The 72,089-nt window shown below is 40.6% G+C and overlaps 2 protein-coding genes across 2 annotated transcripts; both read right to left on the minus strand.

Annotated features, from left to right (window-relative positions):
* Window positions 1–1,193: 1,193 nt before the first annotated feature.
* Window positions 1,194–34,114, minus strand: LOC140116742 (myeloperoxidase-like). The gene is made up of 11 exons (XM_072133179.1): window positions 33,945–34,114; window positions 27,906–28,026; window positions 22,445–22,574; window positions 20,836–21,039; window positions 18,913–19,228; window positions 12,722–12,882; window positions 12,373–12,625; window positions 12,065–12,235; window positions 4,939–5,176; window positions 3,334–3,543; window positions 1,194–1,449 (listed from the first exon to the last, which is right to left on the minus strand). The coding sequence occupies exons 1-10, from the start codon at window positions 34,072–34,074 to the stop codon at window positions 3,345–3,347; spliced, it is 1,923 nt and encodes a 640-aa protein (XP_071989280.1). The 5' UTR covers window positions 34,075–34,114; the 3' UTR covers window positions 1,194–1,449; window positions 3,334–3,344.
* Window positions 34,115–52,233: 18,119 nt separating this feature from the next.
* Window positions 52,234–69,710, minus strand: LOC140119330 (myeloperoxidase-like). The gene is made up of 14 exons (XM_072138235.1): window positions 69,541–69,710; window positions 69,379–69,455; window positions 66,295–66,388; window positions 65,178–65,353; window positions 64,425–64,545; window positions 63,152–63,281; window positions 62,833–63,039; window positions 60,523–60,838; window positions 60,134–60,294; window positions 58,092–58,344; window positions 56,749–56,919; window positions 56,076–56,313; window positions 54,722–54,933; window positions 52,234–52,816 (listed from the first exon to the last, which is right to left on the minus strand). Exons 1-13 carry the CDS (start codon window positions 69,582–69,584, stop codon window positions 54,732–54,734), a joined length of 2,190 nt encoding a protein of 729 aa, XP_071994336.1. The 5' UTR covers window positions 69,585–69,710; the 3' UTR covers window positions 52,234–52,816; window positions 54,722–54,731.
* Between the last annotated feature and the right edge of the window lie 2,379 nt (window positions 69,711–72,089).

Below are 72,089 nucleotides of genomic sequence, written 5' to 3' on the forward strand. Positions count from 1 at the left end.
TCTTACCATATTACTACACACTACTGTATTGCAGTATTTGGCAGTTTTTCTATGCATCTGTAACAATGATCCACCAGTACATTGTTACAGATCTGTATAAATGACATGCCCTGGGGTCTTATATGGATCTCTGCCAGGACCTGTTTAGACCAGGTCTGAACTAGCAGACATTTCTGCTATAGTCTCTGCTGGTTTTCCGGCAGAAACTATAGTAAATGCGACAGGCTGGAGCGTTTATGCCCCTGGCTGCCCACTGCCGGCCTCGCTCCTTGATATGTAAAATGAATCCTGTTTTGTTATTTTCCTCATCAGTCAGACATTCCTGCCCATAAAATGGATGGATGGTTATGTGATCTCTAACTATTTATGAGCAATGTCCCTGCCAGGACTTTATGATCGGCTTCCTGAAATTCAAGCTTGATGCTAAGGGAGCTGTCATACAAGGTAGCTAAAGAGGGAATGTGTTCCTTCCCACATCCTGGGAAACATATTTACATAATTCCCATAATCCTTAGTTCTGCTATTATAATTCTATATGGCACAATTGCAGAAACATAGAGTTATGATAATTACCCTGGGGCGCTCAGGCTACGTCACCCGAGCACATCAGGGAGCCTAGTATTTTAATTTATGCACTCCCCCTTTGCGCTAGCAGTCCCTCCCTTTACCTATCTATGCGCGGTGAGAAGGGGATGGCAGATGTCCATGAATTGGCAAAGCCTCTGTAAAGAGAGCTCCAACTCCTAGACATTAGTGAAAAGCCTCTCACTCAGCTAAACCAGGTTCCTACACTGGACCGAAGAGATTCAACCAGTTTCAAACCACAGCTGGGAATCTTTCCCTTCCGGGATAGATAAACTGGTTTGGATTTAATCCCACGACATGTCATTAGGATTCCTAAAAATTATGTTAAATTACCTAATATCCTGCCGTCCACACTTACACACACATTACAAAAAGCATGAGGTAAAGTGGCCAACCCTTTTTCAATTGCCTTAAAAAGCTTAATATAACAAAAACTTTTGTATATCAAATTTATTGAGAAAATCTTACAGTTTTCTTTGATAACATAAAGAGTAAAGGAACAACAAAATGTTTTCAGTTTATTGTAACAATTACAATACAAAGTATGAATATGGTCTAACACAATTAGTTAGACATATGGATCTGTATCCCACTCCATTATTGTCTAAATGGCAAATTTCCCCTTGGACAAATTTACCCCTAAGGAAAACTCCCTAAATGTACTGCAGACACAGGTAGAAATGACTACAACCTGAAATAGGCTGGTGGTTTACAGAAGGACACACAATGCTGAGATTGTGTGTAGGGGTCTAATGGATTTAGAGCATGGAAAGACTACAAAATCTTTAATTATACATAGGATCAGCAAGGGAATTCTAGGCCAGTGATTTCATTTTTGCATCTTGGGGATTTCCATAGGATAATCTGTAAAAAACAAAAAAAAATCATGTATCAGCTCTCAAGAATTCTCCCCTCTTGATTGTCTCACAAATGCACCAGCCAGGGTTATTGTTGTCCATCAGCTATACACATGTAGCCAACATTAAAAGCAAGTTCATTATTTCAAACAAACAAATCTCTAAACAATGCTGCTGCACCTTCTGTCACCACTGTCCAATGTTCTACTCACTACAAGTATCTATACCTACAGTCTCTCAAAGGGGTTGTCTGACTTTTCTACAGGTGGGCTGGGGGGGGGGGTGGCTGTTAAAAAAAAGTGTCTGGGGCAGGAGATGGGTGGGTGTGCCAGGCTGACGGAAGTAGTCGTAGTAGTAGTAGTAGAGTGGAGGTGCTGAGCCCCTGTTAACAAACGTAAGTGTAATAAACCAACTTAGTCCCTGCCGGTGCTGTGCTGCAGCGTGGTGGATGCCTTATGATGCCGCACATAATATCGTAGGGATCCACTACGAGGTCACCGTGAAGTGGTTAGTTGGCTTATACAATTTGATCAAAATGTAATTAAGAACCACAAGTTATATAATGTAGCCTAGCGGCAGTAGATCATTGTGTTATGTGTGGATGTGCAGTCCAGTTCTTTTTCTTCCCCATGTTTGTAAGTGTAATAAGCCTCCGTCCGGCTCTTCCATTCGGCAAATACGGTCAACTTCCTCCATCCACATCAATCGGGTATGAGACCTCATAGCCGCCAGGAAGTGTCTTAGGATACCCTTTTTAATGTCCTGGTTACCCAGGAGCATTGAAAGTAGTGTAACAGCTGGTGTGAGATCTCCATAGACTCTGCATATGGCTCTATATAAGTCCCAGACAGCAGACCAGATGGAGGCTATCACCTCGCAGTCCCAACAAACGTGGAACATGGAGCCCGAGGCTGAGTGGCATAGCCAACACATCGGTGACACAGATGGGAACATTCGGTGTAAGTGTACCGGAGACCTATACCAGCATGTGAGAATCTTATAATTAGTTTCCTGGATTTTACTAGATATTGATAATTTATTGGTCAAGATAAGGGATTTCTCCCTTAGAGAACTTCTCAACCTCTAGATTTTTAAATAAAGTCGGACAACCCTTTTAAATAACAGAACAACACAACAACGATTAGCAGTACTAACAGTAACAGAGGTCCCTTAAGACCTACTCATAAAGGTATCTCCACTATGCCAGAGTGGTCAGAGGTGGCCCTCACAATTATTGAATAAATACTAAAAACTAGACAAAAAATAGGGAAATCCATGCCAAAAATGAACTTGTAAAATAGAGAAACTTTATTGATAACAAATTAATTCTTTAAAATGTACTAAAAATGAACAACCCAGGTAAGGGTTGTAGCTGAATATAGAGTAGTGCAAAGGGAGCGCTGCTCCTAATGGCAGTAATGTTTACTGCACCACATAACAAAAACTCATGCCCAAACACAGAAGTTAAGTAGTAGTATTTATCTGCTTAACTTCTGTGTGTGGGCATGAGTTTTTGTTATGTGGTGCAGTACACATTACTGCCATTAGGAGCAGCGCTCCCTTTGCACTACTCTATATACAGCTGTGTACCCTTACCTGGGTTGTTCATGCATTGTCTCTCCTGGAATTTTTTAGTACATTTTAAAGAATGAATTTGTTATCAATAAAGTTTCTCTATTTTACAAGTTCATTTTTGGCATGGATTTCCCTCTTTTCGTCTAGTTTTTAACCCTTTTAAATAAATCAGTACTTATTACGGTAATACAATGAAGTTAGGATCATTCCAAAACATTGTGGTCTTCCATAGAACCAATGTAAGTAATGTGGTGTAGAGTGAAAAAACATTTAACAATATACTGTATTTCATTTCTTTACTTAAAGACATACTTACAATTTGGGATGCTAAGCTTTCCAAGGAGTCAGATCCATGACTGGGAAGTTAGAACACTCCTTGAAATCTGCTGGGTAATCATTGGCCATGAAGACATTTGGAGGAACTTTTTTAATGTTGGTGTTAGCGCATATGATCTGTGCCAAAGTAACCGACTCTATTGATCTTCTTTGCGCTGAGCTGAAAACTGTGGAATTTTCATAATAAAACCTAGAAGAAAATTTTGTATGCAGTAAGTAAAGAATACAAGGCAACACTGTGTATTCTAGAATAGATGGCATTTAGTAAACAGAGGAAGGGCATCTGTCGTAAATCCCTTAATGCCGCAGATCATTTTGGTATTTCTACTTTAAACCTTAAACTGTAAGCTATGATTAAATAATTTTCCCATTTATAGAGATTTATAGAGAGTTTAGGCTTTTTATGTAAAGCTTTAGATTGTACTTCTTAATGACTCCATTTATTATTTTATGCAATGTAATGGGAAACTGGTAGCAATGACAAAAAAAACTTCAATTGTGCCTTTTTTATGGACTTTTTATTGGTATCGCCCTGCTTTTGACATTCAGCAACTAATCCAGTTTATTCTTTGGGTCCGCACTGAACTATTGATGGCCTATCCATTTTTTCATTATTATTAGAGATGAGCGAGCATACTCGTCCGAGCTTGGTGCTCATTCGAGTATTAGCGTACTCGAAACGGCTCATTGCTCCGACGAGTATTTCGCCTGCTCGAGAACGAGCTTTCACTTAAGGAAACACAGTGAAGAACAGTGAAGAACACAGTGAAAACAGTGGACACAGGATCATTTAAGGATCATCAAGGATCAGAAGACATGAGTACAGAAAGGTGTTCTTCACAATAGTATGTGAAGAACAATATGTGTGAAGAATCTTGTGTTCAGTGAAGAACACATTGCAGATGTTTCCATAGATCTGCTAACTTATCAGAAGACATGAGTACAGAACGGTGTTCTTCACATTAGTATATGAAGAACAATATGTGTGAAGAACACATTGCAGATGTTTAACACGGGTCATTCTCCTTTTTGAAGTTCCACGAATATTCCATTGAATAAAAAAAAAAAATGAAGAAACAGGACTGACTTCCTTATTTTTCAATAAAATGATACATTTTGTTGGTCCCCTTGGTCCCCTTGAAAAATGCTCGAGTCTCCCATTGACTTCAATGGGGTTCGTTATTCGAGACGAGCACTCGAGCATCGGAAAAAGTTTGACTCGAGTAACGATCACTCGAGCATTTTAGTGCTCGCTCATCTCTAATTATTATTTTTAGCCAGGAAAGTCTGTTAAAAGCTCAACTTCTGCTCCACCAAGATCCTACTGTCTGTGGTCCTATGGCCATGGTAAAAGGGGGCTGAAGAACCCATTTTGGTGATAAATGGAGGATCCAATGGTTGGAACCACAACAGTCTAGAAGTTGTCACCTACCTACTGAATGGATGATGAAAATCTCTTTAACTATTTATTGTGATGCAACAGGTTAGACTGAGTACCTGAAAAGCACTTTTAAAATGATGATTATCTGATCTATATACAGTATATAAATATATATATAATTTTATTTTGTAAATTGGCACTTACCTATCTCCAGTTCTAAGTCTGTGGAATTGATTTCCAATTAAGCAAGTTAGTGTTTTCCCAATTATTCCATTTCGAACTGGGGGCTCTGAGACTCCACCAACCCAGATATCAATGTTTTCTGGCGTTCCATACAATTTAATGAGCTTCTTGGCAAGTTCCCTGTTTTTTAGCACATCGGCCAATTCCTCAAGATTATTTGGTGCAGAAAGACCACAGAACTTTCTCCATGCATTGTACCCTATGAAAATTCAGCACATAAAATTACCTTACTAAAATTTATAGGAAATTAACCAGGGGAGAGGCAGGAAAGGTGGATGAAAGAAAAGAGGAGAGGCAGATGAATATCTTATAACTAAGTAAATACCTATTAGACATATATGTAGGTATGTAGAAGAGAAGCTGTACCTTTGTCTATAAAGGAAAAATAATATATATCCACATACTGACTGATTATAAATTTAATTTACTATACTGAATCAATAATACAGTCTGATTCAGATGTACTATTCATGTGTGATAAAGGGACAAATGTGAACTTAAACCAAGTGGTCTGTTATTTGCCAGATTTATAAATTGCTTTTATCTAACTTTTCTATCACTATTTTTATCCTATAAATATGCTGAAAATCTTGCATGGAATTTTTATCATAAATTAGGCTAAGCTTATGAACCATTTAGCTTAGTAAAACTTCCCCTCAATGCAGTTACTTTTTGGTTGTGTCATATGCATAACTGCAGCCCATTTCTCAGATTGGGTTGAAGTTTCCAGTGGAATACCACAGGGTCAACTTCAACGAAGTTGCCCCCCCCCCCATGTTTAAATTAATTTCCCTTCGTTTTTTTTTTTTTAATTTCTTTATTACATTTTCTTATTACAAAAATCACACACATCTAACAAAAGATATATCTACTGCAATCCTCTTACTGTTACCGTATAATACCAGAAGAAATTGGGTAGCTCTACACCCCCTTTACCTCTAGGTCTGTTTAGGTATTGGATTTTGATTCGCACCCGCTTTCTGCCCCAAATCAGTTCATTTAGCAAGGTTTCTATTGTCTTAAAATATATACTATTTATACATATTGGAGTGGCAGATATGATATAATTCAGTTGAGGTAATATAATCATCGTGATTAGGGCTATCCTGTCTGCTTGAGAGATAGGGAGCGTGACCCATACTTTAATTTTCTTCCTAATTTTTTGGATCAGAGGAACCAGATTAGATTCCAGAAAGGAGTTAGCCCATCTCCCAATCTTAAATCCCAAATATTGGAGATATTCTTCTTCTCCCAACACCTTAAGTTCTCCCACTCCTCCGATCTCCATCTCCTCCAGCTGTAATTTTGTGGATTTATCCCAATTCACGGCCAGTCCTGAAAATTCCCCGTATTCCTTAATTGTCTCTATAACTATAGGCAGCGATTTCTCTGTTTGGCTTAAGCAGAACATCAGATCGTCTGCATTTTAATAATTACTTAATTTTATTAATGACTTCATAGAGGGTTTACACAGCAGAGTTTCAATAATTGTAGATGATACTCAGCTCAGTAATTCATACTGATGCAGGTAGTATTGTATTACAGAGGGATTTTTTTTGTCTCTGTGACAATAGTATTTTGCAGACACCTTTGATAACTGTTACAGCTGATCATTATAGCCTAGGGCTAAAGTAAAGTCTGGGGTCGTCTGTTCTTAAGCCAGGGACTGCCTGTATGTATCAGTAGTAAATACCCAACATAATACACCAGAAATAAATGTACTGCACAGTAGGCAGATACAGACATCACTTACAGCTTAAATATGGAATTGTCCATCCTTGTCTTCTTCCTATAGGACTCCTGACAAGTGACAATCCTTCTCCATCAGGTACTGAACTTAATCACAACCTTACCCGGCCATGACTTATTACTACAAAATTTGCCACCACAGCCTCCCCCCCTCCTTAATCTGATAGCACTGACCCCGCTTAGTTAGACCACTAGCCACTGGGATGACACTGCTGCCATTCTATGACATAGACAGCGCCAACAATGTCATTACTTGGTCAAATCACGCAGCCAGGAGTAGTATTGTCTGTGTCCAGTAATCAGTGGTATGTGCATTTTAACCCCTTAACGCTGAAGCCACTTTTCACCTTCCTGACACGGACCATTTTTTAAAATCTGACATGTGTCTATTTAAGTGGTTATAACTTTGGAACGCTTTAACATATCCAGTTGATTTTGAGATTGTTTTTTCGTGACACATTGTACTTCATGCTGGTTGAGAAATTTAATAAATATATTTAGTATTTATTTATGAAATAAATGGAAATTTGGCAAAAATTTTGAAAAAAACAATGTTTTCCAAATTCAAAATTTTCTACTTTTTGGAAAGTTGGTCATAGCACTAAAATAACTTGATAACTAACATTTTCCATATGTCTGCTTTAACTTGGCATCATTTTTCAAACATCTTTTCCTTTATTTTGGATGTTAGGAGGCTTATAACTTTAGGTGCAATTTTTCAGATTTTTACGAAAATCATCAAAACCTACTTTTGGAGGGTCAATTTAGTTAGAAGTGACTTTATAAGGCCCACATGACAGAAACCCCCCACAAATGACACCATTTTAGAAACTACACCCCTCAAAATAATCAAAACAACCTTTGGGAATTTTGTTAACCCTATGAGCGTTTCATGAGCGTGAAAGATAAATGAAAGTGAAATTAGAGAAATGTAATTTTATCTTAATATAGATTCATTTAACACTAAAATTTGCACCTTCACAATGGGTTAAAAAGGAAAATGCATTTTACAATGTTGAGGGCAATTCCTCTTGAGTATGCCAATACCCATTTTGTTACTGTACCCTGCTGTACGGGCACAGGGGGGCACTTGGAATGGAAAGAGCGTTGTTTCGTTTTTGCAGGGCAAATATGGCTGAAAAAGTTTACATGTGTCAGGATGCATTTGGAGAGCCATAGTGGTACCAAAACAGAGGAAAGCCCCAACATGAGACACCATTTTGGAAAGTACACCCCTTGGAGAGTTTAGCAACGTGTAATTTGTGTATTTTCCCCAATAGGTGTTTGATTCAATTAGGCCCCAAAAGGGAAAAAAGGTGAAAATTTTCTCAAAAAAGTCACTTTTACCCCAAATTTTTGTAAGCCACAAGGGATAAAAGATGAAACAACCCCATAAATGTGTAAAACTATTTCTCCTAAGCACAGAACTGCACCACTTTTGCATATAAAGTGTTGTATGGGTGCACAGTAGGGCTCAGAAGGGAAAGTGGGGCTTTGGCCTTTTAGAAGCCAGATTTGACAATCATCCTTTACATGTGTCAGGATGCATTTGGAGAGCCCTAGTGGTACCAAAACAGAGGGGAACCCCAACAAGTGTCACCATTTTGGAAAGTGCACCCTTTGGAGAATTTAGCAAGGTGTAATATGTGTATTTTCCCCTACAGGTGTTTGCTTCAATTAGGTCCCTAAAAGGAAAAAGGTGAACATTTTCCCAAAAAAGTCACTTTTACAGCTAATTTTTGTATCCCATAAGGCATTAAAGATGAAACAACCCCAAAAAATGTGTACTAGCATTTCTCCCGAGTATAAAATTGCCCCACACATGCAAATAAAATGTTGTATGGGTACGCAGTGAAGCTCAGAAGGGAAAGAGGGGCGTTGGCCTTTTAGAAGCCAAATTTGACAGACATCCTTTACATGTGTCAGGATGCATTTGGAGAGCCCTAGTGGTACCAAAACAGAGCGGAACCCCAACAAGTATCACCATTTTGGAAAGCACACCCCTTAGAGAATTTAGCAAGGTGTAATATGTGTATTTGTCCGTAAAGGTGTTTGATTTAATTAGGACTTAAATAGATAAAAGGTGAACATTTTCTTATAAAGGTCATTTTACTCCTAATTTTATATAGCCACAAGGGATAAAAAAATGGAATAACCCCTCAAAATGTGTAAACCTATTTCTCTCGAGTGTAGAAGTACCCCACATGTGTATATAAAATGTTGTATGGGCGCACAGTAAAAGGAAAGGGGAATGTTTGCCTTTTAGAAGCCAAATTTGACAGAAATGTTTGACATGCATTTGGAGAACCCTAGTGGTATAAAACAGATAAGAATCCGAAAAGTGACCCTAATCTTTGCACACCCCTTAGAGAATTTTGCAATGTGTAATATATGTATTTGCCCCTACAGGTGAATGATCCAATTAGGCCCTAAACATTAAAAAGGTGAAAATTTTCCTATAAATGTCACTTTACTCCTAATTTTTGTAAGCCACAAGGGATAATATATTAAATAACCCCAAAAAAGGTGTAAAACTATTTCTCCCGAGTGTAGAAGTACCCCACATGTGCATATAAAATGCTTTATGGGCGCACAGTAGAGGAAAAGAGGGATGTTTGTCTTTTAGAGGCCAAATTTGTAAGAAATCCTTCACATGTGTCAGGATACATTTGGAGAGCCGTAGTGGTACCAAAACAGAGGAAAACCCGAAAAGTGACCCTAATTGTTGAATGTACACCCCTTGGGGAATATAGCAAGGTGTAATATGTGGTGTAGTGTAATACATGTGGTGAAATGAGCATTTTGAACATATAGGTGGTTTCCAAATATGATGTGCAACGGAGTCCAAGATGGAAATTGCAATTATTTCTGGAAAGTTCAGTGCCCGTTATGTGGCGCCCCTTATGAAATAATGGAGGGGTATAGGGAGCAACGGGACATAACAGTTGTTACAATTATTCATTTTACCGAAATTAATTCACAATAGGTTGGGCGTGAATTGTGAATGTCTAGTGTATAAGGAGGTAGAATATACCAAGGGACCAACTAAACTTTTGTCACTCTGGAGTTGTCGCATGTCTCTTAGTAGTATATAGTGTCCATCCTTAGTATATAGTGTCCATCCTAACTTCTCTTTTGGAACAGACTCTTTATTGAGTCCTACCATTAGAAGCAGCAGAATTCACCGGGAAAATGCTGTCCTGGCAAAACACAGGAACATCTAAACCAGAGGTACTGGGGCCCGTCCTTCTTGTCCCAATATTAGTTTCCTAATATCTTCCTCTTGAAAACGGAGAAATGATACGGCAGGACATGCACATTGGAACAGCTCGTAAGAGTTGTACACCATAATCTGTACAATGTACACGGCCCGCACTTTTGTACCAAATCTTCGTTTTAGTAGGGAAATTATCACCAAGTGTTGCTTTTATTCACCCTAGCGATGCCCATTGTGACGAATATTGCTGCTTTTGGCTGGACCAAATCGACCAGCAAATAGCGGCAAACATGGACAGAGGGGGGCAACAAAACCCCTCTGGACCGCAAGGCAAAATTGGTGGCTGTCAGGAACAGCCGCCACCCTGCCCCGATCACCGTGTCTACAGACATGGTGACCGGTATTACTGACGTCATAAGTAAATTCGCTGCTATCGGCTCGTCTGAATTGATGAGCCAATAGCAGCGATAATAAACTGGGGGTGTGTGGGGGGGACGTAACCCTTCTGGTCCATGGGGCAGGATGGATGGCTGTCAGGAACAACCACCGTCTTACCCCGATCAGTGAACAGCCGCCGTCTTACCCTGACCGTTGTTGGAAAGTCACTACCCGCCGCACCGTTCTATAACAACGCTCGTTGGGAATAGGCTATACAATCTTTATTTATTTTTTAAGCAATTTAGACAAATAAGGGCTTATTTTTTGCGAGACGAGATGCACTGTAAAAAAAACCTTAATTTTAGTGGGTTTTTAGCTTATTGAAGAAATTTTATTAACTTTTTACGTGTGGAGGAAAATAAAATCATCAATTCTTGTTTTGGATTTTTAGCATTTTTTTGGGGGGTTGTTCACTGTAGCATAACAATAATATATTATCTTTATTCTACGGATCACTACGATTACGGTGATACCTCATTTATATATTTTTATTTTTATTTGTCCAATTTTATTGAAGGAAAACTAGAATAGAAAAAATTGCATTTGTTTTAGTATTGCCATTTTTATAGCAGCATAATTATAGTATTTTTTGGTTTACGGAGCTGGTTGTAAGCTTATTTTTTGCGTGACAAGTTGCTCTTTTTATTGGTATCATTTTGGTGCTTGTAACTTTTTCGGATCACTTTTTAGAACATTTTTTGTAAAGCAATTTGATAAAAAGTTTTAATTTTTGGCAAGTTTTTGGTTTTTTTTTTTTTACCACGTTCACCGAGCGGGTCCAATTATGATTAGGATTTATTGTACAGATTGTTACGGACGCGGCGATACCAAATAAGTGGGGTTTTTTCGTGATTTAGTGTTTTTTATACTTTATTACTTGTGTAAAGGGAAATGTGGTGTTTGGGGGGACTTTCACTTTCTTTTATTATTTATTTTTACTGTAAAAAACCTTTATTTATTTATTTTTACTTTTTTTACATTTACTGACATCTTAGCTTGAACAAGTGATCTTCTGATCACTTGTTCAAGCTCTTTTACAGGTTACACAGTGCAATACAGATGTATTGCACTGTGTAATGTAAGACACTGAGCATGCTGCGCATGCCCAGTGTCTTACAGCCGGGTCCTGCCAGGAGGCAGGGACCCGGCACCGAGAGGAGGATCGCGCAGCCCCGGGCACCGGCAGTCCCGGGGCTGCGATCGGAGGAGCGGACCCCCCCGGTAAGCGCCGCGGGGGGTCCGATTCACATTTAAATATCTTTAAATGCCTCTAACACACCGCGGTCAGCGGGTGTTAGAGGCGGGTGTCAGCTATAACATATAGCCGACACCCGCAGCTTCTGGCCCCGGCTCCGTTCAGGAGCCGGGGCCAGAAGCTTGACGTAATAGTACTGCATTTTGCGGGAACGCACCTCCCGCGATGCAGTACTATTACGTCAAATGTCGGGAAGGGGTTAAAGACGCACATAACAATGGTTACTATAGAGGGCCAGGGCGGCTCTCCGCAGTTTGGGAGGCAAGGGTCGCGTCCTAGGAGACTGCCTACCCCTCGTCACAGCCCTTGGGATAAAGATAGGACTGGAACTAGGCTTTTGTGTTGAACTTGGTTCTGCTAATTATTCATGATTGTGTATAATATATATATATAATGAAATATGCATTTTTATATTGTCCGCACCCTACCTGGTAACCCATGATCTCGACCTCTCTGTATATTGAATGACGCTAGATCACGACCAATATTATTAACCACTGGGAAAAGACGTTCCCTCAAAGCGTCCACCATTATCTGATCCTGGCGGTTTAGTTTGGCTTTATTCAGCATCATACCTCTGAGCATAGGATCAATTCCACCTGCGGATGTAAAATATGGTCATTAGAGATGGGCTTGATTGGGGCTTAATCATTATTAATAATTCTATTTATGCTATAACTATACCAGTATAACATTTTCATTTCTAGCATGTAGAGTGATGAAATTTAGAGGTTACCTTCTCTCACTATTCTCCATGGGGCAAAGAATGTTTGGAAAAGTGGAACTGCTGGTTCTGGACTGGCAGGTGAGTAATCCTCTGCTAATCTATAAACGAATGGTCGCACCAGTGTATGACCCATCCTGAAGCCAATGGTGAAGACATTGGCTACTGCTGGGTCCACGTCCTCACTGTAGGATTTATATGGGGGAAGCTCCTTTGAAGTTTCATCACCCAACAATACAGGCAGCCAGTCCTTGTATGTTACTTTCTGTCAAAAACAATAAAACATTTTTTTGTAACTGGAAAACTCTGAGGCAGACTATTGTCTATTTAATGGGGAGGAACTGAAATAATAATACTGTACCTGTAAGACGGCACCAATTATCTTGCGGGCTTCTTGGTATAGTTTCTCTCCTGACCAATGTGGGTTTAATTTATGCAACACTTTCGCAAGTCGATTGTGCTCTCTCAAGAAGAGTGTATGGAGGGTAGTCAGCATAGGCTGCTCATTGGAACGGCTGTCCCCTGAAATAAAAATTGAAGTCGTTACAAAGATATAAAAAATTTCATCAGGGATTTTGCATCAAAATCAACATGGTTTTCCAATTTTTTTGTCTAAGCCCTGCTTTTCTATTCATCTTTATTTAACTTTATTGGCAGGTGTGGAAAAATAAAATAAGGTTGCAGGTTGCTTGCCTCGTTTCAGCATCATGTGTTTACTGGCATCTGGGGTGGTAGGCTACTTGCACACAACGGGGCTCATTTGCTAAGGGTCCGAATCGCCGGGTTTCCCGAATATTTCCGTTTTGCGCCGAATTGCCCTGGGATTTTGGCGCATTGGCGCCGGCTTTCACACGACAGAAATGGGGGGGGGGGGGCGTGGCCGTTGGAAAACCCGACGGATTCAGAAAAAACGTGGAATTAAAAAAATAATTGTGTTGCAAGAATAGCATTCACATACACCGGGACGAAGAAGTTGAACTCCGGCGGACTTCAGTGCAGCAGCGACACCTGGTGAATCCCGGCAAGCTCCGAATCAACGTCGGACAACGTGCCGCGGGATCGCGAATGGACCGGGTAAGTAAATGAGCCCCAACGTGTTTTTTTTTATACAGAACATAAAGTATGGCCGGGAACACTTTCCGTGTGTCATCCATATGCCTTCCGTTTTTGCACATCTGCAAAACTGAAAGAAGGCTGGCCAATGATGTAATTAGCAAAAATGTAGGCCTCAGGTCACATGATATTTCCTAGCAACAAAACACATAAACGGACTGCATACTGATTACACACATTTCACAAACGAGTGAAGTCAGTTTTTTGACTAGAAGGCATCCAGGAATAGGACATATCTTACATTGCGCCCAAACGCAAAATAAACGGGTAGAAGGAAAAACACACAGTGGGGCACGTTTACTAACCCGGTCCAGCGAGTCCCCGAAAGTGCATTGTCCGACGATCATGCATGGGTCTCTTCCCCGCTTAGGTCCCCCAGAGTTGACCATCTTCTTCTTCCTGGTGCATGTAAGTGCTTGGTCTTGCGACACAATTTGAAAGTTAAATTCCGCGCTCAGTCCGAATCCGTCGGATTGTCCGATGGCCCGACCCCCGATTTCTGTCTCATTAAAGTCATCACCACTGCGCCTGAATCCGATCACGTGCGACACAATCCCCAGTTAAATACTTGTCACAGTGGTGCAAATCCCGAAAACATCGGTTAATCCGGTGAATCAAAAATCGCTTGACATACATTTCACAGTGAGTATTCTCCAACAGAGCGGCTGGGCTTTTGATAGAGGTCTGATCACATGGATACTGGAGAGGTGGTGAAGCTCCTTGGTGGGGGACACTGTAACACTGAGAGGTTTGGCCTGGACTCTGATTGAAGTATGCCATTGCAGATTATTTGTCTTGATCCGGAGTGGCTGGGCCACAAGTAACAGGAGGAGGTAAATACAAGGGGGTTCCTCCCTGAGTTTCATTTGGTCTAGCGGAGCTGTAAGCAGAGCCTGTTGATGCACGGAGTTTGCATAGGATGTTCTTCAAAAGTCTTACAGAGGCTGTGGACGACCAAGCTTACACTTCCCCTCCAATGCAGTATCAAATAAGTAACTGCAACCTAGTACTAATATGCCTGACACCTCTACTGTCTGCCACAAACTGCCTGCTCACCTGTTCTGGGCTTTGAGCTGTCTGTCTTACTCTAAGTAGAGGACTACGGTTGTTTGCATTCTGTGTTTAGTGGCTGGACAAGGATACTTGTTTTACTGTGAGGAGGTCTGATTACAAATCGTTTTTGATTACAAATATCTACCTTGCATCCTTTGGGGAAAAATGTCAACTAAAGATACATCCTGGAAGTCTGGAGGTGGAACCCCTAAACGAGGGGAAAGATCATGGAGGGGGAAGTGACTCCTCCAAATTCCAAACCTGGAATTTCCTTATTATTCAAACCCAGTAATTAGTCAATCACAGTGTTAGGCCTACTGTGAGCATTTTTTTCCCTAAAGCCCCAAAAAAAGGACTCTATTTGCCGTTTTTTTGGGTCAACAGTATTTTCCCCTTGTCTCCACTAGGTAACCCACAAAGTAGGCCCATAAGTATTCTTTGTGCGGACTGCTTAAAAAATGGAGTTCGTTATCTAAGCAGCCCACTGAAAAAACAGATGAGACACGGATGTTTTTCATAGCCCTATAGACTTTTATGGGAGTGCAGAGACCTAAACACAGCCAAGAATAGGACCGGCATTGAGTTCTTTTCTCAGGGGCACTAGGCTGAGAAACAAGGCTAAGTAATCCTTAGCTGTGTGTATGAGCCCATAGAAATACATGGAGCTGTTAAAGAGACTGCCACAGGATCCAGATAAAAAGCAAAGGATCGGTGGGGTAGTTAATTGGCTATTTCAGCAGGGGATGAAGCTGATGAAGCAAACCTTATCCCGGCCGAAATTCTGGCTATGGTGAAAAAAAATGGGGCTTCTGTTGATGAGTTGACCTAGGAATTGGGCATTGTATCAACTGACATCTACCTGCTGAGAGACAACCTTGCTGCACAGCAGGAAATGGTCTCAGCGACTGCCGCTGAAATCAATGGGGCACATTTACTTACCTGTCCGCAGAGTTCACTGAAAGTGCATTGTCCAACGATAATCCCCATAGGGGAAAATATTGCTGTCACTATAAAACGGCTATGTCACAACATATATTAAAATACAACCATAAGTGCATACAAAACATACACACACATATACAAGTATGTAAATACACACATAAACATTTGTTACCATTAAAATCAGCAGCTCCTTACTTGTTGAATAGGATAAAAGAGGATTTAAATATGTTGGTCTTACATTTCAATTGTAGGAGCCTGTCACTAAAAGTGCTTCAAGATAGTGTGCAGGGGGTTGGATTTATTGTTTAAAACAGAGTCCAATTTGGTCAGCATTCTTGAACACAAAACTGTCTCCCACCCGGAATGGCTGGTTTAGACGATTGGCTTAGAAGGACTCTCCCAACAGATCATGGTTGGGAGGACACATGGCACCAGGGAAACAACCTTGGACTGTGAGTTCCATCCCAAGCCTCCTCATGGGAGTGTGACTCCTAAGGTCTAAAAGGAATAAGCTTGTATTAAGGATGTATTATATAATGGTGCTGAGGTATGTATTTAACCAGACTACTCCGAAGTGACATCAAAAATGGATGAAGTTTATTCCCGTGCACAATCGGAATACAACCAACTAATGCACTTCTATCAAGTCATCAAATCTAAGGTAAATCTACATAGAGACTTGACACATTTTGAGGCCCTGTGCACTGTACAGGATGTGGCCCTGCACACAATTTCACTGATTTATGGGTTACTATTAGATAACTGGGGCAAACCAGAAATCTCATATGTTAAGGCTTGGGAACGGGAATTAGAAAAGTCTTTCCCTCAAGAGGAATAGGTGTCCACCAGATTAAGGTCTATCTATTTGACAGCGATGGCTGCGCCGAACTGACAGCGGCTGCGCCGCGTTTTGCTTATTCACAGCTCCTGGCCACATGTTATATATATTGTCAAAAAGCATGGGCTTGGAGGGGGCGTGGAGGGGGTGTGTCGGTCGACCCCCTCATGAATAAGGCCGACTGCCAGGGGACAGAATACAAAGATCCGACCTCTTATTTGACCTCGCTATCAGAATTCTATAGAGACACACTTTTCAGGGAATACCTATTACCATGTGTAAAAGATTTAGGTGGACACTGACCCCACTGTTGATGTTCAAGAAATCTTACGGGACTGGGTCAGTATGAAGCAATTATAGTTTTTATCTTAAAAAGGACAAAAATCCTTTCGAATCCTGATGTGAAAATTTTAGCTAAAGTGCTTGTAAACAGACATAAAAAGGAGATTAAGGGAATTATAGATTCAGATTAGAGCATTTTCATCCAGGACTTTAATTTACATATACTATTTACTGGCATTCATTTGGGGAGGGTGCTGGTTGCTCCATCCTGTTAATGAATGCTGTAAGGGCACTTGATAGGGTGGAGCGGCGGTGCCTTTGGAAAGTCTTGGAGAAGTTTGGTATTGGTCAAAATTTTGGTAGCAAGGAGTAATGTGAGTGAGACTTAGGGTTGACTAGAGGTACCTGCCATGGTGATGTCCAGGTTATTGAAAAGTTTAGGGTCTTTTCAGAGTTCAAGATAAACTGGGAAATATCAACTTTTGCCAATTCATAGGGACATAGTACAAATAGATACCCCAGTCATGATATTGAAGAAAGATCTTAATTTTTCTTACTTGGGGATTACGGTCTCCGGTGATCTGGGTAAATGTATTGAGATAAATTGATATCCAAGATTTATCAAAAATTTCATGTTGGTTAAGAAGTGGAAAAAGTAAGAATAAAATTACTTTATTTGCATAGGTCCATGGACCTTTCTTTATTTATTCAATTTCTGCACAGTCAGCATTTTTGGTGCTTGAGAGATTTGTATGTTTTTAATAAATTAATTTGAACTGTTAGAAAGCGGGAAAGTTACACAAGGTATATATAAGAAATGGGTGGTAGCAGAATTACGTTTTATATGTTGGTCTGTGGTCGATTGGTGGTATCTTTCAGTTCTCTCCTTTTTGTGATAATCACAATTTTCTGGAATTTGTTACGATTTCTGACAACTGTTTTTGGGTTAATAATAGGATTAGATATATTACACAGGTAGTTATAGATGAGAAAATGTTAAAAGTTAAAAAGGAAATTTGGGTTTAAGGATTCAGCTTACTTAAGATATTTCCGGTTGTTTCATATTATTGGCATGACTGTTGAATCATGATTGTATTAATTTTCTGTCAAGGTTATTTTTGGTTATATAATCATATTTGGAAGGTGCTGAGATGTTATCGCTGTATTGAAAAGTTGTCTCTGTCCTGGAATCACAGGATGGTGCAGCTCTGTGACCAGCTGTACTATGCAACTGTGATGTTACATAAAATAAACCTCAGAGAGGATTTAAATTGTCTGAGGTGCCTACAGTGTGGTCTTGTCATGTCCTAAGCTAGACTAAGATCTATATATTTTTTTTTTTGGAAGACCATCTTACAATTTTGCTATCTTGGTCCGCTCAGGAAGAGATTATTGAAATAGTAGTCGAGAAGGTAAACATTTTGAAAGTAATGGTTGGGGGGGTGCCAAGTGTACAATGCTGGTGGGGATACGCAAAGTCCATCTATTTTCACCTAGTTGACATCAATTGAAAAGATAATATAGTATGAAGAAAAGGGTATGAGTAACAGGAAGAAATGAGAGAAGATTGGAGCATCGGGGATCACAGAACAATAAGTAGTTTACCTTACCATATTTTTATTAATTATTTTTGTTGTGCTTTGCTCTGTGTCGGCTGGGTCAAGGATTGGAGGGGGTGAATAGGTTATGGGATTTTGGAAGAGGATGGATGGTTTAGGGGATTTGTATGTGTTATATTTTTATTAATATGTAATATATTTATTAATCTATTTATTTATCTATGAGATGGCTTTGTATTGATCCTGGGCCTGATTTTACATCATGTTGATGCATTTATCAGACATAAAAATAAAGATTCTTTTTTTTAAAATTGTATGCATAAGCCAATTCCCTACAACTCTGGCTTTACTACATGTACATAAAAGATCATGGGGCACATTTACTTACGCGGTCCAGTCGCGATCCCGCGGATTCTGGTCTCCCGGGATTCACTAAGGTTGTGCGCCCGAGCAGGTGTCGCTGCTGCGCCGAGGTCCGCCAGAGTTCACATTCTTCTTCCCGGTGCATGTAAGTGCTGATATTTTTTAAAATTCCGCATTTTTTCTGAATCCTTAAGGTTGTCTGGCGCTGATGCACCACATTCCAATCTCGTGCCCCAAAACCCGGGGCAATTCAGCGCAAAACGGCACAGATCGGAAATATTCGGTAAAACCTGACTGAATCACGGCCGCAGGACCCTTAGTAAATGTGCCCCCATGTCTTTTTATTATTCAAGTACCCTTACATTTTTGTTCAAAACACCAAGGAGTTTCCCATAATCTCACCTGCTACGAAACAAGGTACTTGTGATAATGGATCATTCCTAGAACATTGGTCAGGAGCGTTTCCTTTAAAAGGCAGATAGGCAAATCCATGGTCGGAGAAGTTCTGATTAATAGCCAGAAGTCCCAGCTGGTTTGTGTTGTTGCGAAGCGAGTTGGCGAGATTGTTGTCACTACCATACACCTGGCTGGCATCAATGTAAGAAGTCAGGCCATTCACCTGCTGACGTACAGGGTTTGTCAGACTGCACACAGAAGCTGTGCGAATCATACCGATACACTCCGTCCCATTGATATAGCGAGGGTCACTTGGAGAAAACTGAAAAAATACAGAATCATGATAATATGTTGACGTTATAATAATACTAATAATAGACTGGATATTTTTACATTTAATTTACAGACTATGTGTTGTCTAGCAACACTGCAACCACAACCAGGCTTGGCACTTGCTGTCAGACTAGGTAAGTGGTAGCGAACTCACCCTGCAACGTCCCTGCGGGCTATGGCCCTGGGCAGATAAACCGCCCTGACAAGGGCGAACCCACTTTGAGGAACCTAACCAACGGCCCTTGAGTGACCCTACAAGATGACAAGGAAGACATACTTCATCTGGCAGCTGCTGGATGGCGGAGTGGACAGGTAACAGGAATACTGAGATAGACCGATGTTCACACTGGTACACAGAAAACGAACGCAAGTCTGAGACAGGGAATGCGAGATAACAATGGGAGATACACAGTACTGAGGGACAAACAACAAATACAGATAGACAAGTGGAGTCGGACAAACCGGGTCAAAACCAAGATGGCGGCAAAGGTACAGAATAGATTTGCAAATAGAATGGTTAGGAGGCAAAGCAAAAGTCAAACACAAATATAGCAAACAAAATAGCAATAGCACTAAATACAGAGATCATACTGAATAACCAGCGAGGTGATGGGAGTAGGCAGGTATATAAGGCAGTTTCTGGACATGCCTCTAGCAGCAGACTGGAGGAGCTGTCTATCAGGCTAGTAACCTTTGATGGGCAGGGCTGAAATGCAAGTAGCAGGGTGTGCTTCAATCAATCAAAACACAGAACCCTAAGCCACAGTTCACACACAAGAAACACAACCAAATTAACGCCGCCTTTTCTTCCAACTGCAAATAGAGGGATGGTTTGGCACTGACGTTACACTTTGTGATTGATCTGCTAAACAGTAGAGTATGTCCTAGTCCTGATGTCCTGATCACTCATATGGGGACATTTAACAGGACTTGCATGCCATGAAAAAATTGCAATTCCTAGTGTACCACTCCATTCCTGTGCATTGGCTATTCCTAGTGTACCACCCCATTCATGTGCATTGGCTATAACATGCGCCTGTTCACCTCTGAACTGGAACAGACTACCAGTATATCATTTTTCTATGGCAGGGTAGCCGGCAACCGGCTTATGAGGATCCATAAAACGGATACAAGACTGAAGTACATGAGCTCTGAAAAACATAGAGAAAGGGACTATTTTGGCCATGTCTGTGTGCATGTAGCCTGACAGATACTGTTGGGTGGCAGCATTTCAAGGGCCCAACAATGCCCAGTGAGAGGACTCTAGACATCATAGTGCGTTGACTTAAATCATCATTACAGTATGGCATGCTTGTCTCACAGGGATGCAGGAACTGCTCACACCATGTCACATGCTCATCTGAAACAGGCCTAAAGCCTTATGCCGACAGCTATAGTAGGCATCCCATTTGAGTACTTGAGGCCTTCTGCTATACCTCCTCATGCCTCCAAATTATTTAGCCGGCCCCATTTGACATGTAATCGAGCCTTTTTAAGAGATTTGCCGTCTAATGTATGAGGAGGCTTTGTAGCTCGTTGCACAGGAAGTCTACAACCAGAACATGGATATGAAAATGTGTCAGGAAATGGTCTTACCATTAAGGGGAAACATGGATGAGTTTTAACACAGAGATTACAATCCACATTTTGCAAAAATGATGATGTTGTTGGGGTAGAAACAGAGAGATCAAGGTCATGATCCATAAACTGCCCCCATTGCATGAACATAAGTGATATTCTGTCATCCAGTTTCAAGGAATCAGTCGATATCTTTACAACTTCATTTGATACATCACGTGCCTGTTGCAAAAAAAATTATGTTAAAAGAGCAGCAAGAGAAAAGATTTTACCTTGTGTATATCAGACTTTCCTAATTCAAAAATTGGCTTCCACTGACTGTATACATTGGATGGGTTTAATCCAGCAAAATATCAATGTGAATATGCAGTGGCCTAACAAGCGCCGTAGCAGCCGCTGCTATGGGGCCCGCACAAAGCTGGGGCCTGTTTGTAGGTCGTAGGTTAATGGTGTCTGTACTGGGCCTGCTAAAAGCTATTAGCCGAACCCTGTACTGACTAGCACACACTACACGGTACCTGTGCCTTTAAAGCATAAATGTAATGCTTCTGAAAAAAAAAACAGGTTTTAGCACAGCTAGAGAGAGCCTTTGACAGCAATTCCAACAATTCCAAAATACCTGTGTCATGCTGCTGGATTTTTCCTATCTTGATATATAACCTGATATAACTATCAATTCTTCTTATAAATCATATACAGCTAGTTGGCGGGCACTTCCTGGTGGTGACATTATTAAAGGGAATTCATATAAATAAGGACTCCATGTTTGTAATTGGCCGGCCTAAAGCATGTTTGAGTCACATGCTTGTGACATCACTCAAGGTCCTCTTTTCTTCCACTAATCTACTACTGTGCCTCCCGACAAGCCTCCCCTAATCCTATTTGGTTTCCGCTGACACTTCCTATAGGGATCCAAAATTTCTAAATTCTACTTTAATGGTGGAGATGACAAATCCTCAATACAGCCAGCTATTCTCTACAGCAGTCACATGTCTGTGTCTGGACATCACCTTTGGAGGTCATTATAGTGTGAGTAACATTTCTTTGTATGGGAAATAATACAATTTTTCCAATATACTTTATGTGCTAATTCCTCACAGTTTGATATATCTGATTATTGTCATTTCATTTTTTACCTGAGGTGGAAGAAGATAATCATTTGACATATCCACATGTTCATGTGTATCAGTGCTGTCTCATCTTATGAATCATCTTCCATCATATGTGCCGTAAACTGCAAGCTTTACCTCATCTACAATGCACCATAGGGTGTCCAGATAATACTAGGACACCAGTTTGACGGCTATAACTGGACTGCCTGAGACCTCTGCACCCAAATATCTTAGGATAAAAGCATATAAACATGCTTGGTCATGCATTGAACACTGTACCAGGACAGGACTCTGCAAAACCTACTAAAACCTACAAAACCTACTCAAATCATGATTGCATTTCAGCGCTGTTGTTCCATGGAGAAGCATGGGATCCTTTTATCATATACAACAATGATGCTTGGAGTCCCATCTCCGGCACAGTGTTTGGTCCGTAAAATTCAGGTTTTATAGTTTTTAATAGAAAAATAATGAAATTCAGTATTTTCCTCCGTTTGAGGTTCTAAGTTATTTACCAGGGGTAGAGGATAGCCATTGATGGGGAGGTTGGCTGTCCAGCCTCGTGGCAGGGAAATTGCATCTTCATATTGAGGTGGGAGAAGACGTGTGAAACCAGTATTAGACGCACCAAGATAAGGCTTCTTTCTGTGAAAAAAAGTAGAGGATTCAAAAATTGTGCCGACTTACTTCCGAAAACATTTGCCCGTGTTGTTTATGACAAGCCTAAGGGAAACATAACACACACAGGTGGGGCCCCAGATAGATGCAGGTCTTAGCTATGGGACCACATATAGCAGACATTTATTGTTTTTTTTTACAAGATTCTGTAGGATAAAATATATTTTAAGTTGATGTTCTTAAAAAATATATAGTAAAATGGGACAGCGGAGACATTTTCATTAGTCGCTCTCAGTTTTATCATTGTAATAGATGAAGCTCAGATTCATGGTTAGAATGTAACAGCTCTGCAGCACCATCTGGTGGTCACACATTGTTTTGTGCTTGTTGCTTTGTATTTCTCTAGATCAGTGATGGCAAACCTTTTAGAGACCAAGTGCCCAAACTACAACCAAGACCCACTTATTTATCACAAAGTGCCAACACAGAAATTTAATTTGTGATTTATACTCCCTTCTCTGTCACAGGTTGCATTGATACCAGCACCTGAGGACACCAATAATGCAACAAATAGAAGAAATTTGGATGATCATTGTAGTTTCCCTCCAGGGTCCCATAAACAGGAAGAATTGCCTGGGCCCAGAGCGGGAGCTACAATGATAATCCAGATCTGTCCACACCTTCCCACTCCTCCAGTGGTCCCAGGTAGCACTGTTACTTTAAAATAGCTCTGTGCACAGCAAGTCATGGGTACCTGGGACTGCAGGAAGATACCTGGAGTCATCTCTGGTGATGGGCTGAGTGCCCACAGAGAGGGCTCTGAGTGCCACCGCTGGCACCCGTGCCATAGGTTTGCCACCACTGCTCTAGATCATTGCTGTGAAACATATATGCAGCCTGCGGCCTTGTGTTATCCGCCCATCTCCACGGCCCTATACTGAGCTAGTCAGGAGAGCAGCGTACTAGCAGGGTACTCTGATACACACCTATCCCCGGGGGCCTGTATTATTATGTATTACCTGACGTGAGGCTTGTATTATCATTTATTGTCTGGTCTAATGTCTGTATTATTATATAGCCAATGGGCTTCTTTTATATTACTAATAATTATGGTTTATGGGTCTACATTATTTCTGGGGCATTATTTGGGCATACCTCCCAAAATTTCTGGAAGAGAAAGGGGGACAAAATGGCGGCATGTGTAGCCCAGGGTGGGATTTGAACTCAGATCCCCCACACTCCACCTACAATGGAGAAAGAAAGCCTCTATCCACGAGGCTACAGGCTAAGTGGTTGTTTATGGGAGGATTTTATGTATCTAAGAGCTTTACTGTTACACTGTGACACAGGCTCCATGGACTGGTATATAGAGATGGATCTTCTCAAAGATTATTATTGTAATTATTGAGATAATTATTGTTATTATTATTTTTATTATTATTAATACTATGGAAACTATTGTGGTTATCAATAATAATAATAATAATAATCGCGCCATAATAAAAATAATAATAATAAAAAGAATGATAATTGTCTCAATAATTACAATAATAATCTGAGAAGATCCCTCTCTATATACCAGTGCATTAAGTCTGTGTCACAGTGTAACAGTAAAGCTCTTAGGTACAAAAAATCCACTTATAGACAACTGCTAAGCCCATAGCCAAGAGGCTCTGTGTCTCTATGGCAGGTGGAGACCTTGTGTCTGGGGAAGCCCTAGGAGAAGTGGAGACCATGTATGGACAAATGGTGATATTACCCTGTTGATGTGGTCCCCGCGCTAACCCAACACATCTCTCAAAAGGATTCCCTGACTGATGCCTTTAGAAGTCATTCAATACCACAATTTCTGGCTTCGAAAGTATACTAGGATACTGGATAACCCCAGCCAGTGCGAGACCTGGATGGAATATCTGGGACAATCTCTCAGCTGTCTGTGATAGCAGGACAGAGGTGAAAAACCGGGACTGTCCCACCAAATCCGGGACGGTTGGGAGCTATGTTTGGGCTGCACTGCAAAATTAGCTTTGTGCTTCTGGGAAAGTTTTATTTGTTTTTGTGTGCTATTCTGAGCTATACTGAGGTGTTTGGTGTTAGAGGGGTTATATTTTTCTGTATTTTGTACTCTACCGTAGTAGAATCATAAAACTGTTTTGCACCCCTATTGTAAATTTCAATTCTTCTTATTATGAGGGTTCTAGAAGAAGATGTCAACAATGCCTTTTACTCACTTTGGACATTGTCTCAGGTGGTGGAGATACATTGATGACGTCTTCCTCATTTGGGATGGCACTAAATAAGAGTTGTTACAATTTCATAGTGCTTTGAATATGATAGACAGCAGGATTAAATTTACGGTGGTTTATTCTCTGACTCAGTTACAGTTGTTGGACATATTAGTGATATTGACTAATGATGGATTTCTGACTGAATTGTTCCTCAAACCAACAGGCAAAAATAATTTATAGAGATTTGAAAGTACCATCCTCGTGCCATGATTAGATCCCTTCCGTACAGTCAACTGTTAAGTGTGAAATGCATCATCAAAGGGTCATAATTTGATCATGATGGTAAAAGATATGAAATTAAACATTTTCTGACATGCAACAATTTTTATCTCATCTCTAAGTCATCTATCTTTTAATTTGCCCATGTGGCTTATTGTATGTGGGTGAGATGAGCATTGCTATACTATTCGGATTAAGCAAAGATCTACCATTCTCAAAGCATTTCTCAGAGGCTGGTCATACAGAGAAACCATACAGATTTTTAATGATAGATCATATACCAGTGTTACGTATGGGGAGCTGTTAGAGAGGTTACTGAAGAGAAGAGAACTGCAGTGGCCTAATGGGCTATAAATTACATCCGATTCAAAGTTAATTGTGTTGGATCATATGTGGAGTATTAATTTATATTTTGATATTGTGAGTGAATAGTCTGAGACAGGCACAGTGACAGTAATAGTCATATACAGAGAGACAGTCCAGAGACACAGAGAGAGACAATCCAGAGACAGACAGAGACAAACAGAGACAGACAAAGGCACAGTCCAGAGACAGACCGAGACACAGTCAGAGACAGCCTCATACACAGAGAAAGTCCAGAGACAGAGAGACAGACAGAGACAGTCACTTACAAAGAGGAAGTCCAGAGACAGACAGAGGCACAGTCCAGAGAGAGACAGGGAGACAGAGAGACAGTCAGAGACAGTCACATACAGAGAGACAGACAGAGAGACAGTCAGAAACAGTCATGTACAGAGAAACAGACAGAAGGATAGTCAGAGACGGAGAAACAGTCAGGTACAGTCACATACAGAGATACACACAGAGAGACATCAGAGACAGTCAAGTACAGACAGAGTCAGTCAAGGACAGACAGAGAGACAGTCAGGGGCAGTCAGATACAGAGAGACATTCAGACAGTCAGAGACAGACAGCGACAGTCCCGAGACAGAGAGACAGTCAGAGACAGTCATGTACAGAGAGACAGTCAGAGACATAAAGAGAGACAGTCCAGAGATAGACAGAGACTGCCTGAGACAATCCAGACAGACAGTCAGAAAGCGAGATATATATTTTTTGTTAACCCATTCTATTTTGTTATAGCTAAGAGCAGTTATTTACTATCCTGTTCAATGCCGGGAGCTACAGCTAGTGATAAATGAAAAATAATCAGACCTCATGTTGGGTAAATTGCATTTATATGCAGTATATTAGCTGGTTAGGGTTGCTCATGGAGTATCTTGTTACATGGATAGTGTGATAGGGGTCCCTTTGGACACTATTTATGAGTATTTGACCCTGATTGTTTTTATCCCATTGGGCCAAACTTAATTAGCTTTACCTTTGAGGTGCAGTTATTATGTTTGTTATTGGCCTTATATGCTCTGCTCAATCCTTTATTTGTTTTATTGTTATATAAGGTTACTTTTCTATACTTACTTTTCTTCAATGCTGTTGGCTTTTGCAGAGTACGCATGGTCACACCCATTTCTAGGTATCGGGGATGTGATTCACGCATGCCCTGTGTGTCTATATACAAACATTTTATTTTTATGCTGAGCGGAGTGATGAGGGGGGCCATTTCCAACATATTGAGGAGGGATTTTAATGAAAGTGCAAACTGCTTGCACATGTTTTTATGACATGTTTGCACCTGTATTGTGTCACTGCTGCACTATGTCTGACTCGCCACAAAATTCTGCATATACAGGGGTGGGAGGATTGAGTATGAATTTATAGTAAATCAGTTGCACTTGATTGGTATTTGCTATTCATATATATATATATATATATATATATATATATATATATATATATATATTCTATATGGATCTTGTATTCTTCTATTTCACTTATTTCATGTATGTTAATGAGGGGCTGTTACCTATATGGTCATGTGACCAATGTCTTTTCTATATATACCTTCTCATTGTTACTTGTACACTACTTAAGGACAAAAACAAATAAAATGCCCACTTTTTCTACTAAGTTGTTGCCTGCTGGAGTGCTGTTTTTTTTTTTTCAATTTATCTTTTTCTTATTCCTTAAGAAATGTTTCTGACATTTTGCTTATTATTGAAGGGAACCTGTCCCCTAAAGACAGGTTGCAGAAGCCCATTACACTTGCAGTACAAAGATGCTTTTCTGCCTTCTCTATGCATTTGCATTACAATACAATTGTGTGATTTAACCAACCTGGCTTCCTGACAGAATCCTTTGACGAGTCCCAGGGTTTGCTTTTGTTTGAATGCATTTAAAAAAAAAACATGTGACTGGTCTCTACTGCAGAATCCTCAGATCTCAGCCCCCACCTTTGCGCTCCTGCACAGCTCCTCCCTCCTGCTTCTTCACTCACACAGAGACAGACCTCACAGCATGGTGAGTAGTGATGGGAATTACGGCTCTTCTTAGTGAGCTGGCTCATTAGGCTGCGCTCACTAAGAAGAGTCGGCTCTTCTTGCTCCTGAACATCTCCCTATTTAATAGGGTTTAGTGAGCACGAACAACCCATCACTAGTGGTGAGCTGACATCAGTGGAGGAGGGAAGAGTTGTACAGGAGAACAAAGGTGGGGGCTGAGAGCTAAGAAGTGAGTGAGCAGCACAGTCACAATTTTCTTTTAAATGCATAAAAATCTAATTAAATCAAAGCAAACCCCGGGACTCAGAACAGGATTATATTATAATACAAATGCTTAGGGAAGACAGAAAGTGACTGTTCTCTTTAAATAGTTTTCTGTTCCTAAGGTTTAGGGGCACATTCTAATACATAAATCTGTAACTTGTAGATGTTTTTTAATTACAGTTTTAATATAGATATTAGGCAGCTAATTGTAGAAAGACGTTTCTTACCTGTTGTTACACTCCCCAGTGATGGTGCGGTAGGGCGATGGGTCACAGACTTTTGGTAGATACTGATAGGCACATCCGGTCAGTTGGGAAATAATCTCATTCTGCTCTTTTGTCAGATAAGCTGCACAGTAATAAGTGCATGTTAATAATTATGCTTCTGCATTATTAGTAGGGTGAACACCCTCTCTGCTGCCTGAGGTGAACTATAGAAAGACGCCCGCCCCTCAAATATGTTTTACAGCTCTCACTGTGCGATTTGTATGACAAAATGCCTTTATTCTTCAAGTCAGTACGATCAGTATTACAAAATGTATATAGTTGTGCAGAATATATAATGCCTTAAAAAAAAGTATTGACCTATTCTGATTCTAGAAACTTTTCATACTTTGGTTATGGGGTTGTGTTAGGGTGATGCCACACATGGCATTTCAAACCTGTTTTTGGTCCGTTTTAAGCAGACAGTTAAAAAACGCATGCATTTTTCACAGGTTTTACGAATTATCTTAATTAAAACTGTTCAAAAACTGATGCGTTTTCAAAAAACATATGCGTTTTTTAAATACGCATGCTTTTTTTAACTCATGCATTTTTGGACGGACTGCTCAAAAACGGGTTCAAAACGCCATGTGTGGCATCACCCTAAGCTGTCATGTTTTGATAGATTGAACACTAAGATACCTCACATGTTCATGATTTCAGAGCCACGCCACTCATTCTGTAAATTGGTAATTGATCATTTGTGCTTAGTAACAAAACAAAAATTTGCAACATCATCATTTCTACTACATTTGTTCACTTCAGCTCTGCTACAACTGTCCATAGTGGACAGATGTAGCAGAGCTGAGGTAGACGGATGTAGTAGAGCTTAGGTGAACGTATGTAGCAGGTGGATCAAATGCACCAGCAGCTTTAGCTGAGGGTGTAGCAGTGCTGAAGTGTTCATCTCAGCTCTGTTACATCTCTCCTTCTCAACCTGCTAAATCTGTCCCCTCAGTTTTTCTATGTCTGTCCACTATGGACAGATGTAGCAGAGCTGAGGTGGAGACATGTAACAGAGCTGAGGGGGCAGACGTAGCTTTGCTGAGGAGATAGAAGTACATTTGCCCCCCTCATTTCTGCTACATCTGTCCACTATGGATATATGTAGCAGAGCTGAGATGGAGAGATGTAGCAGAGCTTAAAGGGAACCTGTCACCAGGGACCTCGTTTTCACTAAAGACAGGTCGCAGAAGCTTATTACACCTGCAGTGCAAATTTGCCTTTCTGCCTTTTCTAAGCATTTGCATTACAATATAATTGTGTGTTATAACTTACTCTTGCTCCCTGACAAAATCCTGGGGTAGTCACAGGGGCTGGACTTTGGTTTAGATGCATTTCAAAAAACAACATGTGACTTGTCTGTGTTACTCCTCAGAGCATGGCCCCCACCTTTGTGCTCCTGTCTAGCTCCTCCTCCTGCTTCTTCTCAGAGGTCACAGCCTGGTCAGTCTGACATCAGTGGGGGAGGCACAAGCTGTTCAGGTGCACAAACATGGAGGCAGCCTGCAGCTCAGACAAGTCACATGTTGTTTTTTGAAATGCATGCAAACCAAAGCCCAGCCTCTGTGACTACCCCAGGATTTTGTCAGGGTGCAAGAGTAAGTTATAACACACAATTATATTGTAATACAAATGCTTAGAAAAGGCAGAGAGGCATGTTTGCACTGCTGGTGTCATGGGCTTTTAGAATCTGTGTTTAGTGAAAAATGAGGTCCCTGGTGACAGGTTCCCTTTAAGTGGATAAACCGATTTCAGGAGATGGCTGGCTGTGGCATGATATTTGCAGCTGCAGCTCCTCATACATGCTGCTGGGCAAGAAGGGACACAAGGACACTTCAAGTGGTTCCTAGACTGACAGTGGCATATCAGATGGCTCGCCGGCTCTACTAGCACGAACGCAGCTGTGACCCGACAATGTTGTTGTCATGATATGGTAAGCACTTCAGTAGATGAGCCTTTTTCAGGTGACTATACTGTTCTGTGCAGCGTATACTCTGACTGTATCACAGCACAGATAACAGTCATTATTGGGGGGAGATTTATTTGAGGTAAATCTGATATTTGTCTGAGGTAAAACCACTCTAGTCGCCCATGGAAACCAATCAGAGCTCAGCTTTTATTTTCTAACAGCTGTTTATAAAATGAAAGCTGAGCTCTGAACAATTTTACTTCAGACACTTCTGATAAATCTCCCAATATTGCCTTCAGTCTTCTCCATTGATGCTGCTGCCAGCCCACCGCCCTCTCCTCCTGCTGACCAACTACCTTCATTACTGGCCTGTATGATGCCACCATCCCCCACACACACCTTGTCCACCAAAGAGGCCCCCTGAGGTGAGATACACAGCTCGCCCCATGGCAGGTCTGTCCATGCTAATATTATCTAGATCTATTTGTGTAGCTATAGAAACAAAGTGGTAATTTGGTAACCTTTGATGAGCGGATTATACATAGTGCACTAACTGCAGGCAGCATGTTATAGAGCAGGATCTGCTGAGCGGATTATACATAGTGCACTAACTGCAGGCAGCATGTTATAGAGCAGGATCTGCTGAGCGGATTATACATAGTGCACTAGCTGCAGGCAGCATGTTATAGAGCAGAAGGGGATTGAGCAGATTGTACATAGTATCCTATCTGCAGGAAGCATTTATAGAGCAGGAGGAACAGAGCTGATGTTACATAGTATCCTATCTGCAGGCACTATGTTATAGAGCAGGATCTGCTGAGCGGATTATACATAGTGCCCTAGCTGCAAGCAGCATGTTATAGAGCAGGATCTACTGAGCGGATTACATATAGTGCACTAGAAGCAGGCAGCATGTTATAGAGCAGGATCTGCTGAGCGGATTATACATAGTGCCCTAGCTGCAGGCAGCATGTTATAGAGCAGGATCTACTGAGCGGATTATACATAGTGCCCTAGCTGCAGGCAGCATGTTATAGAGCAAGATCTACTGAGCGGATTATACATAGTGCCCTAGCTGCAGGCAGCATGTTATAGAGCAAGATCTACTGAGCGGATTATACATAGTGCCCTAGCTGCAAGCAGCATGTTATAGAGCAGGATCTACTGAGCGGATTATACATAGTGCCCTAGCTGCAAGCAGCATGTTATAGAGCAGGATCTACTGAGCGGATTACATATAGTGCACTAGCAGCAGGAAGCATGTTATAGAGCAGGATCTACTGAGCGGATTATATATAGTGCACTAGTTGCAGGCAGCATGTTATAGAGCAAGATCTACTGAGCGGATTATACATAGTGCCCTAGCTGCAGGCAGCATGTTATAGAGCAAGATCTACTGAGCAGATTATACATAGTCCCCTAGCTGCAAGCAGCATGTTATAGAGCAGGATCTGCTGAGCGGATTACATACAGTGCAATAGCTGCTGGCAGCATGTTATAGAGCAGGATCTGCTGGGCGGATTATACATAGTGCACTAGCTGCAGGCAGCATGTTATAGAGCAGGATCTACTGAGCGGATTACATACAGTGCAATAGCTGCTGGCAGCATGTTATAGAGCAGGATCTGCTGAGCGGATTATATATAGTGCACTAGCTGCAGGCAGCATGTTATAGAGCAGGATCTGCTGAGCGGATTATACATAGTGCACTAACTGCAGGCAGCATGTTATAGAGCAGGATCTGCTGAGCGGATTATACATAGTGCACTAGCTGCAGGCAGCATGTTATAGAGCAGAAGGGGATTGAGCAGATTGTACATAGTATCCTATCTGCAGGAAGCATTTATAGAGCAGGAGGAACAGAGCTGATGTTACATAGTATCCTATCTGCAGGCACTATGTTATAGAGCAGGATCTGCTGAGCAGATTATATATAGTGCACTAGCTGCAGGCAGCATGTTATAGAGCAAGATCTACTGAGCGGATTACATATAGTGCACTAGCAGCAGGAAGCATGTTATAGAGCAGGATCTACTGAGCGGATTATATATAGTGCACTAGCTGCAGGCAGCATGTTATAGAGCAAGATCTACTGAGCGGATTATACATAGTGCCCTAGCTGCAGGCAGCATGTTATAGAGCAAGATCTACTGAGCGGATTATACATAGTGCCCTAGCTGCAGGCAGCATGTTATAGAGCAAGATCTACTGAGCGGATTATACATAGTGCCCTAGCTGCAAGCAGCATGTTATAGAGCAGGATCTACTGAGCGGATTATACATAGTGCCCTAGCTGCAAGCAGCATGTTATAGAGCAGGATCTACTGAGCGGATTACATATAGTGCACTAGCAGCAGGAAGCATGTTATAGAGCAGGATCTACTGAGCGGATTATATATAGTGCACTAGTTGCAGGCAGCATGTTATAGAGCAAGATCTACTGAGCGGATTATACATAGTGCCCTAGCTGCAGGCAGCATGTTATAGAGCAAGATCTACTGAGCAGATTATACATAGTCCCCTAGCTGCAAGCAGCATGTTATAGAGCAGGATCTGCTGAGCGGATTACATACAGTGCAATAGCTGCTGGCAGCATGTTATAGAGCAGGATCTGCTGGGCGGATTATACATAGTGCACTAGCTGCAGGCAGCATGTTATAGAGCAGGATCTACTGAGCGGATTACATACAGTGCAATAGCTGCTGGCAGCATGTTATAGAGCAGGATCTGCTGAGCGGATTATATATAGTGCACTAGCTGCAGGCAGCATGTTATAGAGCAGGATCTGCTGAGCGGATTATACATAGTGCACTAACTGCAGGCAGCATGTTATAGAGCAGGATCTGCTGAGCGGATTATACATAGTGCACTAGCTGCAGGCAGCATGTTATAGAGCAGAAGGGGATTGAGCAGATTGTACATAGTATCCTATCTGCAGGAAGCATTTATAGAGCAGGAGGAACAGAGCTGATGTTACATAGTATCCTATCTGCAGGCACTATGTTATAGAGCAGGATCTGCTGAGCAGATTATATATAGTGCACTAGCTGCAGGCAGCATGTTATAGAGCAAGATCTACTGAGCGGATTACATATAGTGCACTAGCAGCAGGAAGCATGTTATAGAGCAGGATCTACTGAGCGGATTATATATAGTGCACTAGCTGCAGGCAGCATGTTATAGAGCAAGATCTACTGAGCGGATTATACATAGTGCCCTAGCTGCAGGCAGCATGTTATAGAGCAAGATCTACTGAGCGGATTATACATAGTGCCCTAGCTGCAAGCAGCATGTTATAGAGCAGGATCTGCTGAGCGGATTACATACAGTGCAATAGCTGCTGGCAGCATGTTATAGAGCAGGATCTGCTGAGCGGATTATATATAGTGCACTAGCTGCAGGCAGCATGACATAGAATAGGAGGAGCTGAGCACATTAGTGTTCTGTAAGGCTACATTCACACTACAGTATGGGGGACGTATATACGGCCGACTATGGGCTCACGGCCCTGTACGGGAGCGGTACGGTGCAGCACACGTGCGGCACCGTACCGCTCCGTAGCCCGGGGAAAGATAGGACATGTCCTATCTTTACCCGTATTACGGCGCTGTGCGCCATTAATTCCTATGGAGAGGGGCGGGGGTGAGCTGCACTCACCTCCTCCTCCTCTCCCCGCGCTGCCGTGTGCCCGCCGTGCAACGGTGCGGCGGGCTCACGGCAGTGTGAATTTAGCCTAAATTTGTGTTTGGAAATAATTTAGTATTACTTGTAACATATTAAAATGACTGTTTTTTCAATGCTTATTTAATGAATGAAGCATTCCCTGAATATCAATATTGAGAGCTGCTGCTAACCAGATAGACCAGGAAAAGTATTTATACACTGGTCAACAATTAAGTGTTACTATACAGTATGCTACAGAATGACAGCAAGCAGAGATGTTGTCAATACAATATACTGGATATATTTTGAAGTACAATATTATTAGGAAAGCTATTACTAATTTGTAAAAATGACTCCTTGCTTTTAGGAATGATATTTCAGGGAATTTCGGTGACATGAGGTAGGACTGCTGTAACTCTGCACATTACCTGTTACATTGGATGCATATGAGAAGGGGATATTTAGCTTTGCAGCTACAAGCTGAAGTGTGACCTCCAGATAATCAGCTGATCGGACAATGTTCCTGGTTACACCTACAGCTTGTTTGAAGAAAGCCATTATATCCGATATTCTTGCAGCTTCTCTTTTCGATCGAACCTTCAGACTGAAAATACATTGAGATTTCATTGGAATAAGATATAAGTGAAAGTCTACAAAGTCAGGACAAAATGACCAGTTACTGGGGATTTCATGTCAATTTCTGTTATCCTTAAAATATGGACTAGGTCCATCAATCCAAGGTGCTATCACGTCTTATAGGATGACTGTGAAGTAACTCAAAGATATAATGGAATCCACCTGAGAGTTATTTTCTTTACTGTCAGCTACAGGTTGGTTACTTAACACTATGGAGTTGCTTTTGGCTGTGGCCTATTATTGAAAGGACCTAAACTGGTCATCGAAATACGGACCATGGACACCAACTGTAGATCTTCTGGCATTGGACAACTTCAAAAAGTTTCGAAAAGTAGTATAAACAGTAATTTTCTTAATTTTTTAAGTGCGATAAATTCTAGAGTTCTTGTCTGGGATTGGATTGCTTTTAGATAGCTGGTGGGAGGTTTCATTATATCACATTGGGGGGATTCTAATACTAATCATATATCTATAACTATCTTATATCTTGTAATAGTTTTTTCATCAGAGTATTCTTACCTCATCCTTGTCTGGGAATATGCAGAATCCACCAGCTTCTTGGCTTCTTTGGCAGAATTCATAACATCATCATCATTCAGGATATATTCTCCATCTAAAAAAAAATCAGACAAAAACCAAACTAACTAAACTTTTTTTTTTACTTCAAAAATGACTATTGCAGATAATAATAATAACAATAATAATACACTTTATAATACAGGCGGTCCCCTACTTAAGAACACTCGACTTACATACGACCCATAGTTACAAACGGACCTCTGAATATTGGTAATTTATTGTACTTTAGTCCTAGGCTGCAATAAACAGCTATAACAGTTATCAAATGTGTCTGTAATGAAGCTTTAGTGTTAATATTGATTCTTATGACAACCCAACATTTTTAAAATCCAATTGTCACAGAGACCAAAAAAGTTCTGGCTGGGATTACAATGATAAAATATACAGTTCCGACTTACATACAAACTCAACTTAAGAACAAACCTACAGACCCTATCTTGTATGTAACCCGGGGACTGCCTGTATATGGTACTTCATTAAGGAAAAAAGCTTCTCTATCTTATTTTTTGCTCCTTTTTTCTCCTGCAGTGAGAACTGTTTCTTAAAGACTTCTCCGGATAGCACACAGCAGATATATTATATAGACAGGTGGCAAAAGATTAAGGCTACATGCACACTGCCGTGAGCCCGCCACACCATAGCACGGCGGGCACACGGCAGCGCGGGGAGAGGAGGAGGAGGTGAGCGCAGCTCACCCCCGCCCCTCTCCATACCGATATATGGCCGCGGCGTCGTAATACGGGAAAAGATAGGACATGTCCTATCTTTTTTTGGGCTACGGAGCGGTACGGTGCCGCACGTGTGGTACCGCTCCCGTAGGGCGGCATGAGCCCATAGAAGTGTATGGGGGACGTATATCGGCCGTATATACGTCGGCCGTATATACATTCCCCATACATGTGTGTGAATGCAGCCTAAGTCTGACATGAAAAATTAATAAATCTATACTGTATGTAAATCGATGAATAAAAATTAAATAATATGAATTGTGTAAATAAATAATTAGGATAAAGCATAATGTAGCTAACTTTATTAGTCTTACTTACTCCTTATCTAGGTCAACTAAAACATTTCTGGTTTGCTCAGAGGGGTTGTTGTCTAAACATCATGTAACCTAAGTGCCAAAATAAATGGCACGGATTGCCTGGGAATTATTGAGAAATTATTTCTTCCCAATATTTATCCATGGAGATCTGTTCCTGGGGTCAGGGACAGCAAAATAACAGACTTCCTTTACCTTCAGAGGTACAAACGTTACAAAGTCAAGCCTCTTGTCCATATTCAAAACAGAAAATCTATTAATTTATGTTTCCAATTTAACTTTTACCTTAACTAATAAGTGGGAAATCATTACTCCTACTTGTGTTCTTCTATTCTCTGATGGAGAGAATATAGTAGGATAACCATCTAAATTATATTTTATAAAGAATTTCCAATTTAATAATTGTTATAAAATTGTAAGGGAAGATTTTATGAACATTATATTATATATTTAATTGACAACATTGTTTCCTTTTAATTTATGGTTCAACATCAAACTTTATTGATTTCTGCAGTGAGTTACGGCATATGATATAGCAATATATACCTTATATACTCGAGTATAAGCCTAGTTTTTCAACACAAAATTTGTGCTCAAAAACCCTAACTCGGCTTATACTCGAGTTAACTAAAAAAATAAAGTCAAAACTCACCTTTCTGACATCATCTGACATCATAGGTCCTCTTCTGTCTGAGACAGTCTGAGACAGAAGAGGATCTATGGGGGACGTCGGAAAGATGAGTACAGTGTTATTTTTTTTCCTACTACAGGGGCTGGGCAGGCTGTATGCTACAGGGGCTGGGCAGGCTGTATGCTACAGGGGCTGGGCAGGCTGTATGCTACAGGGGTTGGGCAGGCTGTATTCTACAGGGGTTAGCAGACTATATACTGGGAGGCTGTAACCAATGCATTTCCCACCCTCGGCTTATACTCGAGTCAATAGGTTTTCCCAGTTTTTTGTGTTGAAATTAGGGGTTTCGGCTTATACTCGGGTCGGCTTATACTCGAGTATATACGGTATCTTGCAACATTCAGGTATGCGTGTATACAGAAATCATCTGGTTATGTATAATTAGAGAATGGTATACATCACATTTGAAACAATCCATAAACGATAAAAATAACAGCACAACAAATTAACCTATTAACGATAATTGAAAAACGTAAGGGTGCTTTACACATAAAAGACAAGATAGAATGGGGAGGGTAATGGGGTATAGGATAGAGAAGGGAAAAATGGGGAGATGTGGAGAGAGGGGGAGGTGAATAATGGATATGTTTCCTAACCCGCTCCTACACTCGTGGTTCATGTAGGTCGCCGCCTGCGGACGGCCAATCACGTAGGGCGGGGTGGGCCGTTAATCAATCCAAACGGACCATACTGTATGGAATTGTTCATATCTGCCCTCATCACTTGCCTTTCCATGTGTCTAATTGAGTCCAACGCCGCTATCCATTATAATCTGGTAGGAGTCTCGGTCGATCTCCATAATCTGGGGATTATTTGTTGCATAACCATAAGGAAGCGGCGCAGTAGGATTTTTTTTTTATATTTTGCAATGGTTCCAGAAAACATGGACAGAAGTGCCAACTCAGGGAATGGTTTGTGCTAAATACTCTCCTATTAACTGTAGAGCTTCTATAAGCTGTCTCTTCTCTCCCTGCTTTATAGAAATCCAGTCATTGGGGCAGATTTACTTACAAGGTCCCGTCACGATCCCGTGGTGTGCGTTGTCCGACGTGGATTCAGGTCCGGCGCGATTCACTAAGATCGCACGTCCGAGTTCCTGCATGTGTCGCTGCTGCGCCAAGGTGCGCCGGAGTTCACCTGCTTTTTCCCAGTGTATGTGAGTGCTTGATTTTGCGACACAAAACCTTTTTTAAATTCCGCAGTTTGTCCAAATCTGTCGGGTTGTCCGACGGCCACACACCTATTTCTGTCATGTGCAAGTCGGCGCAGAAGCGCCACAATCCGATCGTGTGCGGCAAAAAAACCCGGGGCAATTCGGCGAAAAACAGAAATAAGCGCGAAACCTCACAAAAGTGCGGCATTCGGATGCTTAGTAAATGTGCTCCGTTGTGTTATTTTTGGAAAATCCCTGTATTAAATTGAAATGGCCCTTTAAAGGACATATCTACCGCAAGAAATTACGTTAAAAGTGTTTCACCTACCATCCAATCTCCTGCCATATCCTCCGTAGTAGTGGATGGAGCGGTTTGCACATGTGTCCATCACTTTCTGCAAGGATGTGGTAGCAACCTCACCTTCTGGTTTGGGGATGCCTACTCTAAAATAGTCATATATAGAATATTCTGTGGATATGCTGTAATATCTACGATAGAACCTCATTTTTATGGTGTTCCATACAGTTAATTTTTTATGCTATAATATCCTTATAAACTTTCAGTGATTTCTGTAGGAACTTCTCCTGCTTGTTTACTATTCCTTCCCATAGATACAAGGTAAAAGAGATTTATTACATATATAGGAAAAGTGGTTCAGAACCAATGGCTTTGCTGCAATCCTTTTCAGAAAGAACTTTTTCTTTGCCTTTGGTTTGATACATCTTTACCACTTTTATCTCTACATCTCTATATACTCTGTGTAGTCACATAACTTGTGCTCCTCTCGGCTGCAGTTACTATGACTAAGATCAGACTGTAAGAAGAAACTGTAATTATATCATATAATAAACCGGCACAAATTATACACATTATTTAGACAGAACCCTATTGAGGAACATGGAAATGACTGAATTACACTGTAAAAGTAACCAGTTACATTGCTTTTGTCAATACATCATATTACATATTACTATTGATTTGTGACACAAAGGAAATTTTTTTTTACCTTGACTGGAAGCTGCACTTGTCTGGATCAGGAAACCTGCCAGCAGCAGTACAGCACAGATAGGTGGAGAATTCATCCTGAGGCACCTGAAAGAGAAGACAATATGTGACTACAGCTGCTGGATGATGCGTCTCCAGAAGATACTGAGCACCTCTCCCTCCTCCTGATGAGTGGCTTTCCACTTACCTTGTAATTTATAGGCAGGGCGAGCTATGGTGATTGGCCACAGATACACCCCAGGGGTGGTTCATGTGAACTTATTGATGGTCTAGTGTTAGTTATGAAGCAGAAAATTAAATAAACATTTGGAAAGAGTTATTCAGATTCAGTGGAATCTGCTGATTCTTATTTGATAACATTTCAGGGAACCATTTATCAGGTAATGAGAAATAAATCAGGTTGAATATTAAACAGAATATTTAATTACCAATAGCAAGTTTTTGCATGAAAAGAGATTTAACAAACAAAGCAATGTGATTTACCAAATGATCACAAGCAAATATTCCTGTTAAAGGGAGGTCCAGGACCTTGGGGGAGGGGATTGTATTATTGCACCCTGTAATAAGTGGGATTTTCCTTCTAACTGCTCTATCTAGGAAAATGCAGAGTCCAAGCTTAAAGAAAGGCTCATTTAACCCCTTAAGGACCAGCCCCTTTTTTGTTTTTGCGTTTTTATTTTTCACTCCCCACCTTCAAAAATCTATAACTTTTTTATTTTTCCGTGTACAGAGCTATGTGATGGCTTATTTTCTGCGTAACAAATTGCACTTCGTAGTGATGGTACTAAATATTCCATGGCGTGTACTGGGAAGCGGGAAAAAAATTCTAAATGCAGTGAAAATGATGAAAAAACACATTTGCGCCATTTCTTGTGGGCTTGGTTTTTACAGCTTACACTGTGCGCCCCAAATGACAGGTCTATTTCATTCATTGGGTCAATACGATCACAGGGATACCAAATTTGTATAGGTTTTATAATGTTTTCATACATTTACAAAAATTAAAACCTCCTGTACAGAAAAAAAATTCTTCATTTTGCCGTGTTCTTGCGCTAATAACTTTTTCATACTTTGGTGTATGGAGCTGTGAGTGGTGTCATTGTTTGCGACTTCTGATGACGTTTTCAATGCTTCTACTTTTAGGACTGTGCGACCTTTGGATCACTTTTTATAGAATTTTTTCTATTTTTCAAAATGGCAAAAAAATGCCATTTGCGACTTTGGGAGCTATTTTCCGCTACGGGGTTAAACGCAGTGAAAAACGGTTATTATATTTTGATAGATCTGGCATTTTCGGACGCGGCGATACCTAATGTGTTTATGATTTTTACGGTTTATTTATATTTATATCAGTTCTAGGGAAAGGGGGGTGATTTGAATTTTTATGTTTTTTTAATATAATTTTTTTTTTTTTACTTTTTTTTATTTATTTTTTTTACTATTTTTCACACTCCCTAGGGTACTTTAACCCTAGGTTGTCTGATTGATCCTACCATATACTGCCATACTACAGTATGGCAGTATATGGGGATTTTGCATACCATCTATTACAATGTGCAGATCGCACATTGTAATAGATAGCCTCGATCATGACAGCCTGGGATCTTTGTGTGATCCCAGGCTGTCATGGCAACGGATCGCCACTCCCCGGTGACGTCACGGGGAGTGACGATCGGAGCCAAGATGGCGGCGCCCACGCGCCGCCGGCTCTTTAATGCCGCCGGCAGCTTTGCCGGCGGCGATCAAAGGGTTAACACCCGCGATCGGTACAAGCACCGATCGCGGGTGTTAGCGACGGGCATTTGCTTCATTATGAAGCAAATGCCCGGTGAGTATGAAGAGGGCTCAGCCCGTGAGCCCTCTTCATACTCACCCATGCGCAGTAAGACGTAAGGGTACGTCTTATTGCGCTATGGGGTTAATTACATAAGTATGAAAAATGGCAAAGTATGGAAAATGATCAAACATAAAATAAAATGGCTCATCAGTGTCCTATTCTGGGGAAAAATACAAGTAGTTCTAAAGTTACACATTTTGTCCTACATATGTATGGAATACTATCACAATCACATCCATCATCCCCCCCCCCCCTACTCCGATATCTTCCGTCCTTCTTCTTGACTGTGGGTAAGGCGGAAGAAAGAATATGGTTTTGCGGATGGGTGCGCTTATAACCAGGAATGAGTAACCAAAGCGAATTTTGGTAAAAGCTTGGTTCGTCTTTATTAGAAGTGATAGACAATATTTAGGTTCATAGGTAGTGACGCGTTTCGGGATGACCCTTCATCAGACCAATACTAGAAAATATTAATAACAACAAGAGAAGGAACATATATAGATAAAAATGTGTAAACAATTACATAAAAAAGAGGTTCTAGGGAGTTGCATAGAGTAGAAGTGAAAACACGCAGAAACACACAAGGAGGTTAATTTCATCACCACCTTTTCAGATGACGGTGGTGAAATCAGGAAGGTACTTAGAAAGCATTGGAACCTATTACTACATGATCCGCACCTCAAGAACACCTTGCCTCAAAATCCTAAAGTCACGTTTAGAAGATCCCGCACTCTGAAAAACATCTTGGCCCCTAGCCGTTTACGCGAACCTCAAAACCAAACCTCCTCTTCCTTTTTTCCAAAAATCATAGGGAGTTTTAAGTGTGGTCACAAATTGTGTAAATGCTGCGAAACTATCTGTCACAGAAGGTCCTCTTTTACATCTAACAACTCTGGTGAAGTCTTTCAGATTAAAAACTTTCTGAATTGTAGTTCCAATTATGTTATCTACTTGATAGAATGTGGTTGCAAACTACAATATGTAGGCCGTACCATCCAACCCTTGAGGGAACGCCTCAACAAACATAGAAGTAACATCAATAATGGCTTCCCCCTACATAGTGTATCCAGACATGCAGCACAGTATCACAATCGAAATTATAAAGAATTCAACATAACTCCAATAGAACACATCCCCCCATCTACCTCACAGAGATATAACCATTTGATCAAACGTGAAATGTATTGGATATACAAACTCCAAACTCTCGCACCAGCGGGATTAAATGAATCACTAGAAAATATCTTTTAATATCTTTCTAGTTCCCCACCCTATTGTGCTTTTTGTTCTGTATTGTTTTCTTGTTTCCCATACATTCATTCTCTACAACACCAAAAAATCCTAATTACCCACCACATGCAACCCGAGACATGGTTCTACTTTTTTACTAGTCTGTTGTATGCCTTTAATTTAATTTATTTTATTTTCTTATATATTGATTCCTATTGAATTTCAGCAATACATGTGTCTCTGTCATTGTTTCATACCATAACATTTTGAGTATATATATCTCTACTATTCATGATATACTTTATTTCCTATTAAATACCTACTGTATCATATGCTGTTCCATATGTATAACACCTGTTTATCGACACTATTTTTATACTTTTGTATGCCCTTGTATATGCTTATCCATGTGTCATCTCCCCTCCTAACTCTATGCATATCTTTTTATTCTCTATATTTATATATTTATTTATCTATATATTTATATACATATATTTTATATACATATATGCTTTCATCACCAGTCCTCACCCCCTTGTACATATTCTAGATTCCCATTTTCCCCTCCCCTCCCTTTTTTTGTCATTCAGCCTACTCTAATGTCTATGTTACCTCAGCCCATATAAGAACTCTTCATTCTAATAGACATCTACTGCGCACGCGCCTCTTTCACTTTCTTCTCCTTTGAGATTAGGCGCGCGCACGCGCCAGCGTCCGCATTCTTTTAAATACTGTCGGCACATCAGTACCCTTCTATTTACAGCCGCTGCACATCCCCTGCCCGGCTAACACAAGTGAGTACCCTAATATTCTGTCCTGACGGATGACATTTTTGCAAGACTGCTATTTTGATAAGCTGCAATTATAATAGGCTTCATTACAATTCATAAGGCTGCTATTTTTAATTTTAATATTACTTTTAATATTACTCTTACTCTCCATTTTTGTCATCCTTTATCACTGATACACTACATTAACTATATGTATGCTGTATATCCTTGCTTTGGCCCATTACAATGTTTAAGGCTGCCACTCTAATAGCACTATTCTCCACTCTCCGCTCTCTATATTCATTAGTTATTTATTTATTTATCTATTTTATTAACTAACCATTCAATTATTTTATTAATTATTTATATATTCATATATTTAATTTACCAATTTTATACTCCTCGCTCTTCCATCTTACTACTCATAATGCACGCCGTCCCATCTATATTTACTATTTACATATCTGTATATACAGATTCACCTTCTAATCTAATCCAATATTTTTAAATGTATTAATTCTAACTATCTATTATATTCTTTACTCCATTCTACACATTTACAATCTGCCTTTTGATATCGGCTAAATTGCATCGATCTCCCTATGTTTTCACTTCTACTCTATGCAACTCCCTAGAACCTCTTTTTTATGTAATTGTTTACACATTTTTATCTATATATGTTCCTTCTCTTGTTGTTATTAATATTTTCTAGTATTGGTCTGATGAAGGGTCATCCCGAAACGCGTCACTACCTATGAACCTAAATATTGTCTATCACTTCTAATAAAGACGAATCAAGCTTTTACCAAAATTCGCTTTGGTTACTCATTCCTGGTTATAAGCGCACCCATCCGCAAAACCATATTCTTTCTTCCGCCTTACCCATACTCTCACGGTTCCATTGGACACCGGTTATTGGAGCGTTTGGGAGCTGCTGAATTAACCGTAAGGAGAAGTTACCATCAAGGGTAATCAACACCCCCCCCCCCCCGACTGTTCTTTGCAACTTTGCAAGTTGCGTCCAGGTGAGCACCTCCAGTACTTACCTGACAACCAACTTACGTTACGTTATCACACGAGGCGCCGTCCTCTCTCGTTGTCTTTTTTGTTTTTTCTTTCTTTTACCATTCTTCTTGACTGTGGATGGCGTCCTTGTTCTTCTGATAGCCTCTATGACATAATGGCCTAAGACAAAGGGTCTTGTGTCCACAGAGTCGGGCTCCAGAATTGTGATGCCATCAGCTGGTTTACAATAAGATGAACCCGCTTTATCAGGTTATCATCCCACCTTGTAGGCTTTCAACTGTCCATTTGTGATCCCTCTATGGGTGTTGTCGATGATGGGATCTTCTTGCTACTTCATCTATTTGACATGAAATGTAATCATCTTGATATTAACACCACCCCATAAAAATCATCATCAGCTGGCATAAAATAAATGGAATATGAAATAGTAGCTGCACTTCAAATTCACTTTATCAATCAGTTGTGTGAATATAAGGACATAAATATTACTGTTTATCTGTTTACAGAAAAATGCTTTTTCCATCCCTTCTCAGGCGTCTTTGTTCCTGAAAAAAAGTAGGCAAGAGCCAAATTAGTGAGAAGCAGAGAAGCAGGCTGTCCCTGGGCTACATACAAGATAGGTTCCATTGGTTTGTTCTTAAAGGAAACCTACCACCACGGATATACCGATTAAGGTATATCCGGTGACAGGTTCCTCTAATGTAGAGTAGTATAGTCCTTTTTAGGGCTAATTCTATTGTGGATCAAAACTTTTATAAATTTTAATTCCCCCAATATGCAAATTTCCTAAAGAGGCTACTGGGGTACAGAGTAACCGGAGCTGAGGCTACACGGCGCGGCTACCCCCGCCCCAGTAGCCTCTTGCATTCTGCCTATCAAAAAATCTTCAGCGCACAACTATGAGGAGCTGCGCGCACTCGTGTGCAGAGCTATTGTACTTGCTTGCGGCTTGTGATAAGATGATCATTATTCTGATTGTTCTCTGCATCTATTCTTCATCATAATGACACTTATTTGTCTGACCATGAATCACGCCTCCCGCTGCCAAACATCACCTGTATTTCCCCAGAGGTGAAAGTCTTGTGCTATTAGATCACTCCTTTTAGAAAGAGTTGGCATCTAATGAGACTCAAACCCTGGACAGTCTTAAAGGTGACGTCGTCCAATCTCTCCTACACAAGTATATTTTATATTATATTGGTCTCGGATTTCTCTGTCAAAATGTGTTCATACACTGGTATGGGAGCTTTTAATAAATTTGTAGGTCTGAATGTTTTGTAATAAATAAAATGCAATTTTTTTAAGGCAGCTTTGGATACTATGCATTTCTTGGTATTTTATCTCCTACTCAGGTCCAGTGCCCAAGAGAGGCCCATAAAATAGATACCATTACTATAAATAATACATTTAAGATGGGGGGGGGGGGTGCTTGGTACAGATTTTGCCACCTCTTTAAAATTATACTTTTGTACATAGTTTCTAATAATCAATGTACACTATATGTACAACTTGTTTAAGGACACCTTGAAGGAAATCTACCACTAGGATGAAAGATTGCTCCATATTCCCTTGTTCTTGCAAAAACAGGCTTTAAAAGTTATGGAAAGTAGCATGAGGAGTCTCCGGATTTGAAAAAGGACAATGAAATAGAAATAGGCACTGGTCTGGTGATCAGCCATGACAACTTCTTGGGTATATGAAGAGTGATCCAAATTTCTTTCAAGAATGATTGATTCTAGTAGTTTCGCCTTATAACAGTATCAGATGTCTATGTAGCTGTGACTTACTCTTCCTCTGGGAGGAATTAAAGGGTTTGTCCCAACCTTTGAAGTGAAGGTGATCACTGGGGGCTGACTGCTGGAACCACCAATCGTGGGATCAGGACCCCTTGCTATGCTTAGAATGAGGCTCCTGATCTCACCAATCGGTGGAATCAGCCGCAAGATGAGCATGTGTCCTGCCGCTCCATTCATTTGAATGGATGTGCTAGAAATAGCCCAGCACAGCACTCAGCTATCTCCAGCAATCCCATCAAAATGAATGAATCTGTTCCACCCATTAGAATAAATAAGGCCCTTTCTCCACATTGCAGTGGTTTCCGTTCTCATGGTCGGTGGGGGTTTTATCTTGTAGACCACTTGAATAATACCATAGAGCATAACCGTTGATTAGTTGTAGTGCTATTGTTAGTCTATTAGTAATATAGGTGTCACAGATGCACCGATGGCCCTCTATGTGCTGCGGTCCCCACTGCCGCTATCCCGCTCCCCAGCCTGGACTCACATCTCCCTGCTCCTGGCTGTACTCCTGCTAGGCCATGTGCTCCCACCGCTAGGGCGTGCGCGCCGGCTCTTTAGGACTTAAAGGGCCAGCGTTATCCTGATTGGCTCTTGCTAATCCGGCTCGCCCTTATAATCCAGCACCTCCCTTCACTTCCCGCTGGATCTTCAGCATCATTTCCTGCTAAGAGAAAGTCCTCCAGTGTTCTCTGTGTTTCCAGTGTCCTCAGTGTTCCTCCATGTTCCAGCGTTACCAATGATCCTCAGTGTTGCTAACATTCCTGTGACCTGCTGTGCCTTCCAGGGTCCCTGTCCAGCGGAATCTACAGTCCGTGCCAGCATCACCAGTGTTCCTCTGTGTTTCCTGCTATCGGCCCAGGTTTGGACTGTTTCCTGCATTTCCTGCCGTACTACCTTGGGCCTAGTCACACCCGTGGAACGACCTGGTGGCACCCCGCCGCAGCAAGAACATCCCGCGAAGACCAGGTGCCACTTAGACCTCGGTCCCAGGTTGCGGCTAGCTCCATCACCTCCTACGGTGGTCCAGAGGGTCCACAGACTCTTCCAAGAATCTTTTCCACTTTCCCTCCTCAAGTGTGACAATAGGTAGGAAAAACAATATCATGGTCATGCTGCAAGTCAAAATTGCCTCATGGCCATAAAGCAATGAACCAGATCTGAAAACATCATCATAATATCCTCGTAAATGTTTGTTAAAGACAATTAGTTTCACTTGAGTATTCACAGACATGAGGAACTAACCCAAGAAAAAAATCGACCTTGTTTACAGGTGTAACATATTGACAGTGATTCTATGAACAAGTTATAAAATGATGTCTATTATCTCATGAATGAATAGTATATCTCATCCTAATCCATATTATTGGTCTTTCAAAAAAACAACCATATAAACAGCTCGTAGAGGTCTATTCTATTCTAGAACATTTATGTCTCATGTTTATATTTTAAATATCATCATGTCAAGTACAGGTGGTCCTCTACTTAAGAACACCCGACTTACAGACGACCCCTAGTTACAAACAGACCTCTGGTAATTGGTAATTTACTGTACTTTAGCCCTGGGCTACAATAATCAGCTATAACAGTTATTACAGGTGTCTGCAATGAAGCTTTATGGTTAATCCTGGTTCTTATGACAATCCAACATTTTTAAAGAGAGACCAAAAAAAATTTGTATGGAGCTACAATTATAAAATGGTTCCGACATACATACAAATTCAACTTAAGAACAAGCCTACAGAACCTATCTAGAACATAACCCGGGGACTGCCTGTATTCTTTTTTACATTATATCATTGTCTCCATCCTAAGTCCATGCCTTTCCATTTTACATTGACACTGCTGTAAAGGGGGTTGTTTTTAGCAGGACCTGATGTATTTTTGAAACAAACCATATCTTGGGTACATAAACGTATTGAACAATTGTTATTAACCTTTTATTTGTGTTTTAATATTGTGTAATTCACTGTGTGATGTACATAAAATTTCACTTTTGTTTTACATGTTGCTATGATTACAGTCGTTTCAAAAATGTTTCGTATTTTATATGCTTTTGAGTTTTTGAACAATAAAATGTCATTTTTAAGAAATGATTTTTCCGCTGCTTCATTTTATAGGTCATAACTTTTTTTTATTGTTTGTCATGGTATAAATTCAGAAGCCAATCTTTGGTAGAACAAGACACGGTTTTTTATTGTATGGTTTCTGGTTTCAAGGAACATATTGTTACCTTTTATTCATGTAAAAAGTTAATTTTTTTTATATTTTGGGCATTTTTAATGGCATTTACAGCATGGTTTAAGTAACTTTTTTTTTTGTTTTGTGATGGTCTAATTTTTTTCATGCATTTGCAAAATAAAATAAGTTTATATTGAATAAAATGGTTTTAGGATAAAGCCCTGGCATTGTTGGTAAGCTAGGGTGCAGTCTTCTCGAGGTCTAGAAGCTTTGGGGAAGCCATACACAAAAAAAAGTACCATAGCACTAGATTATAATTATCTATAATATTATAGATTAATATATCATAAAAAGAAAAAGAGACATTGTTCAGCTCACCCAATCCATATGCCCTTGATTGCCTGGTGCACGGACAAGCTGAGCTGGGATCAGGAAGTTGCAATGGAGAGTGGATAGGAGTCCGGCAATTGGCCAAGTCCACATACGTGAAAAAGGAGATTTAAAACACACTTTAATAGGAAAAAGTTTTTAAAAAAATTACTCAAGGCGCCATGAGAAAAACTATGAAGAACTGACACTTTTTGAATCTGGATGATTCTTAATCCTAGTCTGACTATGACTACGAATCATTCAGATTCGAAACGCGTCAGTTCTCAATACTTTTTTTAAACTTTTTTCCATTAAAGTGTGTTTTTAATCTCCTTTGGCACGTATAAGGACTTGGACAATTGCTGGACTCCTATCCACTCTCCATTAATAGATTACAGCTGTTGTTTGAACAAAAGTGTAGCTGCTGGGCCACAAATGACCACGATTTTAGCATTTCAGTTCGAGAAACTTCATATCACTCCTCTGCCTTTTACATAAAGTTATTCAATGTTTGTTCATAACCTTAGTTACTAAGTATTTTATACCTTGTTTACTTGTGATGTGGTCATCCAATAACTTTATAGATGCCACTCCTCATGTAAAGGAAATACTTGGCACAATTATAAAAATTATATTACCATAAGATGTATTATATTGGTGTGGTGATCGCTGAATGCTGTAATGCCATGAACCACCCAAAACATTGACTTGCACCATATGTACAATGTATAATACATTCCAGTCTGTTCAGAGACACATCTTGTAATCCCAATGTACCAAACAGGATGCAGGTAAAGCAGCTGAGGGTAACACTGAAAGATGGAGGGATGTAATGAGAGTAACTTGACTGCTCAGATTGAGAAACCGGCCCATGCTTTTTTGTTAATTTTCCATTCATTTTCATGATATTTATTACAGCAAGTGTGCCATCGCTTGCCCTCCACACTTCATTTATTTATACACTTTTTTTGGGTTTTTTATGTTGCACATTATGCAATACAACAGAAAAATTAACAGGGATAGAAAATGTCAGGCAAGCCATGACGAGAAATTTAGTTGATTTTTAGAACTGATTCTCTCTTTTGATCAATACATGTTAGATATTCTGTTGTATGACACCATTTAGGTCTCCTAAACGCCAACAACTATTAGAAATGAAACCAGCTCCTTTACCCAAATAGTAACATCACACATTTTAACTTAGGTTGGTGGAATCAGGCAGTGTTGTGATTGATTTAGACAACTGCTTTATGCCACCATAGACCCAATACGAAAAATATTTCCATACTTTACTTTGGTACATAGAAATCATGTTTTGTGTGCATATGCAGAGATTTCCATTAGGGAAGTTTCCTTACCATTTATCTATTTTATTTTAATCATGTTTATTAAATAATTAAAAGAAAAACTTTATAAACGTTATTATTAGCCTCAGTTTATCAGAATGTGCTGTGTGTTTATAAATGCATAAAATATGCATTAAACATGTCAATGGATGGAAATCATTCCACTTAGTTTAGAATGGCATCTTACATGTGGTTTCTTTACAAAGTTGTACTTTCATTATCCTAAAATGTTAATATTTTCAGGCGTTATAAATGAATTTGCTTAGTTATTTCACTTAAACAGTGGCATCATTCATACCACTTTATCAAGACCAAATCAGGCAATAGAAGGTGTAACCAATCTAACCTATACCTATACCCCAATACCTTTGATACAGCTTATATTACCTAAAATGAAATCTACCACCTACAAAAAGTAAAAAAAACCTTAAAGGTACACACCTGTCCTCCTCTTCATCCCGAACTCGTCGCTTGTCTTGATACGCCAGGATTACCTAGAAAAAAGAGTGCAGGGATGCCACTCCAGGCTACAAATTATTCACCCATCTCCTTCTTCCATGCTGGGGGCATGAATAATTAGCAGCCCAGAGCTGTCTCTGCAATCCAAGCAGTATTTTTTTTATGTCTTTTTCTTTTTCCGTTGTGTTAAGATAAGATAAGACATGTGCCAGGATTAGGTTAAAAAGGAGCACAGGTGTGTATCTGTAGGGGGTTTTTTTAAAAATTTTTGTGAGTGGCAGATTTCTTTTAAAGAAAATTTACCATCAAATTTCATCATGAAAAACCAGAGACACCGGTTTATAGATCCAGACACCCTGACTGTGGTGATCTTCTTATATTTGTTATCCATGGCCTCCATCCTTCTAAAATCAACTTTTACAATTATGCTAAGGGGTGTTTCTAGAGCCCTTCAGTGAGGATTGCTGTTACAATGAGCAGAGCAGATCTACCCTCCCCCTGCATTTCCTGCTGCAGATTATACAAGCAGAGGGAGGAGCGAGAGAGCAGGGGGAGGGATAATACATGTTCTGCTCATTGTAACAATGAGTGAAAAGACAAGACTGAGTCTCTGGAAACACCCCTCAGAGATCCTCAGTTTCATTAACATAAATCTGGTTTATTATGCTTGATTTTGATGTAAGATTTTCTTGAAGGGGATGGTACAGTTGTTTTTGGCACATGCATTCAATGGGCAGAGGCATTCAATTATGACAGGCCCCTGCCACACAATTTTAATGAAGAGAATAACATTGAAGCCCTCCTTGTTGTATACTTGTGGTTTCTTAGATTGTTTTGAGAGATTAGAGTGAAAATGGCTAAATACAATATCCCCTACAGTAAAAAGTGGTACTGACTTTAGCTTTTCATGTGATTCTGCACTGAGACATCATGGGATTGATATCACAGAGCATAGAGATGTTCAGTTTCTCTAACACTTCCAGTAAGGGTACAGTGAAGGGGGAATAATGTTTTGGAACTGGAGGGCTGTGCATTTACATACATTTTCAAAACCCCCTCATAATATTTGGTCTTTTTCTTATGAAACCTGCCAAGATTGTTTGCATTGAGGATTTCTTCAAGTTGACACACATAAAACAGTAAAATGTCTGAGAAATAATCTGTGTTTCTGTTCTTATCTGTCTGACTACAGCCCTTCATTTGTCAATATTTATTTTACAGTAATCAAATGGAGTAACTAAATCTATATCCAAAAAGAATAAGACATCTGCTAAACATCTGCTAAACGGAACTTTTTTTTAATTAATCTGGTATTACATTTGTATGGCCCAACAACTCAAGGGTTTATATTATTCATTTGTAGATTATAGTTTTCCATGGGAGACATTCTGGCAATACCATATGACACACCAAAAAAATATAGTATATGCAGCCATATTTTGTCTACTCTGTTCAAAAGAGGCTTTTAGTATATGTGGGACCAATCTCCGCCTGGTCTGATCAGTGTAGAGATATGAGTTGTAGTCTCTGTTAGTTTTCCAGAAGGGACTATAGCAAATACCGCTGCCTGGGGCGGCCGCCCCACCACACCCAACGTGCAGCGTGGGGCGGAATTTCTACAAAACGTACGGAAAGAGGGCTTTGTCCATGCCTTCATACAAGGCATAGTAAATTCCTCTCAATGACTGATGAAACAGATTTTTTTTTTTTTTTGTTAAAATATTATTCTTTTTGAACTTTCTTATCTGTAGGGTTTTTTTTTTTTATTTTTGTGAGGGGCAGATTTCTTTTAAAGAAAATCTACCATCAAATTTCATCATGAAAAACCAGAGACTCTGGTTTATAGATCCAGACACCCTGACTGTGGTGATCTTCTTATATTTGTTATCCATGGCCTCCATCCTTCTAAAATCAACTTTTACAATTATGCTAAGGGGTGTTTCTAGAGCCCTTCAGTGAGGATTGCTGTTACAATGAGCAGAGCAGATCTCCCCTCCCCCTGCATGTGGTATTAACATTTAACAGTTGGTGTAAATGTTAGTGACCATTTAACCGTCTTGGGAAAGAGTATGTTCCAGTGGAAAATCGACAGTAGATTGTCAGGCTGAGTTTTGTGTTTCAAACAGATAAGTAGTGGGAAAGTTTTTTTTTTTAAATTCACCTATTAACTACCATTTCTCCATAAAATGTCTTTCCTGTTCATCAGAATCAAGTCTGCCAATTCTCAAGAAGGTATTAGTCATGTTATCCATCCACAATAGAGAGATACGATCACATCCTTGACTGCTTTCCATTGATAAGAGAATAAAAACCATAAACACGTCGTCAGGTCCTACTTACTCACATCTCAATTATTTAATTGGTTATTGCATCAGTTATTATGAGGTGTGGACACAGGTAGAATTCACCTGTTCTGTTTGCTTGACCGTTCCTGGTTTTCGCTCACAATAACGGATTAAAAAAAATAACTGGTGTGAACTGACCCGAAGTGCAAGCATGTGTTCCGAAATGGGGTACGGCTCAAGTATGAGGTTTTCGATAGTTCCACATGTAGCATGAGCTCAGTAATATATTAAGACAAAATAAAACCTTCAAATCACTTAAAAATTCTATTTTTATTGTGAAGTAATTTGCACACTACATGAAGTTTATTGGGTTGCCTAATGCAGGAAAACAACCAAACATTTATTAGGTGTTTTATACTAGTATATATTGGACTATTATCAGAATGTTCTAAGAAGCTTTTTAGATGTAGAAATATTGGTGGTGCAAGAAAAAAAGTGGCTCAATCGCCCATTTAGGTGAATGAGTCGGCTGATTTTACATCCTAGGGCCTAGGACCAGAGACTCTTCTAGTTTTTCCTGTACACTAGGTGTGACAGATATAGAGAAATAACTTGCGGTTCCTGGTGTTCAATGTAAAATCTATAATCCATAAACGGTCCATGGCAGATGGGGGATTTTAAGCCACCATACACCTAAGGCAAGGGCATGTTTACTTACTCTTCATCCACTATAGTTATGCTGTCTTAACATATGTCCCTCACACAAAGAAAAATAGACAATAGAACATAAAAGGTTGGCGCTATATACAGGGGAAGTATGGCTGTCATGCACTTGGAGGACTACAGCGTTCTTGATTTCCAAGCAATCTCCAGATCAGAGAAGGTAAGAGTTTTCTGAAAAGACAGTACAATCTAATTAGAAACACATCTTAATATGAAAAACCTTATACTCTCAAAATTATTGGTTTTCAATGGTAATCTTAGAACCTATAAAGCTGGCAGTACAAATATACTCTATTTAGTTCAGGCTGTTTCATCACGTCTAGTGAGACGCTTCCCTTTAAAGACTCTGTCACTGTCCTGTAATTTATGTAATATCCTTGCCAAGTCAGTGTAGCGGGTTTTGAGCATATTCCTCTCAACATGGGGCACATGCCAAGTCTACTTTAGCTACACCCCTGCCACCAGCAGGTATCTGTTGTTGTTCTGCTGATTTAGTGGTCCTCCATGGAGAGAAGAGCAGAATAGCATTGTACACATTTGGACACATAGAAAAAGTCGGCTCATCCAATCCCTGGTCACAGCAGTGATTCATCTCAGCAAGTGATTGACTTCCTGCAAGTTGAGGATTTCCAGGAAGTAAGAATACATTTATATACGTACATATGTGTGTGTTGACCCTTATTATTTCACCCTACCAAAGATAGAGCTAAATAGTTATTCAGAAGGCTCCTGGTTTGTATAGTCTTCCTAATCAGTCTCATTCACAAAGCTCGGCATAGTCCTGCACCATCCTAGCTCTCATCCCTCATCTCATTCCATTACCCAACCCGTGCCAGCAATCTAAGATTATTCTCTTATCTATTCTGGACCTCCCATTCACATCTCCAGGACTTCTCCTGAGCTGCACCAATTCTCATGAATGCCCTTCCCCACACTAATACCCAACTACCAAAGGTTCTCCTAAAACCCAGCTCTTTAGGCAGCATATCACTTTCCCTAAATGTATTCAACTACAACTCACTTTTCACTAATGTTATGTTATCCTCCAAGTACTAGATGTCAATTTACATATTGTCTATTTATTATTATCAAAATTTATTACAGTGAAACCTCATGTCAACCACTCAAAATTCTTTTAAAATTGTCCCCTACAAACAATGGCCCAAATATAATGAAAACTTGTGTACCGTATTTTTCAGACTATAAGGCGCACAAAAAATTCTTTGATTTTCACAGAAATCAAAGGTGCGCCTTATAGTCCAGTGCGCCTTATATATGAATTGTACTTACAGACAACAGCTGCCTTGAACTATGCACAGGTCTGCCACCTGCTGGTCATTCATCCTTATAATTAGGTGCGCCTTATACTCCGTTGTGCCTTATATATGAACCTAGACGTTTTAGCAGGCATTTATTGATGGTGCCTCTTACAATCCAGTGTGCCTTATAGTCCAAAAAATACGGTAATCTGCCTTTGCCTAGTGCAGTTTGCCTCACTAATGTGTAGTTAGCGCCAGATAATCCAATAGCGGCGCACGCTCTATGTAAATCTGGCCGGTTTTGAGGATGTGACACAGTTGCACCTTTTTTTCTTGATTCACTTTGCTTTATGGTGTTGAGACACAATTGTGGCAAAGCGCAGTAATAAATGTGGCACAAACTCCAACTACCGCGCCTCTTTATGTGTCAGACAAAATGCAACTGCGACACAAAAGTGGTGCAAACACTTAATAAATACGTATGCAAACTCTAAAGACACTTTTTTTGTGCAAACTTAGAAAAACTCAATGGCATATCTGGGCTAATGATTCCTATTGTAGGAGATGTCCATTATGGATAGTATATGATGGTACATCATGTCATATTTTTCACATGAATATGATAATATGAATAATATGCTTAAAAGAGTCGTTCCTAAGGAAGGTGTAGAGGTTTCGCTCTATTCTTTTCTATTGACCAGATTTTTATTTTGATAATTCTTTTGCCTACAGTTTGGGATACAGATCCATATTTCTAGCAGAATTTTCCATCATATTTCTGGTATGTTTTTAGTGTTACTTGTAAATATCAGCTCACCATTTTTATCTTAACGTTGTCTCCATGGCCCTAGGTCCAAGGCTGGGATAGTGGAGCATCGTCGAAAATCTCGAGGATACTGATTTCCCAAAAAGACATTTTGAGGAACCTCAGTGATCCCAGTGTTTTCACAGATGACACGGGCAAATGACACTCTCTCTATGGCGTTCTTCTGAGCTGAGGTGAGCACCCCACGGTTCTCATAATAAAACCTACAAAAAAACAATAATTAAGGAGCCTATTAAAAATGTAGCCCTTAGGTTATTGTACCCTTAAGTGAGCAGTTATTGTTTATATCAAATATCTTAACCCCTTAAGGACGCAGGGTTTTTTCACTCATTTCTCGCTCTCCACCTTCAAAAATCCATAACTTTTTCCTTTTTACGTGTACAGACCTGTGTGAGGGCTTATTTTGTGCGTAACAAATTTTACTTTCCCGTAATTTATTTTAACATGCCATGTACTGCAAAGCTGAAAAAAAATTCCAAATGTGGAAAAATTTTTTAAAAAACGCACGTTCTTGTGGGCTCAGTTTTTACGACTTTGACTGTGCACTCAAAATAACACCTCAGCGTTATTCTTTGGTTCGGTGCAATCGCGGTGATACCAAATTTATATAGGTTTTATTGTGTTTTAAAACATTTTAAAAAATTAAACGAATGTGTACAAAAAAGAAAGCTAATAACTTTTTTATACTTTGGCGCACGTGGCTGTGTGAGGTGTCATTTTTTGCAAAATGAGCCAACGTTTGCACTGCTACAATTTTGAGGTCTGTGCGACATTTTGATCATTTTTTATTCCATTTTTTATGTGATGTAAAAAGGTGTAAAAGTCGCATTTGGGCGCCATTTCCCGTCTCGGAGGTCACCGCCGGCCGTAATAGTTTTTATATTATGATAGATCGAGCATTTTGGGACGCGGCGATACCTAATGTGTCTGTGATTTTTACTGTTTATTATGTTTTATTTCAGTTCTAGCGAAAGGGGGGTTGATTTGAATTTTTAATATTTTATTATTTTTTTTAATTTTTTTAAACTTTTTTTTTTCTTTTTTTTTCACTATTTCTTAGACCATCTAGGGTACATTAACCCTAGATGGTCAGATCGCTCCTACCATATACTGCAATACTTCTGTATTGCAATATATGGCATTTCTGCAGCTCACTCATTACAATGAGCCACTGACTATGGGTCGTCTGTAAGTCGGGTGTCCTTAAGTAGGGGACTGCCTGTATTTTCAAATTATTACATTTTCCATATATTATGACATCCTCATAAAAGTTCACTTCATAAATAATTATATATCTGTTCCACAAATTTTTTAAATAGTTTTTGTCTATACTAAATGTACTTACCGGTCTCCATCCCGAGCTCTACGAAACTGGTTACCAATCAGACATGTAAGCAACTCTCCAATTCTACCATTGCGAACTAATGGCTCAGCAACTCCTCCAACCCAAATGTCAATATTTTCTGGAGTTCCATACAAATTTATGAATTTTTGGGCGAGCTCCCTGTTATTCAGCACAGCAGCTAGTTCATTCAGATTTCTCGGTGCAGAAAGTCCACAAAACCTTCTCCAGGCGTTGTAGCCTATTAATAAAAATTGTGTGATATAATAGCACAATAAAAGAAAAACTGGTCACCACCTATAATCACTATAGTAATGGCAATACTGCTACACAACTACAAAAAGTGATATATAGTAAAAAAAAAAAAAAAAATTATCCCACACTGTGCTCCTAAAGAATACAACTGATTGCACTGTCATCCCTACATTGTGATACCTTAAGACTTTATAATGTGCCCTTTAAACAAATTATATACTATACTAAACTCACAAATATATATATGCCGCTGAATTAATAACACACACGTAATTAATAATATAAACAGTTCAATAGTGCAAAATGACGAATGATAATAACCTTACAACAGCTAATGGTTTTTGATAAAATTAACTATTAACTTTTAATGTAGACTGTATAGAAATAAACTTTTTGATTTTGAGAGAACATGAATAATTACCTGGAATACCATGTTCACGGCCTCGTTGCAGGTTTAAGGCTGGTAGGTCAAGACCAGTCCGTTTGAAGAGTTTGAAGAGACGTTCTCGTAACTCATCTACTACCAGCTGATTTTGACGATTGAGTTTAGCTCGGTTTGCCATCAATCCTCTAAGAAGAGGATCAATTCCACCTATTTGAAAAAAGAAGAAGATTTTTTTCTTCTTCATATATCAGGCTACAGGGTGACATGGACAAAGTGTTTGGTCATCCACTTGGCAGATGAGGTTCAATGTGGATAAATGTAAGGTTATGCACCTGGGGGCTAATAATCTACATGCAATATATGTCCTTAAGGGAGTAAATCTGGGAGAGTCCCTTGTTGATAAGGACCTGGAGGTACTAGTAGATAATAGATTAAATAACAGCATGCAATATCAATCAGCTGCCTCTAAAGCCAGCAAGATCATGTCATGTATCAAAAGTGGCATGGACTCTTGGGATGGGGATGTAACATTACCACTATACAAGGCATGGGTTTGGCCTCTTTTGGAATATGCTGTTAAGCTTTGGGCACCAGTCCATAAAAAGGATGCCCTGGAGCTGGAGAGGGTAAAATGAAGAGCTACAAAAATGAAAAGTTGCATGGAGGGTCTTAGTTATGAGGAAAGATTAAAACAACTACATTAATTTAGTCTCTAAAAGAGACGACTAAGAGGGGACATGATTAACTTCTATAAATATATGAATGGTCTATACAGAAAATATGGTGGGAAAAAGTTGTTCCAGGTTAAATCAAATCAAAAGACAAGGGGGGTCCTGTCTCCATCTGGGGAAAACAAGGTTTAATCACCAAAGACAACAGGACTTTTCTTATTTTGAGAGCTGTCAATCTATGGAATAGCCAAGCTCAGGCGCTGGTCACAGTAGGGACAGCACAAAGCTTCAAGGGTCTAGATGCCTTTTTACATCTAAATAACATTGATGTTTATGTTGTAACATAGAATTAGTTGCCTTAAATCTCTTCCTCATCCAATTCCTTCCATGTTTGAACTATGTAACTAGGTAATTATTGATGTTGAAAATGTATTGTGCAGAAAATGGCAGGGCTACTGATGACATCAGAAAGACCAGTTCAATTGTATAACATCAAATGCTGGTATCAAAAATCATATTACACAATAAAAAATATTGTAACAATAGTAAGTACTACAGAACCTGTTACCCACTCAACAGTCTCCGCCTCCCTTTTCCTGCAAAGATGGGTGAGGTCTTATCATGTGAGAGGCTTAATGATTGGCAAACCTGGCGCTCAACATGGCGGAATTACTACAAGGTTCTGTGCAGCAGAATTAAGTACGTTACCTTGTCTGACTACTCTCCAGCTATTGAAGAAGGTCATATGAAGAGGGGTCGTTGGCTCTGGAGCATAGGGACGATAGCCATCATCAAGGCGATAAATCAGTGGCTGAATGAGAGTATGGCCCATACGGAACACAACTGTGAAGACATTGGCCACTCTTGGATCCACAGACTCATTATAACCCCTGTAATTTGGAAGAACTCTGGGCATCTGTGACCCCAACAGTAAAGGCAGCCAATCTTTGTATGTTATTTTCTGTAAAAATGAAAGATATAATTGTTAAAGTGTACCTCACTGTTCAACAAACATTGAATGAAGCAGTCTAGTCTGTGTCAAAAGCATCTCACTCAGCGAAACCAGTTTCCTACACTCTACTGATGAGATGCAAAAACATCGAAACAGTGCTGTCTGCAGTAGGGAATCTGGTCCTTCTGGAATAGTTATAATCCCATAATGTAATTAGGCAGGGCGTAACTTGAGGGGGTGCAGAGAGTGGGCCCAAGTGGCTTAGGGGGCCCATAAAGTGTCAATTTCCCATATGAGAAGAATAGTACTATGAACAATACATTAAAGTTGGGGGCCTGGCACAGAGTAGTATACTGCCTGCCCTGCCCCAAGTGGTATACAGCCTGCCCTGCCCCAAGTAGTATACAGCCTGCCCTGCCCCAAGTAGTATACAGCCTGCCCTGCCCCAAGTGGTATACAGCCTGCCCTGCCCCAAGTGGTATATAGCCTGCCCTGCCCCAAGTGGTATACAGCCTGCCCTGCCCCAAGTATGACAAGCTAATTAAAAAAAAAAACTTAATACTCACCCTCCGACGATACTCACCTTTAATACTCGGCGCGGCTCCCGGATCCTTGGCGGCGGCTTCTCTGCATTCTTCACTAGCCAACAGTAGGTGGCGGCTCCCAGATCCTCGGCGGCGGCTTCTCTGCATTCTTCACTAGCCAGCAGTCGCGTCCATGCGAGCTGCCGGCGGGCGACACCGCCGCATCATAGTGTGGGCTAGTGAAGAATGCAGAGAGAAGCAGAAGCCGCCGCTGAGGACTGGTGAGCCGCTGCCGAGGATCCGGGTGCCGCCGCCAAGGATCCGGGTGCCAGAGGGTGAGTATTAATTTTTTTTTTTAATTGACTCGTGTATAAGCCGAGGTAAGATTTTTCAGCACATTTTTTGTGCTGAAAATCTCGGCTTATACACGAGTATATACGGTACATCCTGGAAAATGTATATTCACATATTACATAAGGTTTAAATTTGATCCAGTGACTTGAAATCTTGATTTTCTCTCTGATCTCTCTGAAAGCTCTTTGTGTGACTTGCACTTGTTTGTGATCTTGTGGGTAGAGTCTTAGTAGCTGTGACTCATTCTCAGGCTTGAAACGCGTCTCTTCCCTGTTATTTGCCTGTCCTTTTACTTGGGGATAATATATGAGCCCAAAGTTAAGCCATTTATTTTATGTAATATGTTTTAAATGTCTGAATAATTCAACACATCCTTATGGTAAAAATGATTTCTATTCCTGCATATGGAGGTGGAAATACCCATCCCCTCTCCATAGGCTTCTATGTAATCTGACGCTTCAGTGTGCCCCTGTCCATCTCACTTTCAGTAGAGATTTTAGAGATAAACTCTATATATTGAGAAGGGAACGGGCATTAGAGGAGATCATTAATTGTAGAAAGAATAATTTTCCTTAGATTATATACATCTATATATATATGTAAACAATGTTTAGTGTATTCAGTATAATTTTATTTACTTTTTTTTTTAAATATGAGTGAATAAAGTGGCTATAGATGTCTGACCAGTTACTCCATTCAACCCCCACAATAAGAGGCGTACTACAGTGGAAGCAGTCATGGGGCCCGCCCACCCAACCCGCCACACTAAAGAATGAAGGATGTGCACCATTATATACATGTTTCACTGCACATCTTCCACAGTACACAGCTGAGCCGGTAGCTCAGATAAGAAATGTTGGTGAGGGGACAGCAGAACAGCAGGGCTAGGGACAAAGAATTGACAAAGAATAAAACATCACCTGTAAGATTGCGCCCACAATCTTCCTAGCCTCTTGATACAATGTTTCACCGGTCATTCTTGGATTTAACCTCCGTAGTGCTGTTGCTATGCGATTGTGTTCACGTACAAAGAGTGTGTGAAAGGCAGTGAGACCAGGTTGTTCACTGACACGAGGGTCCCCTATAGATAATAATAGACACATGACTTGTATAGGATCTTATAGTCTACTATATAAAATATTCACTAATAATGGAGGGGTCATGAGAGCTCTAAACTAAAGCAATGACTGAGATGGAAGATTCACAGAAGGTTGAGTGCGACTGACTGATAAGACTTTAGACCCTACTTTTACTTGATTATTAACAGTCAGAATAAACAAAATTAATAAAATCTATCTCAGATCTATACCTCCCAAGAAACAGGGGATTCCAGATGATCTATTAGTCAGGACACAAAAGTCTTCTTCCGCTGTTTCGAATGGCAGATATTCTCGTCCATTGTCTGTGAAGTTCTGGTTGATCGCCATGAGCCCAAACTGATTTGTATTGTTACGTAGCGCGAAAGCCAGAGGCAGGTCACTGCCATACACTTGACTCCCGTCAAGGAAAGATGTGAGGATGTTTATCTGTTCACGGATTGGAGATTCTGGGTTGCATACAGGAGAGGACCGGAAAAGGGGGATACAGTCGCTACGATTTGTAAAACGAGGATCATTTGGTGGAATCTACAAGGAAAAAAAGATGCAAAGTGCAAATGTTAATGAAAAAATCCTGCTGGAAAATACAGTCAAAAGTTGATAACTACAATGCGACAAAATCAACTTGTAACTATAAATATTAATTTTACTTGTCCTTAAGAAAGGGATCATCTGATCTGGACATTCACATTTAGTTTAATTCGTCTGTTAATTCAACATGTAACCATGTTGTTTCTTAGAAATGGTGGCCAGCTGTCCTTGGATTCAACCGAATTCGAATTGTTGTCTGGGAGTTACTACATGTCCCACAGCCGTCCTGTGGTAAAGAACGCTGAATTTAGGTGGTCGTGCAGGCATCAATAGTGCATGTCAGGCCACTGCTAGAATAGTGCAGTGGTGATTGTATCCAAGGACTACTAAATCTTTTTCTAAGGGACAAAAAGGACAACTGGTTGGCCCGGAACCCGGGGCTAAATCATTTGTACATGACCTGCTTCTAAGGGTTTCATGTGTAGCAGAGCAGCTAATCTATTCAATGGCAGATCTTCATATAGGCCTTCGGTTTTCTGGGGGCCCACGCCTGCCCATGAAGATCGGCAGTTAAAAATAAAGTCTTCTCCTTCCTGTCCGGATGCATACACTATGACGTGGCGGGGCCACCGCTGTGTGATGTCATAGTGTTGCACACAGGCTGAGAAGAAGATAGAGCCGCAGGGAGAAGAAGGAGGGCTCTAATGTGGATATTTCATTTATGGGGGCCTCTGCTGAGGACATTTCATTAAAGGGAGCCTCTGCTGAGGACATTTCATTAAAGGGGGCTCTGCTGTGGACATTTCTTTAAAGTGGGGCTCTGCTGTGGACATTTCATTAATCGCGGACTCTGCTTTAGTCATTTCACTGTAGGGGCCTCTGCTGTGGCCATTTCATTAAAGGGGGGCTCTTCTGTGGAGATTTTATTTATCAGGTGAGGGCTCTGCTGTGGCCATTTCATTACAGGGGGGAGAATACCTGAATTCCTGTGTTATTCCTGGAAAAGTAGGATAATTTGGAAACTTGATGTCCGATAGATGTTGGAAGACAGGTGTGAGTTATGTATATAGCTGTGATTGCTCCAAATATTAGTACTAAATATTATTTGCATGACTTATATAATTATGTGGGGAGACGACCATCTCAATAGCAGTAATAAAAATGTTATAAAAAATAACAGATATATAGTAAAGGGCAGTGCTGGTCATTTAAATTTATCCTCATGGAGGAGATGGAGAGGGAATGGCTCTAGATGAGGGACCAGTCATTCCATTCCCCCACTGATTAAACATGAAACGCTATCCAATAAATACAATAAAAAGTTAAAATGGAGTTTTGATTGAAGAGAAGGTGTGTCATATACTCTGACATATTGACATATTGATGAGCTGGTTGCACATATACAGCCACTCCATTTACTTATGCTTGGATATCTCAGACAGTCCCATAGAGAATAATTTCACCCTAATTCTTACACGTACAAGGAATTGTTGGGGGAAGAATGTGGGAGATGAGTCTTATCTGAGCAGTCAAACACAATGGGGCAGATTTACTTACCCGGTCCTGTCGCGATCCCTGAGGTGCGTTGTCCGACGAAGATGAAGCCCGGTGCGATTCTTCAAGATCGTGCGTCCATTTTCCTGCATCTGTCGCTTACCCGCTGAGGTCCGCCGGAGTTCACCTTCTTCTTCCCAATGTATGTGAGTGGATGTCTTGCGACACAATTTGAATTGTAAATACCGTGGTTTGTCCGAATCTGTCGCCCCCCGATTTGTGTCGCATGCAAGTCGTCGATTGCGCCAGAAGCCATTCGCGTGAACCAAAAACCCCACTTAAATGCGGCGCTAATCGGTAATAGTCGGGAAACCGGACAAAAATGTGCCGTGTGGAGCCTTAGTAAATGTGCCCCAATATATCAACAAAACTCAGTTCTAACGTAGCGGTTTACTGAAAAAGCTGGTCCACTGGACTTGCAGAAGATTGAGCTTTACCTTGAGTGGGAAGCAGGGGGGCTCTCTGGCACAGCTGGTATCACAGTCTATACCTTCCAGGAAAGTTGCCCTTGCAGGAGTTTCAGGGGAAAGATCGAGGTCATGATCCGTCCATTGTCCCCACTGCATAAAGATCAGCGCCCGACCATTGTCTAGGGTGATGTTTTCTGTAGGGAATCTAACAATTTCATTGGATACTTGACGTGCCTAATTACGAGAAAATAGTGAGAGCATGAACAATTGCTAGGATTAGCATATTTTGACCCAAGAAACATTGTACATAGGAGCAATGTAAAAAGTATCATCAACTTATACTTACCAATGGAAGACGAAACCCATTAATTCTACGACTCTCAGTCCAGCCGCGGGGAAGAGACACGCCATCCTCATACTGAGCACGGAGCAAACGTGTAAACCCAGTATTAGAAGCACCAAGACTGGGATTTCTCCTATAAATTTATATTGGGAAAAAATAATTATGTTGAACAACTTCTATTATGAAATTCTTAAAGGAAATTTACCATCAAAATCCATCATGATAAACCAGAGACACTTACTCATAGATCCAGGCACCGTTATTTTGGTAATTTTCTTATATTTGTTATCCATAGCCTCCTTCCTTCTAAAATTAACTTAACATCTTAAATGCTAATGAGCATAAGGGCTATGGGCCCTCTGTGCTGTAGCTTCACAGGCTGTTACACTGTGCAGGACCATTTCCCCTCTCCCACGTATAAGATTAAAGCTGGCAGAGGGAGGGGGAGTGCTGAGGTAGCACAAGGGAAGGGTAGGGCAGTGTAACAGCCTTTAAAGCTGCAGGAGAGGGGTTCTGGAAACACCCCCAGAGCACTTCAGACTCAATAGCATAATGTTAAAAGTTGATTTTAAAGGGAAAGAGGCCATGGATATCAAATATAAAAAGATTATCACAGTCACAGTGTTTGGATCTATGAGTAAGTGGCATTGGTTTATCATGACTGATTTTGCTGATTGATTTCTTTTAACTTTGATGCACTTTCAAGAAAACATACATGGACCCTTTAATAGTTACCTGGATTTATGCAGTTATTACTAATATAATGGAATCTAATGTTTAGATTCCAATTAAAGACACACAATAAATTTACGCACAACACCTGTTTTCCCCAAATATAAGACAGAGGGGCACTTTTACTAAAAAAAAAATGCAGTCTGTGCTATGTGTAGTTTGTCTGTGTATTGTGCAGAGGGCAACAATTTCAGGTTCTGCATGAATCTGGCGCCCCCTGCACCGCTCCAACAAAGTGCACCACTTTTTTTTGGTGCACCTTTAACATGGGACGTGAGATACTTCTGTCGGACACTGCATGATATATGTGGCGTGCGATCCCACTGTGCACTGGAACTTCTCTTCCGGTATAGAAATTTGTGTCACGACGCAAATTTGTGTCAAGACGCGACACAAATTAGTCGCTTGCGAAACATATATGGAGCGGACAGTTCTTAAATACATGTGCAAGAATTTTGCACATAAAAGAGCATGCAACATCCAACAGAAAACTGGTGTCTAGGTTCTTCTACTGTTTGCCAAGACCACAGTAATAACTTCTCACCTGTTATTGCACTCTCCAGTGATGCTCCGGTATGGACTGTCCTGACAAGCTTTTGGGAGGTGTTGGGTTGCGCAGCCCGAAAACTTGGAAATAGAATTTATCTGGTTCTTTGTGAGTAGATCTGAAATACAAGGTTTGGCAGTAATGAAAAAATCAGCTTAAAGCCTAAGATACTCATCCGATAGCTGAATGATGGAGATTTTACAGCCGATACAAAATAGTAGTGTAGAGCCTGCAATATTTGGGACAAGTCTCTCATCAAAGCACAGCAATGTGCAATGTGTGGTGGCTATGTCTGGCACTGCAGCTCCAACCAATTTACTAAGCATAAACATGGAATATGTGGTCAGGGCCGGCTCCAGGTTTCAATAGTCCCCTGGGCGACAGAGCATTTGTGGGCCCCTTTGCAGTGAATTCATGTGGCAGCATTCAAAATTCAGAAACTAAAACAGTCACCTGTTCCCTAAAATATTCCCTAGTTTATCATTCCAAACAGCTCCCTAATAGTTATATTTTATACAGTCCCCTCATGGTTATTTTATATAAGTCCCCTAATGGATTCATTAGATACAGCCCCCCCCCCCAAGCTGCATGAATTCCTTATGTAAAGCTTTATGTGGGCCCCCAAGCAGCTCTGGAGCCCGGTACCTGCCCAGGTATGCCCAGTGCTTGCGCCAGCCCTGTATGTGGTACAATACAAGATATGTGAACCCTCTTTTTTATGTGCTACCCATTAATACTGCACTCACGTACCTGTAATATTGAAAGGATGGTCATAAAAGTATTTGACTTTTCCTTCCAGAAGCTGGAGGGTGGTGCCCATGTAGTCAGCAGCTCTGATGGCATTTCTGCTTCCTGCTACAGGCTGCTTGAAGTAAGCCATGAGGTCCCGGGCATCGACATTCTTCTTCCTTAAGCGTTCCTTCAAGCTAGATAATATTAAAACATTAGTTACAGTTAAAGGGGTTTTCCAAAAATTTAAAGAATAGTGAGGGGTTGACAACCCTTGGGGGAACGGAACCGGATCAAGGAACCTGAAACAGATCATGGAACCCAAAGCAGTTGGCTCTGTGCTCCTTGTAGTGGTTGGAAGCCGAATCTTCAGGTGAGAAACATGATTCACAAACCATCAGACACTTAAAATATTCTCTAGATATATCATAAAAGTATTTTGTAACTGAAACTTTTACCTAACAGGTCTGTCACATCTCCTGACTGTATTCCCCATGAAATAATAATTTTGGATAATATTTTCACATCTTTTTCTATGTCTTTATTATTTCTTCTATTATGTGACATGTGGCATATATGAATAGATTGACAACAAGTGTAACTATCAAAGAGCTTTAACCTGCGTGTCAAGCATGGATTGGTCAGTATATGATGGTGCAGGACCACATCCACAACTAGTCACACCCAGTTGTCAATTTATTAACACAGTTGTAGAAGAGTAACAAAAGAATGACACAACTCGTGTGATGTTTCCTACAATATTAAAGCAAAATCCAGAGATATGTAACACCGGCGTTAGTGAGGTTCCTGTCCCTCTTGCTGGCTTCATCTTTTTTTCTGCTATTATAACAGAAATGTAATGGAAATAAATGGAGAGCAGAAGATGAACGGAGACTTTAGACTTAGCTTCCAATCTTGGTTTCCGTTACACTCTTCTAAAACTGATGCAGGTGTGAACTGAACCTTAGTCCACTACGTCTACAGATAACTGATTCATACTTCATGGCTAGCCAACACAATAGACTCTTATCACTAAGTCGTGTTACATTGTCTATATTTAGATGCCGTCATTTATGACCAAAGTTCCTTGTAAAACCTCATCCTGCATCACCCGGAGTGTCAGTGTTTTTCTGCTTACATTTGGCGGGTGTTTTTATAGGCCGTATCTACCAGGTGTTTGGCTTCCTTTGCACAACTTTCAATAAATTCATTATTCAGTTCCTCAACGCCATCTGCAACACAAAAAGGAACACAGGCATTAAAAGCGCTTAAGGCTACATTCACATGAACTTGTGCCCACCGTACCGTAGCACAGCGGGCACATGTCGGCGCCCAGGAGAAGAGGAGGGGGTGAGTGTTGCTCACGCCCGCCCCTCTCCATAGCGATATATGGTGCACGGCGCCACCTTTCCTATCTTTCTCCAAGCTACGGACGGTGCGGTGCCGCACATGTGCTGCACCGCGCCGCTCCCGCATGGCGCCGCACGACCATTGCCGTCTATGGGGGGCATAAATACGACGTATATAGGCTGGCAGTACATATGTGCCATCTGTATGTAGCCTTACTACGTTGAATTTACAGACAAGAGTTTAAATTTTGTGCAGATTGGTTTGTATTTTCACTGATACGCTGTCCTAGGAAAAAAATAGGAAACATGTCCTATTTTATTTATTCACAGATGCAGATCACAGAAGACAATCGAAGTCTATGGGGGACATTGATTATCGTATCTCTCAGATTCGCCTATTTTTGCGCCTGGTTTGTTCCTTGACTTATGATTGATCTAGTTTTGCCTTATTAAATGTGTTTTAGCATTGTCGAGTGCCCTATACAGACGGTCCCCTACTTAAGAACACCTGACTTACATACGACCCCTCGTTACAAACGGACCTCTGGATTTTGGTAATTTAATGTACTTTAGTCCTAGGCTACAATAAACAGCTTTAACAGGTGTCTGTAATTAATATGTATTGTTTATCCTGGTTCTTATGACAACCCAACATTTTTAAAATCCAATTGTCACAGTGACCAAAAAAAGTTTGACTGGGGTTACAATAATAAAGTATACGGTTCCGACTTACATACAAACTCAACTTAAGAACAAAACTACAGACCCTATCTTGTACGTAACCCGGGGACTGCCTGTATAGTAGATCTCATTTGTGGCCAATAATGAAGCAAAAGTGAGAAAAGCTGACAGAACATTCAGGGCTTCATTCTTGCACGAAAAAAGGAAATGCTTGTATATAAAAATAAAATGTCTTGCTCAAATGAGCCTTTGCCGTTTTTATTGGAATTTATAGGAAATGGAGTCTTACAACATTTTCAGATCAGCACATTAAGATGATCCTATAGAAAATGATGAAATCTGCGCTGAAGTATTTTTCATGTTGCATAAAGTAAATTTTTCATTTGGGAACCGAATACCTTTGTTTCCAGTAATGAAAAGGGAGGTTTATTCAATTGCACCTGCTCAGCGTAGGTGTATTTTTGCGACTTTTTAGGTGCAAAATTGTGATAGATGCCGTGCAAACATCTGTATAACACCCACTCACTATGTCAGATAAGGCGCAGACACTCAAAACCACTAAGCACCAGACTTTTTTTGCACCCAAAAAAGTCGCAAATTAGAGGCAAATTTAACAACTGCACAAGTTTTTATGCAAACTTATCCAAGAAAATCCACCCACTGGACTCCTAAGCATAGAATAACTGGCAAGTATTTTGCATCAAAGCAGTATACATCTGCCTGCAGAATTAACCCCTATGCAATCTATTCTGTAGATCTGTTTATCAAAAACAATGCAAACTGCAATATGTACAGTTTGTGTTGTGTGCAGAGGACGCCAGATTCATGAACTGTGGTGCCCGCTCTGCATCTGGCGCCCCATGCCCTGACAGAGTGCACCAACTTAAAAAAAAACAAACTTTAACATAGGGGTGCAACACATTTCTATCGGACACTGTATAATAAAGGTGGAGCACGGTCCCACTGTGCACCGGAACGCCTCTTTATGTGCAGAAATTAGTTCAACCCTGACACAAATTAGTTGATGGCACAGACACTTCTTAAATACATGTGCAAGCAGTTTGCTCATAAAAGTACATACAAAGTCTGACAGGAAGCTGGCACAGGGGCCTTAGTGAATATGGGCCAATGTATATAATTTGCTCAGCTCCTCCTGCTTTATAACATGCTGTCTGCAGACAGGACACTGTACAATCTTCTTAGTTCCTCCTGCTCTATAACATGCAGTCTACAGACAGGACACTGTACAATCTGCCCATCTCCTTCTGCTCTCTAACATGCTGCCTGCAGATAGGACACTATGGGGAAAATTTACCAAGGGCTGTGCACCAATTTTAAAGGTGCACCAAAAAGAAAGTGGTGCACTCTGCCAGAGCAGTGTAGGGGGCGCCAGATTCATGAAAATGGGTGCCATAAAACCTGAATCGGGCACCCTCTGTGCTATACACAGGAAAACTGCATATGATGCAGTTTGCACTATTGTTAGTTAATGTGCCCTAATGTAAAATCTGCTCAGTTCCTTCTGCCTGCAGATAGGATACTATTTATGAAAGTGTACCAGTACCAGTCTGACTTTGCACTGAAAAGAAAGTGCAAACTGCTTGTACATGTGTTTATAAAGTGTCTGCATGGTGGCTAGCGCAGCTGCGCTACAAAACAGTCTCGTGTGACACAATAGTGGTACGGACCCTTAAATACCTGTGCAAGCAGTTTCTACCTAAAAACGTGTAAATTCAGACAAAAACTGGTTCAAAACCCTTAGTAAATGTGTCCCTATGTACAATCTACTCTGCCTATCCTGGGAGACAGAGAGTCCCTTGAAGTGCCCCATATATAATAGGGTGTGTGAATAATAAATGTGGGTTTTGTTCACTTTTGTGGTACTTAGAAGTGAATGGAGGACAAGTCTATTCCAGGGCAGTTCAATGGAGTCTCTGGTCCCCTGTTCTCCCAATAAGTGGAGGTTTCATTGATCCTTTGAATAAGGGATACTTGTATTTTGTGGACCTGTCATCTCTTTTTCCATCTGTGACATCAGTAAATACTTGTAATACTCATGTAATAACAATTGTGGATCATTGTTACTTAAAACTCTACTAGTTATTCCTTCTAGTGATATATTAGTAGGTGTTACCATGTTTTGGGTCACCGTACAGCTACAGTAAATACTGAAAGTAATACATAGGATTTACCATAGTAAGAGGATGAACTTGTGTGAATCAGTCCCCAGGCCAGCAGCAGCCAGACCCCAGTGTGCACAGGAGCCGTCCTGTAGAAGGAAAAGACGACAAAAATTATTAGACAAGATGATGAAATAAATATGAAAATGATCTACAATAAACATCATCACTCACATCTCTGGTCCTCTGTGCTGTCCTTCCAGTGGCCTCATGTACATTTATAATGTTGTAATGGGGGGGCACCCATGAATGGGGAACACCCAGGGGGTGGCCTGTGACATGTAGGATTCCTGACTGTTAGGACACATGGGTTGTGACACAGGAAATATCTGGTCTTTTGCTTAACAAGGTTCTCTTATGACAAAATCCAAGTAATGATGGTTAGTGGTAGAGATAAATAAATCTAATTTGATGATATAACATATAATATTATACTCTGTCCTATATATTATATATATATATATATATATATATATATATATATATATACTGTATATAGGATTTGCGGCAGGAACATGGTTAGATTCTAAGTCTTAGAGATCAGTCATAATGAATCAGCCCTAAGATGTGGCTTCCACCAGTAAGTAGTACCTCACAAAGGAGTACAACCCTCACATTTTTGGAAATATTTGACTATATCTTTTCATGGGACAACACTGAAGATGTGTGTACAGCTTCTATATCATTGTAAATTTGGTGTTTCATCAAAATAACTCAATACACAGCCATTAAATGAGAACTACCATTAGATCCACTAGTAGTACTCACCTCCCCATCTTGTCCCCCCTGTGCTGAAATCTTAGTCTATTCTGAGCAGAATTGGGCGTATTTTTAAGAAAATCTCTTTTTCTTTGTAATATGTAAATTAGGCTGAAGGGCTCTGCAGAGCCTTTCTCGGCTATGCTGGGATTTAATTTATTCATGTCCCCGATCCTTTGTTATCCCACAAGGCACCGCCAGGAGCTTGCAGACAGTCGATGACGTCACCGACTATCTGTGAATCTTGCACATGCAAGATGGTTGATTCCTTGCGCAGCCGCACTGCTACCCAGCTGGCTGTGCAAGCAATGTAATCATCCCACAATTGGGAGATTTGCAGAGAGTTGGTGAGGTCACTGGCCCTCTGCAAGATGTGTAGGCAGTGGCAGGTGGAACAGCCCAGGACTGGGGGCTTCAGTAAATGAAATCCTGTCGGAAGCGAGGGAGCCCCACAGATTAATTTGAATATTACAAAAAGTGATTTTCTTAAAAATGCCGCCATTCTAACTCAGAACAAACAAACTCCAGCACCATGAAACGAGCCGGGGAGGTGAGTGCTAATCATCATTAAGATTTATTAAGATCATTAAGATTTAAGATCTTAATACTGGCAACAAAAGTGATCGCATCCCTAAGTGAGATTAGCCATTTTACCTCCCTGGTGACATTTGATTTTGCAGCATGCCAGTGTGTGGAAGAGAGTAAGAGGGACTGAAGAGAGGATGATGCTGGTTGTAGTAGCAAAGTCTGTAGGTGTTTAGGCTTCACTTCACTGTGTGAAAAGCGTCTTACTCACTGACTTGTTTCAGTCACAAGGGCTTTTACAGGAATTGACTTCTCTCTGGTGCTTCCCTGTAATCTCTCTTGCTCACTGTAGAGGTTTAAGGGGGGATGCACTGAAGTTGGTGGTGGTCAGTAGTTTGGACCTGTAGTTCCCCTGGGGTAAACCCCTGATACTGCTGTCGGGCAAGATGGCCCTTGATGATGGTGAGGTGCAAACGGACCAGACTACAGGGAGACAAGGAGGGAGGCTGTGTAACGATAACTGTTTTCCTGATAACTTACAGGCAGTTACATGTAGATCTTATTACTGGCGGCCTGGAATGAGTTACTGTGTTTGTGTGTGGAGAGATGGCTTCCTGAAACCTCAGTTTATTACTACGAGTAGGAGGCTGGTCAGCCCCGTAATAACGTAATTCTAATGGAGCTTGAGTCTCTTCCCTCCCTGTAAGATATGGAGCTTTCAGCTTCAGCGTCTACACCTAGCCAATAACTACTACATGCGATTTCTAGAAAAATCCAAAGGTCCTTGTACACCTTCAACTTTGAATCCCAGAAGGATACCTTGTGAATTTTCTCTCACACTCTCACTTTCAGCTCTCCCCATTAGTCTCCATTTCCCCCTTACCAGCAGCAGACAGATGTGCAACATCCCCCACCGGGGCCTGGCCTTTCTTCAGTGGCTGTGGACAGTGGGGCCCATGCCGCTTATGTGGCCTTGGGCACTCTATAGTCTGCTGCTTGGTATTGGGACCAGGGGACGGGCCTACAGCCTGGCAGGTCTCCAGCAGGTGGTGTGTGCAAGAATAACGGAGGGAGAGGCTAATGCAATAGGTTTTTCCCTGGGGCAACCCCTGAGTGTCTGTAGGATGAGTCCCTGGGTGATGGAGGATGGGAGCCCGTGCTGGTGATGCAGCCTGATACAGAGATTACACGGAGGCACATTGTGCAAAGCTACCTAAATTTCTTTATTCAACTTTAAACAGGAGACAACAGCCAAACAGTAGCAGCAGATTCAGCAAGCTGGAAGGTAGATTGATGGAGATAGCTGGTCCACAGGAAGGATGCTTATATCCTGGGGGTAACTTCAGGCTGGGCTGGTAAAGATGGAGCCAAGTCTAGATGGAGGACCTCTGCTTCCTTGTAGTGTGTCTGGGTAGTGGCCTGAGAGACTTCTGCTTTCT

Source organism: Engystomops pustulosus, chromosome 2, assembly GCF_040894005.1.
Source record: "Engystomops pustulosus chromosome 2, aEngPut4.maternal, whole genome shotgun sequence".
Taxonomy (NCBI): domain Eukaryota; kingdom Metazoa; phylum Chordata; class Amphibia; order Anura; family Leptodactylidae; genus Engystomops; species Engystomops pustulosus.

Excerpts from the sequence above, each read along its gene's own strand:
- LOC140116742 (XM_072133179.1), bottom strand. The coding sequence starts at position 34,074 with ATGGCTTTCTTCAAACAAGCTGTAGGTGTAACCAGGAACATTGTCCGA. Across the intron at positions 22,575-27,905 it reads ACTGGGGAGTGTAACAACAG|AAAGAAGCCTTATCTTGGTG; the intron begins GTAAGAAACGTC and ends TTTTTTTCACAG. Across the intron at positions 21,040-22,444 it reads ATGGCTATCCTCTACCCCTG|GCACGTGATGTATCAAATGA; the intron begins GTAAATAACTTA and ends TTTTTGCAACAG.
- LOC140119330 (XM_072138235.1), bottom strand. The coding sequence starts at position 69,584 with ATGTACATGAGGCCACTGGAAGGACAGCACAGAGGACCAGAGAT. Across the intron at positions 60,839-62,832 it reads CCCCCTGCTTCCCACTCAAG|ATTCCACCAAATGATCCTCG; the intron begins GTAAAGCTCAAT and ends TTTTCCTTGTAG. Across the intron at positions 54,934-56,075 it reads AGAGCTCGGGATGGAGACCG|GTTTTATTATGAGAACCGTG; the intron begins GTAAGTACATTT and ends GTTTTTTTGTAG.